The 72,089-nt window shown below is 45.4% G+C and overlaps 1 protein-coding gene and 1 non-coding gene across 2 annotated transcripts; both read right to left on the bottom strand.

Annotated features, from left to right (window-relative positions):
* Positions 1-44,544: 44,544 nt before the first annotated feature.
* Positions 44,545-44,632, bottom strand: trnay-gua. The gene is given in 2 exon segments: positions 44,545-44,580; positions 44,596-44,632. It is a non-coding gene; the product is annotated as a tRNA-Tyr (tRNA).
* A 4,723-nt stretch (positions 44,633-49,355) lies between these two features.
* LOC119970897 (natural cytotoxicity triggering receptor 3 ligand 1-like) lies at positions 49,356-56,874 on the bottom strand. The gene is made up of 5 exons (XM_038806005.1): positions 56,807-56,874; positions 56,290-56,595; positions 53,216-53,512; positions 51,792-51,898; positions 49,356-49,421 (listed from the first exon to the last, which is right to left on the bottom strand). The coding sequence occupies exons 1-5, from the start codon at positions 56,859-56,861 to the stop codon at positions 49,356-49,358; spliced, it is 831 nt and encodes a 276-aa protein (XP_038661933.1). The 5' UTR covers positions 56,862-56,874.
* Between the last annotated feature and the right edge of the window lie 15,215 nt (positions 56,875-72,089).

Genomic DNA, 72,089 nt, shown 5'->3' with positions numbered 1-72,089 from the left:
GGGGGGGGGGGGTTGTAGGGCAGCACATGTTTAGTTGTCGTTAGTCTCTGTGACAATTACCGATCATTCAGAAGTTGTGGGCGTGAATTAAAAGACTCTGGGAAGTTTCAATGTATCTAACCAGATGAGGCACTGGAAAATTGGACTAGTTGTTTGCAAGGCGTAGTCAAGTTCGCACGTCTTGGAATTGAAGATGCCAAGGTTGATATTATACCATTATTACAGCCAGGCTATTATTTTGAATAACTGCGCTTAATCTTAATTTATCTTTCTTCTAAACATGTTTCCAAATTATGCCATTCGAGGCGTGCATTGCTTCCAATTTGCATCCCAAAAAACCACTTTACTACAGAGCTGTAGAATCAGTTACCAGACTTGCACATTGATGTCCCGTGCTCTTTGTCAATGTATTTTGTTGGGTACCACAGTTAATCAGAGAACCCCAGTCACAATGATTGGTGGCTCCTCAGAAGCTCGTAAATTTAATCCTCATTCCGGGACTTCAACAGTTAATCAAAAGTGCTATTTAATGCTCTGTTCGACGAACGAGATAGTATCAGAGATGTTGTCATTCAGGCGAGCAGTTAAAGAGCCGCAACATTGTCGTAAATCGATCTTCCCTTCTTCAGTTATGACAGCAGTTATTATCTCAGAATTCAGTCTGAGGGAGGCACGGTGGCACAGTGGTTAGTAATGCCAGCCTCGGGTAACTGTGTGGAGTTCGTACGATCTCCAAGTGCTCCGGTTTCCTCCCACAGTGCAACAATGTGGAGGATTGGCGGTGCTAAATTGCCCATAGTGTCAGAAAGGTTCGGTGGGGTTATGGAGTTCCGGGATGGGGTGGGTGAGTGGGCCTTGGTGAGGTGCTACTTCAGAGGGTGATGTAGTCTCGATGGGCCGAATGACCTCCTTCTGCACTGTAGGGATTCTATGACTCAATGATCTTTTGGCTTCCTTTTTACACAAGTAATTGCACCATGATGTTGCTTGGATCATTGCCTCCACCGACGACTAACTATTTCTTTGAGGATTCACCTGAGGGAGGAGCAGTGCTCCAAAAGCTAGTGTTTCAAACCAACCAGTTGGACTTTAACCTGGTGTTGTCAGACTTCTTACTGTACTTCTATGAGAGAAGAACACTCGGATGGTTGGTTAAAAGCAGATATAGATTGCGCTACCAGCTGGCGAGACACCCCCCATTGGATTAACAATTAGTTCCGAAATTGAAGTCCAACGTTTCAGAGATTTCAGTCATGCAGAGAGACAGGAGAAGATGGGACCATAATGCAGAGTAAATTAACAGAGGTTTTCCAATCCACTAGTGTTTTACTGGAGTAAATCGTGGCAATTGTTTACAGGATAAGTAACAAAAAGATACAACTTTATACTTATTTGCGAAGGAATCAGCGGTGAGTATTTTCCCCCTTTGTTCCTTCATGGGATGTGGGTGTCGCTGGAAAGACCAGTATTTGTTGCCCATCCTGAATTGAGCTTTGAGAGCATAGTTTTGTTGCAACCCCATTGCATGGTACCTGGATACACATTTCGGCAAGGCTGGATAAGATATGCAGACTTCCTTCCGTAAAAGGATCCGGTGAAAAAAGATCGTTGAAATTTCCATAATTGAACCTAGATTTTGATGCCGGATATTTTAACTGAACTCAGATTCCACTAGCTGCCGTGGTGGGATTGCAACTTATGCTGTCAGACCATTAGAACAGCCTCTCTTATTTATTAGGCCGTGACTTTACCATCAAGCTCCCGTCTCCCTACTGCACAGCACTCTATCTGATAAACCTTTGGCTCGCAGCATGCAAACGGATGCCGACAACGGCCTAACCACTGAACGTTTTGTTTTGATTATAGTCTATAAAAGGAGCAGCTTTAAGTATTGAATTCGACCGCTCTGAAACGAGTTGCGAGAGCTAATACTGGCGAGGAGAGAAAATGTGTGCAATTAGGTAAGACCATGGTTCCAGGAACCAATTACGTTTTTGTGTGACGTTAAAACTGAAACGGTATTTTGGTCTGTGCTGATTTGGATCGCCGATTGCATCTTAAGCAAATCGATGCTTTTAGCAGCAAAGCACAAACCAGGAACGAAAAAAACAGAAAGTCGTCTCTTCAAAACGAAGGGTGGTCCCTGAGCAATGATTACATAGACCATCAGTGAAAAAATTCAGGAATGTTGAAAAATAACAGAGCACAGAATATTCAGAGCTAAAGACGAACATTCAAAGACGAACTAAAGAGGCGGAGGTAGCAAGAACCACATAGTGATATAATCATATGCACCAATCGTTTCAGATAAATGTTCAACTCACATCTGTATCCATTGGCAGGACAAATAAATGTTACTAATATAATCTTGATATTCCTTATAGATATATAAAAAAAATTAACGTATCCAATTTTTTTTCCAATTAAGGGACAATTTAGCGCGGCCAATCCACCTAACCTGCACATCTTTGGGTTGTGGGGGTGAAACCCACGCAAGCACGGGGAGAACGTGCAAACTCCACACGGACAGTGACCCAGGACCGGGATTCGAACAGCGCCGTGGGCAGCAATGCTAACCACTGTGCCACCGTGCTGTCCATGATATTCCTTATAGTTACCCAGTCAAATGCACTTTGTGCGTTATAAAAATGTATTTAACGTGTATAATTCAATACCTGAACTTGTCACAAAAATAAATAAATACTCGTTTACCGCGGGACAATAGCAGGAACCGACATCAATGCGTTTCCGATTTCCTGAAGCTGGCAGAATTTTAAAACATGCATTTTTTTTGCATTCTCAGTATGCCTACTTTGTAATTTCTGGCTAGTGTGCTGCTTGTAATTTCAAAATCTATAGTTTTAATGTCACTATCATTTTGTTTGAATTAATATGTTCCTCAACATTTTCTGCCGAATCTGATGGAAGCTATTTTAATATAAATAAAACCAGTTTTGTAAGAAATCAGCCAGATTAGTGAAGAATACAGCCTTCACTGTGAAACAATTGAAGAATAAGTAATTAATCAATAGATGTGTCAGAAAGGTCAAATATGTAATTTGGAATACAAAAGTTTATACCTTTCCCAATTCTGAACATATCATTAGCACTTGATTATTAACACAAACTCTTAAAGTGCTGTGGGAATAAGAATCACGTGTACTTTTCAGGCCTCGGAATAAAAAAATAGCATGACTTTTACCCTTGATTAGAAAGAATGAGCAGGCCCTTGAATAAGGTACTCAACTTTTAATGCTAGACAGTTATGTGAACCAATTATTGGTTGACACGCAGCCTGCCTCAAGATAAGAGTATAGCTTGAGAAGTATGATTGTCTTAAATCTGAGACAACGTGCTAAATTAGATTTTGAAAAAGAAACAACGGTCTCATTCTTACTCCTTTATTCACAAGTTATAGACCAATTGGCTATTTTTGCAACTATTTGGCCAAGCTGGGTTTTCAACATTTTAAGGTATAAGAAACTGGTCCCGAACAGCCATTTTAGACAGAAGGAGAAAGAGAAAGAAAGAGAAAAGATAGAGAGAGCGGTGGGGGGGGGGGGGGGGGGGGGGGGCAGAGAGAGAGATAAGTAGAGAGAAGAGATGTGACGGGGCATATAAAGAGAGATATTGAGAGAAAGATGCGGGAAGCGAGGAGTGAGAGACGTTTACAGAGAGGTGTTCTGAGTTGCTTTGTTTCTGAAAATATTTTTATTCAGGACATTTTCATTTTACATACAGAACACAAGATTCAATCCAACAATATACATTTCTCATTATAGCCCAGCCCACACCCACCATATCACCCCAGATGCTCCGTCTTATAGCTATAACATAAAACAAAGCAGCTCCCTGCCCCACCACACCCACTGATGCTTATCAACTTTAAATGAGGGGATCAACAGCCTCCCCCTCGAGTAGATGCCTGCTCCAGCCCCGTAATGGTAAACTTTTTTTTATATAAACATTTTATTGAGGTATTTATGGTTTTACAATTACAAAAATAAATAATGTACATGAATCTATAAACAGTGCAAAAGCCGTCTTCTTCCCTTGCAGGTCCCACGTTTACTATCCCCCTACTCTAAACTAATCTAACCCGCAGCCCACTCCCCTCTGCTTCTGCTGACCATTAATTTTCCACAAAGAAGTCGATGAATGGCTGCCACCTCCGGGCGAACCCTAACATTGACCCACTCAAGGCGAACTTGATTTTCTCCAGACAGCGAAAGTTAGCCATGTCAGTTAGCCAGGTCTCCGTTGGGGCTTTGGGTCCCTCCAAGCTAATAGAATTCATCTCCGAGCTACCAGGGAAGCAAAGACTAGAACATCTGCCTCTTTCTCCTCCTGGATTCCCGGTTCTTCCAACACTCAGAAAATCGCCACCTCTGGACTCGGTGTCACCCTTGTTTTTAACACCTTGGACATGACCTCCGCAAACCTCTGCTAGAATCCCCTAAGCTTCGGGCATGCCCAGAACATATGGACATGGTTCGTTGGCCCTCCCGCACACCTTGCACACCTATCTTCTACCCCAAAGAACCTGCTCATCTGGGCCACTGTCATGTGGGCCCGGTGAACAACCTTGAATTGTATCAGGCTGAGCCTGGCACATGTTGTGGACACATTGACTCTACTCAGCGTGTTTGCCTAGAGACCAATCTATTATCTCTCCTCCCAACACCTCTTCCCACTTGCACTTCTGCTCCTCGGTCTGCGTCCCCTCTGACGCCATGAGTTCCTTGTACATGTCAGGGACCCTGCCTTCTCCCACCCACAGTCTAGAAACTACCCTGTCCTTATCCCCCTTGGTGGTAGGAGCGGGAAGGTGGAGGCTTGCCTGCATAGGAAGACCCGCACCTGCAGTTACCTGAATTCATTTCCACTCGTCAATCCAAATTTCTCCTCCAGCTCCCTCAGGCTAGAAAAGCTCTCCTCTATAAACATATCCCCCATTCTCTCATTCCCTGCTCTCTGCCATCTCCAAAATTCTCAATTCATCCTTTCCATGGTGAACCAATGATTATTACAGATTGCAGACCACACCAATGCCTCCTCTGCTCCCACATGCCTCCTCCATTGCCCCCAGACACTCAGGGCTGCCACAACTACGGGGCTGGTGGAGTACCATGCCGGTGAGAATCGCAGAGACACCATTACCAACACCCCCAAACGGGTGCCCTTGCATGATGCCGCATCCACACGCTCCCACACGGCAGAGATGCCATTACCAATGCCCCCAAATTGGTGCCAAGGCATGATACCGCCTCCACACGCTCCCATACCGACCCTCCCCCCACCACCCACTTCCTGAACATAGCTATATTCGCTGCCCAATAATTATTACTAAAGTTCGGCAGCGCCAGCCCGTCCTCCCCCCCCCCCCCCCCCTCGCTCCACTGAAGCATCCCCTTTATTACTTGCGGTGTCTTACTCGCCCATACAAAGCCAGTGATTACCTTATTGACCCGTTAAAAAAAGGACCGTGTAATAAAGATGGGGAGACACTGAAGCACAAACAGGAATCTCTTGAGGACCGTCATCTTCACTATCTGGACCCTCCTCGCTAGCGAGCACCCTGTGACCCCTCTCCACCTCCAAGGGTCGGGAGAACACCCCATCCCCCAGCAACTTCTCGAACATGCCCATTATGTATGCCCCACCGTCCGCTCCTTCGGACTTTCTGGGAGACCGATGATTCTCAGGTTCTGCCGATGGGACCTATTCTCTAGATCTTCCACCTTCTCCAGGAACCTTTTTTGCTGGTCTCTCAGCATCCTTACCTCCAACTCCACCACAGTTTGATGTTCCTCCGGCTCAGCCAGCGCCTCCTCTACTTTCTCGATCGCCCGAGCTTGGGCATCCAATCTAAGTTCCAGCCGCGCAATCGAATCTTTAAATGGGTCCAAGCCTTCCTGCTTCTACTTGGTGAAGCTCTCCTGAATAAATTGCATCAGCTGCTCCATTGACCGCTGAGCCCAGAAGCCAGGACGTTGATCATCCGCCATGCTTTCTCCCACTGCAGCCTCAGCCCAAGCCTTCTCTGTTTGTCTATTTAATCCTTTGCGAGAACTTCTAGTCCGCCTCTCCATGCACCGATGTCGGAATCTACTTCACAATTGCCTCTACCATCAATTTACCAAATCAAGTCCGATAAAAAAATTGGGGGGAAAGGTCCAAAGGTCCGACCCGAGCTGGAGCCACCAAATGCGCGACCTGCTCCTTCACAGCCGCCACCGGAAGTGTGTAATGGCAAACCTTATCTTCCCCAAATGCACAAGTTCCACCAGATCAATCACCCGCATCTCAGCCCTCGACAGCTCCACAGCCCGCCGCCCGAATAGGTTCTTCCTCGGGGCTATCAGGGAGGTAAAGGCCATGACATCGGCTGCTCCCCCCTCCAGCCCACCAGGATCTTTCAATACCCAAATATCGTCACCCATGGGCTTGGGGCCACCTTCACCCCCAAGATCTCTGACATCGTCCCTGAAAGGGACTCCCAAAATCCCACCAATTTCGGGCAGGAGCAGAACATTTGTGTGTAGTTTGCTGGCCCCCATTAAACACCAGTTTCATTTGCCCCCCACCTCCGGAAAAATACAATTATTTGTCACATGCAACACTTTAAATTGAATTAAACTCAATCTTGCACATCAGTCGGCCGAGTTTATCCTACGCAAGGCCTCACTCCAAACCACCCCACCTCAAATACCACACCCAACTCCTCTGCCAACTTCCTTTTTATATACTCCATCGAAGCTTTCTTCCTCTCCATTAATTGCCCATCGATATCAGTGATCTTGCCCACTTCTACTTCAACCACAGAGGCTATCTTTTCTTGCAACCAAGGGTGGTAACTACGGAAATGTGGCCAGCTCCTCCTTCACGAAATTACAAATCTGCAATTACTCGAATCGAGTCTCCTTTGGCAGCTCAAATGACTCTATCAGTTCCTTTATCTATGCAAATCTACCTTCCAGGAACAAGTCCCGAAACCTCTCTATCCCCTCCCATTCCCAAACCGTTTATGTTGAATCCAACACGACTGGAATAAAGCTATGTTCCCACTAATCGGCGTTCAAGGCGACATGCCCTCCCGCTTAAACTATTGACTAAACTGATTCCAAACTGTTCGCAAAGCAACCGCCACCGGACTCGTCAAGTATTTGGCCGGCAATAACGGAAGCGGAGCCATGGCCATTGCCTACAGGCTTGTTCCCGTAAATAAAGCCTCCTCCATCCGCCCTCAATCGGACGCAGTTCCAAAATTTGTCCACATTTTCCACTCAATAATAATTAATCAAATTCAACAACGCCAACCCTCCCAAACGCGTGTCCCTCTGTAGAAATTCTCCCCGAACTCGAGGCCCATTACTTGCCCATACGATTACCGGAGTTATCTTATTTAGGCCCCCCAAAAAAGATTTAGGCATGAAAATTGGAAGATTCTTGATAATAAATAAAAACTCTGGAAGGAACATCATTTTCATGGATTGGGCCTGTCCTGCCAGCATCAGCGAAGATCATCCACCTGTCTAAATGCTCCTTCTCCCCTTCAACTGAGTTAGCCACATTCGGGAAGGCGATCAAAGAACCTTCGGGCAGTCCCACCATCCTCAAATTCTGCAACTTGAGTGATTCTCCGGATCGTGGATCTGAGCCTTCAGCTTATTTTGCCTTGCGACATCATCAACTTCTGTCTGAAGAGAGGCAAATCAATCCTTGCCTTCAACATCCGTCTCCTTCACCTTCTGTATCGACCCATGCTGCATTTCCAGCCGATGGTTCCCTCTCTCCAGTGCAGCCGAATTGGCTCTTCCATTCTCGCCAAGTCCACAGAGACCGCGAAGCTTTGTTTTTTAAATTCTGCCGAAAGGAACGCAACCAATTTCTCTGAAGCCCACTTTGTGGGGAATGACGCTACAGGTCCCTCTGCCATACTGTCCCCTCGTGCATCAGGTGTGGCCTCCAAGTCCGAGGAATGTCCCTTGTTGGACACACTCCTTGTCTGGTAACTCTTCAACATCACCCACCGGAGGAGAAATCTTAGTCATTCAATATTATCGCTTTTTCACCTGCAACCCCCCCCCCCCCCCCCATGAAAGACGGCTGCAGCCACCTTATGTGCGACCATTCATTCCATGGCCGCCTCGGAGTCCTCTGTGAGTAGCATTGGATGGTTTGTTGTCTTGTCACTTCACGACTTGGTCTGACAAGGATGGTGATAACTCTCCTTAATTGTTAAAGTTAAACCTTCTCCTCTTATGTTAAATACAGTTAATTTTGTTAATTGGCACTTTGCTTTTTATCTTACTGACTTGTTACCTTATTAATGGTCAATAAACTTTCAGGTTTTATGGTTTAAAGTGTTTTAAAAAATTTTTTTTACAGTACCCAATTCATTTTTTCCAATTAAGGGGCAATTTCGTGTGGCTAATCCATCCAGCATGCACATCTTTGGGTTGTGGGGGTGAAACACATGCAAACATGGGGAGAACGTGCAAACTCCACACAGACAATGACCCACAGCCGGGATCGAACCTGGGGCCTCGACGCTGTGACGCAGCAGGGCTAACCCTCTGTGCTACCGTGCTGCCCTTAAAGTGTTCTTTTTTGCCATATGGTGAAGTCTCTAGAACCTGATTTGATTTACAACTGGGGGGTGAGATCCCCATAAATCTACATTCTGATCAATCAAAAAATCTTCTAACATTGCCTCGGTATGAAGAAGAATCGAAAGGTACATAGCACGTTGCTTTCCTCTGGGTTGATTGAGAATTAAATGCCTTTTCTAAAAGGTTTCGAAATAAATTTGAGGTTAAATCCTTAACAATACATACACATTGTGTTAGAGCAGCACCGTGGTGCAGTGTCTAACAGTGCTGCCCGATAGAGCTGGGAATCCAGTCCCGGGTCACTCGGTGTGGAGTTTGCACATTCTCCCCGTGCCTGCATCCATATCACCCCACAACCCAAAGATGTGCAGAGTCGGTGGATTGGCCACACTAAATTTAAACGTCAAATCTTTTGATTAGCGATTAGTTTCCACAGTAGTCTCACTGCTTATTTAAAAATGCTATTGAACATAACTTCGGCAAAAGACTGGCAAAACATCGGGATAGTTAGAACATGGTGGAAATACTGCCCAAATTACTGTGGAATTTCATGGGTTGCGAGCCATCTTGTAAATGAAATGTCAGCATTTTAACACCTTTACATGGTGACATCCGTAGATAGTAACGCTCTATTATTGATGCTGACGTGTTGAAAATAACCATATAAATTATGTTTTTAATACACAAAAATGTTAATTTTTTTCCGAGTACATAAACTTCATATCAAACATATGTATACAAAGGGGCTAAATGACTTCCGCGTCAGACACAAATTCACTCATGTAGCATTTTTATACCTTTACTGTGATCAAACACTACCAAAGCAAATAGATAATTAAAACATGCATGGATACAAACCGGCATTATCTAATTATAAAGCTATAAATCAAATTGTTTAGGTTTCAATGTCACAACCTATATCCAAAATCTGTTTTTGGCAAATAACCTATTATCAAGACAATTACAGCTACATCAGAAAATACATCTACATGAGTTTCCACCATTGCCGCCAAGGGGGGTTCAGGATAGGGTGCTCTCGGGGATGTGGGTCGGCGAGGGTAGGATCTCTGCGATTTATCAGGTGATGCAGGAGGGGGAGGAGGCCTCGGTGGAAGAGCTGAAAGTGAAGTGTGGGGAGGAGTTGGGGGAGGAGATTGAGGGGGGCCCTCGGCGGATGCCCTGGGGAGGGTGAATTCCTGCTCTTCTTGCGCACGGCTTAGTCTAATCCAACTAAAGGTGCTGCATAGGGCACATGTGACTGGGACCAGGCTGAGCCAGTTATTTGGGGGAGAGGACAGGTGTGGCAGGTGTTCGAGGAGCTTAGTGAATCACACCCACATGTTCTGGGCATGTCCGGCGTTGGAGGGTTTCTGGAAGGGGGTGGCGGGGACCTTGTCCAAGGTGGTCGGTTCCAGGGTGGAACCGAGCTGGGGGCTCGCTATTTTTGGGGTAGCATCAGAGCCGGGAGTACAGGAGGTGAGAGAGGGCGGGATTCTTGCCTTTGCGTCCCTAGTAGCCCGGTGCAGGATTATTTTACAGTGGAGGGACGCAAAGCCCCCAAGCCCGGAATCCTGGACTAACGACATGGCCGGGTTCATTAAACTGGAGAGGGTCAAGTTTGCCCTGACGGGGTCGGTGCAAGGGTTCTTCCGGCGGTGGCAGCCTTTTCTTGATTTCTTGGCGGAGCATTAGAGGGTGGTCAACTTCAGCAGCAACCCTGGGGGGGGGGGGGGCCTACGGCTTTATTACGGGGTTTATTCTCATTGTTTTACGCTTATTTCTTTTACTTGTTGTTAATTTATTGTATTTTGTGTTGGAGGGGAGGCATACTGTTTTTCTTTGTTGTGATAAAATTTGCTGTTGGAAAATTTGAATAAAAATTATTTTAAAAAAATACATCTACATGCCAATGATCACAACATTCCGAACTTTTGAGAGGTGCCCTTTATCCTGCCTCACAGCAGATAATGATCCCTCTCTTCAAGATGATTGCATTCCAATCAAGTAGGCTTTACTTTGATTTTGAATATGTTCAGCCGATCTCTACTTCTTTCAATGTGTGCCTGGTAACGATTTGCAGTTTGCATTTAGGTTGTTCATAACACTTTCCTCACCTCAGGCAGAACCCTACCTTTTCTTAAATGAATTTAATGTACCCAATTCATTATTTTCCAATTAAGGGGCAATTTAGCGTGTTCAATCCAACTACCTTGCACATATTTGTGTTGTGGGGATGAAACCTACGCCATACTTATGTCATACTTCATACGTCATACTTATCTACATTATACTCCATCTGCCAAATGTTGTTCCAATCTCTTAGCCTATCTATATCCGTCTGTAAAATCTTTATCTCCTCTTCACTGCCTGTTTCCCCATCTATTTTAGTATCACCAGCAAATTTTGCTATATTACACATTGTTCCTGCTTGCAGATCATTTCTATAAATTGCAAACAGTTGAGGTCCGAGGACTGACCCCTGTGGCCTCCGCTGGTTACAGATCACCAGCCAGAGAATGACCCATTTATGCCAACCCTCTGCTTCCTGTCGATCAGCTGATCCTCAAGCAGTACAGTATTCTACCCTCAATCCCCTGCGATCTCACCTCCTGGATCACTCTTTTGGGTAGCACCTTTTCAAACACCTTTTGGAAGTCTAGATATATCACATACACAGGTTCCCCATTATCCATCATGCTGGTTACATCCTTTAAGAACTCAAGCAAGTTTGTGAAGCAGGACTAAGCCTTCGTAAAACCATGCTTGCAATGATGCATTGAGCTCTGTCTTTCCAAATGTTCGTTCATCTTCTCCTTAATGATTGTTTCCAGGAACTTCCCCACCACAGTAGTCAAGCTAACTAGTCTATAGATTCCTAACTTTTTGCCCCTCTCACTTTTTGAATAGGGGAGTCACTTTAGTGTCTTTCCAATGCACTGCGCTCTTTCTGAATCCATCGAATTCTGTAATATCATAATCAATGCACCACTATCTCCACCGCCATCTCCTTATACTAAATACTCTAGAGTGCAGGCCATCGGGATCTGGAGACCTATTGGCCCTTAATCCCATCAGTTATTTAATACCATCTCCATAGTGATGGTTATTGTGCCAAGCTCCTGTGCATTAACGACAGTTTTTGAAAGTTTGTTATTATCTTTTACCGTGAGGACAAAGGCAAAATATTGATTCAGCAATATTTCCATGTTCCCCATTATTACCACACCAGCATCGTCCTCTCAATGGCCAACATTTACTTTAGCTATTCTCTTCCTCTTTATATACTTACAGACGTTTTTGGGATCAGTCTTTACGTTTTATGCTAGTTTCCTTTCGTAGTTCATCTTAGCTATTTCGATTTTATTTTTAGTAGTCTTTTGCTGAACCTTAAAGTTGCCCCAATCCTCCAGTTTACCACGAGCTTTTGCAGTATGGTATGCCCTAGTACTTGCCTGTATTCCTTCCTCGACATAACTGTTTAACGATGGAATGTTTTTCTCCCTTTTACAATTCCTCTTCCTTTCAGGTATCTACTTTGATTCAGTGGTATTTAATATTTCTCTGAATATCCACAATTGTTCCTCCACTGTCCTACCCTCAATTATCTGTCCGGAGTCTCCTTGAGCCAACTCTTTCCTCAAGCCTGTATAATTACCTCTGGCCAACTCTAAAGATTTAGTATAGCACTCTGTCTTCTTTCGCTCAATCTGAATTTGAAATTCTAGCATGCTGTGATCACTCCTTCCAAGGAGACCCTGAACAACAAGGATATTGATTAAACTTTCTTCATTACATAATACTATATCCAAAATAGATTGCTCCCTGGCTGGCTCCATCACACATTGCTCGAAGAAACAATCCCTCATACACTCTATGAAATCACACTCGATGCTAGCCTTGCAAATGTGATTAATCCAGTCAATAAACTACTACTAATAATAATAATCTGTATTGTTGTCACAAGTAGGCTAACATTAATACTGCACTGAAGTTACTGTGAAATTCCCATGGCTGCCACACTCTGGCGCCTGTTCGGGTACACTGAGGGAGAATTCAGAATGTCCAATTTACCTAACAAGCACGTCTTTCAGGACTTGTGGGAGGAAACCAGAGCACTCGGAGGAAGCCCACGAAGACACGGGGAGAACATGCAGAATCTGCATAGACAGTGACACATGCCGGGAATCGAATCTGGGACCTTGGCGCTGTGAAGCAACAGAGCGAGCTACTGTGCTACCGTGCCGACCCAACTGTGCTACCATGTCTACCATGTGCATATTAAATATGCATATTAAAATCACCCATGATTGCCATTGTGCCCTTCTCACAAGTCTTCATTAATTCTTGGTTTATACGATGTCACACTTTGGTAGTATTGGTTAGCGGTCTGTAAATTACTCGTACAAATGGTTTTTTTCCCTTTGTTTTTTATTTCCACCCAGATCAATTCAACATTTTGGCCCTTCGTGCGAATATCATTTCTTAATACAGCCTTGATGACATATTTAAGGGCAGCATGGTGGCACCGTGGTTAACGCTGTGTCCCGGGTTCCATTCCGGCCTCGGGTGACTGTTTTGGAGTTTGCACTTCTTCTTCGTGTCTGCGTGGGTTTCCTCCCACAGTCCAACGATGTGCAGGTTAGGTGGATTGGCCATGTTAAATTGCCCAATAGTGTCCAAAGGTTAGGTAGAGTTGTGGGGATAGGGTGGAGGCGTGGGCTAAAGTAGGGCGCACTTTCCAAGGGCCAGTGCAGACTTGATGGGCCAACTGGCCTCCTTCTGCACTGTAAATTATTTGTATTTAACCAATAAAGCAACTCCACCTCCTGTTCCAACCTGTCTATTCTTTCGGAATACGAGTACTCTTGGACGTTTAAATCCCAGTCCCGGTCTTCCTGCACCCATGTTTCAGTAATCCCCAACAAATCATGCACATTTGTCTCTATTTGCGCTGTCAGCTCGTTGCCTTTATTCAAAATGCTGCGTGCATTTAGGTACAAGGTTTTTAAATGTGCGCTACGGATTTGTCTTTCCTTCGCAGGATTTTCTTGTGCACTACACCATTTGTGACCATCCTATTGATCCTTTCTACTCGAACACTGGTCCCAGATTGGTTGAGGTGGAGATCGTCCCAATGGTACAAATCCCTCCTGTCCCAATACTGATTCCAGTGCCTCATGAAATGGAACCCCTCTTTCCCGCACCATTCCTTCAGCCGCGTGTTTACTTCCCTAATTTTCTCATCCCTCGGCCAATTTGCACGTGGCTCGGGTAGTAATCCAGAGAATATAACCCTGGAGGACCTGTTCTTTAATTCTGTTCCTATTCCTGATAATCCCAAAACAGATCCCCCTTCCTAGTCTTATTTATGTTGTTTGTCCCAAAGTGGACAACAATTGGATCCTCTCCCTCCCATTCCAACATCTTTTCAAGATGGCTGGATATGTTCCCTCACCCTGGTACTTCTGGAGTTGTATCCCTTTATTGCCATCCTATTTATGTACTCATCAGGATGCCTCTTAAACGTCACCATCGTACCTGCTTCCACTACCTCTTACACCGGCATTTCAACCCCTACCATAGCCAACCACGATGAAGCCGGAAGTAAATTCGGTGATGACCTCTGCTCCTTGCAAAAACTGTATATAAGTCAGACAAGCTTTTCATTTTTCATGATTATATTTCAATTGTTGGTGTTGATTGCCCGGGATGGGAAACGTGAATTGGAATCGACCGTTTGAGCAATGGTCACTTATTTTTGAAGAAACACTTCTGAGCACTAGCTCTGAATCACCAACACCTTTCCGCCTGTCTAATCACAAAGAAGGGTCTTGGATGCGCCCCTGCTCCATGCATTGATATCTAATATTCTATGTTATCAACAGACAGAGGAACAGACAAGGCGTGCATGTAACGAAAGCCACGTGGAGCACTGGCTGTTGGACTGACCATTTTCTTATTGTTTCAAAGTTAAATAGCAACTTCTATTACACTTGACGCCCCAGGGCATGTGGGTCCAGTAGCGTCCCAATGCCTCACGGCGCAAACAGGCAGAAAGTGTGGAATAGTACCTCAATCTCTCTCCAATTCCTCACAGACTAGTCAGTACACTAAACCTTCCAGCTATTTATTCAAACCTAAGCAAAGGAGACTATACCCCGGACAGGCTGCTGGACGGACTCCTAGATTAAATATACACATAATGCTTTATATGGCATTGTGTTACAAATATTTCCATAAAACAATCAATAACCACCGATGTCAACAACTAGCCAATTGACTCTCATTGCATCAACGTTGACGAGCTGACCTTGAAATATATGATGTACTCGACCGCCCCAGAGGCCACTGGCCATACCTCTTGTCGACATCACGATTGGTTATTTCGTCCATCAATGAAGAAACACTGAACAGGCTGCCACGTGTGTACATCAAATGTTCTGTCGAGGACACGGACTCCCCCCATACCCTGCCCCAACCGCCAGTCCCCCGCCCCCTCCCGCCATGCTGTTAGGGCATGAGAAATTAGTCACATTCTTGTGTATTAGCAAAACCTCAGGAGTTGATTATCTCTCAGTTGTGCTTCACAAGGCCAGGGAAAATTGCTGGCCAAGCTGTTCAATTAACTATTTCCGTATAGATGCCTCAATAGAATAGGAAGATGCGTTCATTTCCTCCCTATACACATTGAAAGAAGCACTTCAATCGTGTGGCACTAAAAGTGGAATTTTACTTTTCTTCATCACCAGAAACATGTCACACCAATCCTACCGAACGTTTAGTGCGCCATGTGAATCAGAATCTGCTTCTAGACAGATAACATGGTTGAGGAAAAGGTGGAAAGGCCACTGATATCGTGTTTGCAGTTAGACAGCTTCAGAATACATGCTAAGAGCACAACACGTACTTCAACCCACCACTCATGTGGAACTGGCCAAGGCTTTCAACACAGTCAGCCATGAGACATTTGTAATGTTGTGGAGACGTCCGACTGTGCTGGGAAAAATCATCACAATGGTTCAGCAGTTCACGAGGCGATGTTCGCGCTTGCCTTGGATGATGGCGAGTGATCTAACACATTCCCAGTTAGTAACGGAGAAAACGGGGCCGAGTGCTAATATCAAACCCCTTCAGCATGTCTTTGTTTATCTGCTGGGTTCTTCGATGCTTTCGAAGATGGCGATCCTGTCATTGAATTCAGATATCATATGGACCGGAAACTGTCTAATCTGAGAACGCTGCAGGCCAAAGCAAAGGTCTCTATGAACGGATTTTCCGATTTAATGTTTATTTTACTGTTAAAAATAAATTTAGAGTACCGGTTTTTTCCAATTAAAGGACAATTGGCATCACAGAGAAACAAGCAATAGCCAACTTTGTACAGACCGCATGTGAGAAGAATAAAAAGTGTGGGAGTGCAATAGTTCCAGGCGTTTCAATTGTAATGGAAATAAATAGGAGTTACTGTGGCCACAAATAAAACTCCAGGGTGGCATGTTCCCTTCCTTGTGCTCAGATAAATGATGTCTCAAGGTTTATACAGGACATTCTGGAGGGTGAAGGGGAACAGCCAGTGGTCGTAGTGCATAGTGGTACAAGCAACATTGGATAGAAAAGGATGAGATCCTCAAAGGAAGATCGCAGAATCATAACAACACTACACTGCAGAAGAAGGCCTTTCAGCCCAGCGAGTCTTTACCAATCCTCCAAAAGAGCATCCTGCCAAGGCCCACTTGCCTGCCTTATCCCCATCCTGCTACCTTGTGGAGGATTGGTCTCCTTCTCTCAGGAAGCATGTTCTTGCTTTCGAGGGAGCGCAGGGAAGGTTTTACCAGACTGTTCCCAGGGATGGCGGGACTGCCATTTGAGGAGAGATTGGGGTTGTTCTCGCCGGAGTTTAGAAGAATGAGGGGAGATCCCATATTCTCACATGACTAGGGCGGATAGATGCAGGGAAGATGTTACCAATGATGGGTGTGTCCAGAACCAGGGATCACAGTCTGATGATTCAGGGTGAACCATTTAGGACAGAGATAATGAGAGATTTCTTCACCCAAAAGTGGTGAGCCTGTGGAATTCATTAACGCAGGAAGTAGTTGATGCTAAAACATTGAGTATATTCAAGAGGCGGCTGGATATAGCACTTGGGAAGAATGGAAACACAGGATATGGGGCGAAAGCAGGATTATGTTATGGAGTTCGATGATCAGCCATGATCGTGATCAATGGCGGAGCAGGCTCGAAGGGCCAAAAGGCCTCCTCCTGCTCCTATCTTCTATGTATCAATGTATGTATCCCTGCAACCCCATAACCCCACTGAGCGGCAATTTTGCCTGGCAAATCACTGTAATCTGCACACCTTTGGACTGTGTGAGGAAATCGGAGCACCTGGAAAAAACCAACACATACACGGGGACAACGAGCACTTAAGAGATACGTTAAAAAGTACGACCTCAAAGTACTGATCTCAGTAGTACAGCCAGTGCCACCTGCTGGTCTGAGCAGAAATAACAGGATAGAACATAGAACAGTACAGCACAGAACAGGCCCTTCGGCCCTCGATGTTGTGCCAAGCAATGATCACCCTACTCAAACCCACATATCCACCCTATACCCGTAACCCAACAACCCCCCCTTAACCTTACACTACGGGCAATTTAGCATGGCCAATCCACCTAACCCGCACATCTTTGGACTGTGGGAGGAAACCGGAGCACCCGGAGGAAACCCACGCACACACAGGGAGGACGTGCAGACTCCACACAGACAGTGACCCAGCCGGGAATTGAACCTGGGACCCTGGAGCTGTGAAGCATTGATGCTAACCACCATGCTACCGTGAGGCCCCTTATACCGTGAGGATATATCAGATAAATGTATGGCTGAAGAGATGATGATAATAATAATCTTTCTTATCACAAGTAGGCTTACATTAACACTGCAATGAAGTTACTGCGAAAAGCCCCTGATGCTAGAGAGTGTTTAAGATTCCTGGGACATTGGGACTGTTTATCGGGGAATTGGGACGAGCTGAAACTAGCCTGATTGCCCGTGGGCAGGACCCAGTATAATGAATGAAGGAGGTATTTGGTAGGGCGTTTGGGGAGCGTTGAAAATAAAATGGCAGGGTTATGAGAATGGATGCAATGTGTAGATGATGGGGAAACAAGGACAAGAGCAAATAACGCAAAGTGGAATAAGAAAAATGATACGCAGAGCAATCAAGGGACAGAATTGATAGGAAAACGGTGACAAATAATGGAAACAGCGCAAGGAATTTAAAAACGATAAGCCTTCAGGCATTATGCCATAACACCACAGTAGCACAGTGGTTAGCACTGTTGCTTCGCAGCGCCAGGGTCCCAGATTCGATTCCGCTTGGGTCACTGTCTGTGCGTTTTCCCGTGTCTGCGTGGGTTTCTTCCGCGTGTTCCTGCCTTCTTCCACAAGTACAGAAATACGTGCTGTTCGGTAATTTGGACATTCTGTATTCTCCCTCTGTGTACCCGAACAAGCGGCAGAATGTGACTAGGAGCTTTTCATAGTAACTTCATTGCAGTGTTGATGTTATCCCTACTTATGACAATAAAGGTTGTCATCATTAATGCACAGCATGCGCAATGAAGTTGACGAATTAATAGATGTAAGCAGATATTACATAGTTACGGTCATGGATACAAGACTTCAAGGGTGGCATGGTGGCACAGTGGTTAGAACTGCTCCCTCATGGTGCCGAGGACCCCAGTTCAATCCCGGCCCCAGGTCACTGTACATGCAGAGTTTGCACATTCTCCCTGTGTCTGAGTGGGTCCCACCCCCACAACCCAAAATGATGGGCAGGGTAGGTGGATTGACTGCGTTAAATTGCCCCTTAAATGGAAAAAAATAGTTGAGCGATCTAATTTATTTTTATAATGGATGCGTGATTTCAGGGTGACCAGGAATGGGAGCTGAACTTTCAGGGGTATTCAGTACTTAGAATTCCACTTTGCGTTATTTGATCTTGTCCTTGTTTCCCCATCATCTGGGCAGCATGGTAGCATTGTGGATAGCACAATCGCTTCACAGCTCCAGGGTCCCAGGTTCGATTCTGGCTTGGGTCACTGTCTGTGCGGAGTCTGCACATCCTCCCCGTGTGTGCGTGGGTTTCCTCCGGGTGCTCCGGTTTCCTCCCACAGTCCAAAGATGTGCAGGTTAGGTGGATTGGCCATGATAAATTGCCCTTAGTGTCCAAAATTGCCCTTAGTCTTGGGTGGGGTTGCTGGGTTGTGGGGATAGGGTGGAGGTGTTAACCTTGGGTAGGGTGCTCTTTCCAACAGCCGGTGCAGACTCGATGGGCTGAATGGCCTCCTTCTGCACTGTAAATTCTATAATTCTAAAAAAATACACATTGCATCCGTTCTCATAACCCTGCCATTTTATTTTCAATGCTCCCCAAACGCCCTACCAAATACCTCCTTCATTCATTATATTGGGTCCTGCCCACGGGCAATCAGGCTAGTTTCAGCTCATCCCAATTCCCTGATAAACAGTCCCAATGTCCCAGGAATCTTAAACACTCTCTCTGGCATCAGGGGCTTTTCGCAGTAACTTCATTGCAGTGTTAATGTAAGCCTACTTGTGATAATAAAGATTATTATTATAAAAAGCAAACGGCGGTGGCGTTGCATTGCTGATTAAATAGGAAATCACCGTAATGCTCAGGAAGGATATTAGCTCAGATGATGTGGAATCTCTACGGTAGAACTGAGAAAAATCAAAGGTTTTTTTAAAATCGGAGTGTCATATACACATGTAATTTGTAGTGTTGATGTTGGGGATAGCATTTTGCAGGAAATGAGTGATGAATGTGATAAAGGAACATTTGTAATTATGGGTGATTTTAATCTGCATATGGAGTAGACAAATCAAATTCGTAACAATAGCATAGAAGAGGAATTGCCTGAGAGCATATGGGATAGTTTTCTGGATCAATATGTTGAGGAACCAAGTAGATAACTGGCCATCATAGAGTGGCATTGTGTAATGAGAAATAAATAATTGGCAAAATAGTTGTGTGAGGAACGTTGGAATGAATGACCATATTATGATTGAATTCTTCATCAAGATGCAAAGTGGCATAATTGATTCTCAGACTAATGGAAACTAAGATGGTATGAGATGCGGGGTGACTATGATGGACTCGGAAACGTTACTTGAAGGGATAATGATTGATAAGCAATGGCAAACTTTCAAAGAGCTCATTGGTGAACAGCAAAATTCTTCATTCTGTCTGGCGCAAAAATTAAACGGGAAAGGTCCAACTACCGAGGGGGAATGTATTTCCATATTTGCAACTTATGCACTGCCCAAGACCGCAGGAAACTGCAAACAGTCGTGAATGTAGCCCAATCCATCACACAAATCAGCATCCCATCCATTGACTCTGTCTACAATTCCTGCTGCCGCGGAAAGGCAGCTAGCAAAATTAAGGACCCAACGCACCCCGGACATACTCTCCACCTACTTCCATCAGGAAAAAGATACATAAGTGTGAGGTCATGTACCAACCGATTCAAGAACTGCTTCTTCCCTGCTGCCATCAGACTTCTGAATGGGCGGACCTCGTATTAAGTTGATCTTTTCCTGTACACCCTAGCTATGACTGTAACATTACATTCTGCACTCTCTCCTTCCTTCCCTATGTAGAGTATGCGTTGGCTGTAGAGCACGCAAGAAACAATACTTTACACTGTAGACTAATCCATGTGTCAATAATAAATCAAAGCAAATCAAAACTTTGTTAGGAAGGAACTGGTCACATTTCTGGAGGTACAATCCCCGGCAGTGCAGGATAAACGTTTGTCTGAGGGTGAAAGCGTGGACAGAAGTATCTCGGGCATAATTGCAGAGTTGATGGAGAGAGAGTGGTCTTCGGTGGCGGGCATAAAAAGAATGGGGAAAACAATGGTGGGTGGGGGGGGGGGGGGGTAGTGCTTTTAGGGACTGGCCTATAGAGTGAGGCCCTGCGGCGGGATGACATGTTCTCCTCATTTGCGAGACTGAGGCTCATCTAATTTGAAGTGCTGCACAGGACACTCATGATGGTGTCAAGGATGGACATCCGGTGGCGGCAATGAGGAGCTAAACCGCACATTCGGCAGCTCCTCCTGAGAACGGACTTTGGGGCTCTTTTCAGGGCCCCCAACGGAGCTGTAGCGGCAAATCCCGATGGGGGAAGAGGTCAGGAGTCGACCCCAACGGTCCTATGGTCCGGACCAGGAGTGGGGTAAGGAGAAAACCGGAGAAAGCACCCCTGAAAAAGCGGGGGAAGGAAGACAAAATGGCGGCCGGCGGAGGCCTTGAGGAGCTGAGGCAGTGGGGTCAGGAGCAGCAGGCGACCCTGCTGCGCTGCTTCCAGGAGCTTAAGTTGGAGCTGCTGGAGTCGCTGAAGGTAACCAACAGGGAGCTGATGGAGACCCAGACAGCCCAGGGGGCTGCGATCCGGGAGCTGCAGCAGCAAGCCTCCGAAAGGGAGGATGAGGTCGTGGCCGGGGCGGGGAAGGTGGAGATGCACGAGGCGCTCCATAAAAGATGGCAGGAGTGGTTCGAGGAGCTGGACAACCGATCAAGGAGGAAGAATTTGCGGATCCTGGGCCTCACGGAGGGGCTGGAGGGGTCGGACCTAGCGGCCTATGTGGTGACTATGTTAAACTCGCTGATGGGGGCTGGGTCCTTCCAGGGGCCCCTGGAGTTAGAGGGGGCCCACAGAATTCTGACCAGGAGGCCCAAGCCGAACGAGCCGCCGCGGACGGTGTTGGTGCGGTTTCATCGCTTCGTGGATCGTGAGTGTGTGCTCCGGTGGGCCAAGAAGGAGCGGAGCAGCAAGTGGGAGAAAACGGAGCTGCGGATCTTCCAGGACTGGAGTGCAGAGGTGGTGAGGCGGAGGGCCGGGTTTAACCGGAGGAAGGCAGTGCTCCATAGACGGAGTGTGAAGTTCGGCATGTTGCAGCCGGCGCGTCTGTGGGTCACCTATAAGGATCGGCACCATTATTTTGAGTCCCCGGAGGAGGCGTGGGCCTTTATGCAGGCCGAGAAATTGGACTCAAACTGAGGGTCTAAGATGGGGGATGCTGTATAATACTGTATTTGTATTTGCTTGGTTTAATGTAAGATGTGGGCAGGCCTTAGGGTGGGTGGGGTGATGTCAATTTGTCTTTTCTATATGGGTTTTTCTGCAGGGGTCGGGTGGACGGTTCGGGCAGAGGGGTAAACGGGGAGTTCGGGGAGCTGGTGGGGGGGGGACTGACAATGGGAGTAGCCCTGGAGGAGGCGGGGCCGGGCAGGGCGAAAGCGCGGGCTTTCTGCGGATTTCCCGCGCTGGGAGATGGTGGGGGCGGGGTCGGGGCTGAGAAGCGCGGGACGTGGCTGGCTGTTTTCTTTTCCCGCGCAAGAGCGGGGGGGGGGGGGGACCCGTTGACGGGTACGATGGAGGAGGGGTAGTCCCACATGGGGAGGAGTCGGAGGTAGGGCGGGAGTCGCCGGGGTCAGCAGAAGTTAGCTGGCTCATGGGAGTGCTATGGAGGGAGGGGCGTGGCTAGGAGGGGTCCTAGCCTTGGGGGGGGGGGGGGGGGGTACCGGGTTGCTGCTGAAATGGTCAGGAAGGAGCTGGAGGACGCAGGGGGTGCTGGAGGGGGGGAGTTGCCGCTGTGGGAAACTTGCAGAGCAGGGGACGCTGGCCGGGGGTGGGCAAGGGATGGGGTATGGCTAATCGTCAGGGGAGGGGGGCAGGGAGCCCTCTGATCCGGCTGAGAACCTGGAATGTGAGGGGGCTGAATGGGCCGGTCAAACAGGCCCGGTATTTGCGCACCTGAAGGGGCTGAAGGCAGATGTGGCCATGCTCCAGGAGACACACCTGAGAGTGGTGGACCAGGTTCATCTGATGAAGGGATGGGTGGGCCAAGTATTTCACTCAGGGCTGGATGAGAAGAGTAGGGGGGTGGCGATCCTGGTGTGGAAGAAGGTGTCGTTTGAGGCGTTAAATGTGGTGGCTGACAGTGGCGGGAGATATGTGATGGTGAGTGGCAAGCTGCAGGGAGAGCGGGTGGTGTTGGTGAATGTTTACGCCCCAAATTGGGACGATGCGGGGTTTATGCGGCGTATGTTGGGCCGCATTCCGGACCTGGAGGTGGGGGGCCTGATCATGGGGGGGGGACTTCAACACGGTACTGGATCCCCCATTGGATCGATCCAAGTCCCGGACGGGTAGGAGGCCGGTGGCGGCTAAGGTGCTGAGGGGATTCATGGACCAGATGGGGGGGTGGATCCCTGGAGGTTTGCGAGGCCAAGGGCCAGGGAATACTCGTTTTTCTCCCACGTACATAAGGCCTACTCAAGGATTGATTTTTTTGTCCTGAGTAGGGGGTTGGTTTCGAGGGTGGAGGATGCGGAATACTCCGCCATTGCCATTTCGGATCATGCCCCGCACTGGGTGGACCTCGGGCTGGGGGAAGAGAGGGACCAATTTTCCGCTCTGGCGCTTGGAGGTGGGGCTGCTGGCAGATGAGGAGGTGGCCGAGAGGGTTCGGGGGTGTATCGAGAAGTACCTTGAGGCCAATGACAATGGGGAGGTCCGAGTGGGGACGGTCTGGGAGGTATTGAAGGTGGTGATGAGGGGGGAATTGATCTCTATCCGAACCCATAGGGAGAGGGGGGAGCAGAGGGAGAGGGAGAGACTGATAGGGGAGATGGTGCGGGTGGATAGGAGATATGCGGAGGCTCCAGAGGAGGGATCGCCTCTCGCATAGCCTTCAGGCCAGATTCGACCTATTGACTACCAGAAAGGCGGAAGCTCAGTGGGGGAAAGCACAGGGGGCGGTGTATGAATACGGGGAGAAGGCGAGCAGGATGCTGGCACACCAGCTCCGAAAGCGGGACGCGGCCAGGGAGATTGGGGGAGTGACGGATAAGGCTGGGAAGGTGGTGCGGAGGGGAATAGATGTTAATGGGGTCTTCAGAGACTTCTATGGAGAACTGTACCGGTCGGAGCCCCCGGTGGAGGGGGGTGGAATGGGGCGCTTCTTGGACAAGCTGCGATTCCCGAGGGTGGAGGAGGAGCAGGTGGAGGGACTGGGGGCGCCGATCGAGCTGGAGGAGGTGGTCAAAGGGATAGGGAGCATGCAGTCGGGGAAGGCGCCGGGGCCGGACGGGTTTCCGGCGGAATTTTATAAAAGGTATTTGGACCTGTTGGGCCCCCTGTTGGTCCGGACCTTTAACGAGGCAAGGGAGGGGGGGGGGGGGCTTTGCCCCCAACTATGTCACGGACGCTGATTTCCTTGATCCTGAAGCGGGACAAGGACCCTCTGCAGTGCGGGTCATATAGGCCGATTTCGTTGCTGAACGCCGATGCTAAGCTGCTGGCAAAGATCCGGGCCACTAGAATAGAGGATTGCGTGCCCGGGGTCATTCATGAGGACCAGACGGGGTTTGTGAGGGGTAGGCAGTTGAATACGAACGTGCGAAGGCTCCTCAATGTCACTATGATGCCGGCCATGGAAGGGGAGGCGGAGATAGTGGTGGCATTGGATGCGGGGAAGGCCTTTGATAGAGTTGAGTGGGAGTATTTGTGGGAGGTGTTGGAGAGGTTTGGGTTTGGGGAGTGGTTTATCCGGTGGATGAGGCTGCTCTACGAGGCCCTGATGGCGAGTGTAGCCACAAAAAGGAGGAGGTCGGAGTACTTTTGGCTGTACCGGGCTGTACCGGCTCTTCGCGTTGGTGATTGAGCCCCTGGCTATGGCATTGAGCGAGTCAGGGAACTGGAGGGGCCTGGTGCGGGGTGGGGAGGAGCATCGAGTGTTGCTGTATACGGACGACCTGTTGCTGTATGTGGCGGACCCGGTGGGGGGGGATGCCGGAGGTGATGAGGATTCTTAGTGAATTCGGGGTTTCTCGGGGTATAAGTTGAACCTGGGCAAGAGTGAGGTGTTTGTGGTGCATCCGGGGGATCAACAGGAGGGGATTGGTAGGCTCCCATTGAAGCAGTCAGGGAAGAGCTTCGTAAACCTAGGGGTCCAGGTGGCTGGGAGCTGGGGGGCCCTGCACAAGCTTAACCTCACAAGGTTGGTGGAGCAGATGGAGGAGGAGTTTAAGAGGTGGGATATGTTACCGCTGTCACTGGCGGGGAGGGTGCAGTCCGTTAAGATGACGGTGCTCCCGAGGTTTTTGTTCCTGTTCCAGTGCCTCCCCATCCTTATCCCGAAGGCCTTTTTTAGGAGGGTCAACAGGAGTATCACGGGATTTGTGTGGGCGCATGGGACCCCGAGGGTGAGAAGAGTGTTCCTGGAACAAGGCAGGGATAGGGGGGGGGGGGGCCGGCGTTGCCCAACCTCTGTGGGTACTATTGGGCTGCCAACGCAGCGATGGTGCGTAAGTGGGTAATGGACGAGGAAGGGGCAGCATGGAAGAGGATGGAGGCGGCGTCATGTGTGGGCACGAGCCTGGAGGCGCTGGTAACGGCATGCCGCTCCCTCCAACAAGGTATAACACGAGCCCGGTGGTGGCGGCTACCCTCAAAATCTGGGGGCAATGGAGACGGCATAGGGGAGAAGTGGGGGGCTCGATGGAGGCCCCGATACGGGGGAACCATCGGTTTGTCCCAGGGAGCATTGATGGCGGATTCCTGGGCTGGCACAGGGCAGGGGTTAGGAGGTTGAGGGACCTGTTTGTGGAGGGGAGGTTCGCGAGCTTGGGGGAGTTAGAGGGGAAGTTTGGGCTCCCCCCGGGAACATGTTTAGGTACATGCAGGTGAGGGCGTTTGCCAGGCAGCAGGTGGAGGGGTTCCCCTTGCTGCCCCCACATGGGGTACAGGACAGGTTGCTCTCGGGGGTGTGGGTTGGAGGAGGGAGGATTTCGGACATACACCGGGTGATGCAGGAGGTAGACGAGTCCTCGGTGGAGGAACTGAAGGGTAAATGGGAAGAGGAGCTGGGTGAGGAGATTGAGGCCCTCACGTGGGCGGATGCCCTGGAGAGAGTGAATTCCTCCTCTTCCTGTGCGAGGCTTAGCCTCATACAGTTCAAGGTGCTGCATAGGGCCCACATGACTGGGACGAGAATGAGTAGGTTTTTCGGGGGCGAGGACAGGTGTGCTAGGTGCTCGGTGAGCCCAGCGAATCACGCCCATATGTTTTGGGCGTGCCCGGCGCTGGGGGAGTTTTGGAAGGGGGTAGCAAGGACGGTGTCGAGGGTGGTGGGATCCAGGGTCAAGCCAGGCTGGGGACTCGCAATTTTTGGGGTTGCAGTGGAGCCGGGAGTGCAGGAGGCGAAAGAGGCCGGTGTTCTGGTCTTTGCATCCTTAGTAGCCTGGCGGAGGATCTTGCTCCAATGGAAGGATGCGAGGCCCCCAAGCATGGAGGCCTGGATCAATGATATGGCGGGGTTCATTAAATTGGAGAAGGTGAAATTTGCCCTGAGGGGAGCGGTGCAAGGGTTCTTTAGGCGGTGGCAGCCTTTCCTGGACTTCCTGGCGGAACGGTAGGGAAATAGGCCGGCAGCAGCAGCAACTCGGGGGGAGGGGGGGCGGAGGGAGGGAGGGAGGGGGTGGGTTTGGATCGGGGGGAGGGAGAACTGTGTACATGGGTTTGTGGGATGTGGCGGGTGTTATCTCTTTCCCTTTTGTTGTTGGGTGTTCTTTTGTTTTGTTTTTTTCTTTTGTTTGTAGTTGCTTTTGAAGTTGGGTGGGAATTGTTCTTGGGGTGTTACCGCAGTTGGTTTGTTAATAGAGTTGAGTTGTTTATATTTTGTAAAAATTTCAATAAAAATTATTTTTTTAAAAAAATGGTGGTGTCAAGGATGAATGGGTTCTTTCTGGGGTTGGAAGATAGATGAAGGCGGTGCACAAGGAGAGCGTCGAATCATGTCGACAGGTTTTGGGCATGTCTGAAGTTGGAGGTGTTTTGGGAGACCATTCTAGGAATTATGTGGAAGGTTGCGAGTTGAAGGTGGCTCTGAACCTGTGGGTAGCAATATTTGGAGTTTCAGATGATGCGGGAGTGCAGGTGGGAAGAGAGACTGATGAGTTGGTCTTTGCCTCCCTGGGGGCGGCACGGCGGCACAGTGGTTAGCACTGCTACCTCACAGCTCCAAGGACACGTGTTCAATTCTGGTCTTGAAATGAAATGAAATGAAAATGAAATGAAAAATGAAAATGAAAATGGTCTTGGGTGATTATGTGCAGATTGGACTTTCTCCCTGTGTCTGAGTGGGATTCCTCCGGGTGCTCTGGTTTCCTCCCACAGTCCAAAGATGTGCAGGTTAAATGGATTGGCCATGCTAAATTTCCCCTTAGTGTACAAAGGTTAGGTGGGGCTACAGGGTTACAGGGATAGCGTGGAGTCATGGGCTGAAATTGGGTGCTCTTTCCAAGGGCTGCAGAGGATTCGATTGGCCGAATGGCCTCCTGCTGCGCTGTAAATTCTATGATTCTATGAAACTATGTCTTACAAGGGAAATTAGAGAAAGTATTACATCCAATGAGGAGGCATACACATTGGCCAGAAAAAAAAACAAGACTCCTGAGAATTGGGAGCAGTTTAGAATTCTACAAAGGAGGACAAATAAAGTGATGAAAAGGGGTAATAAAGTATGAGACTGAGCTTGCAGGGAACATAAAAACTGACTTTAAGACCCTTTTAGTTATGGGGAGACAAAACGATTGGTTAAGACAAATCAAAGACAGGAACAAGCAAATGTCTCAGTGGGAACAAAGAAATGGTTGACCAACTAAATATATAGTGTGTTCTGCCTTCATGACGGAGTACATACATAATTTTATAGGAATGTTGATGAACACAGAGTCTAGTCAGAGGGAGGAACTGAAGAAAATCAGTACTCGTAAGGAAATGATGTTGGGGAGCATGATGCGATAGAAGACTGATAAATCCCCATAGTTTGATAATCCACAACCCAGAGCACGTACTCAAGTGGCCCTAGAAATAGTAGATGCATTGCTGGTCATCTTCCAACATTCTATAGACTCTGGAATAGTTCCTATATATTGGAAGGTAGTGAATGTAATCCCACTATGTAAAACGGGAGGTAAAAGAGAAAAGGGGGATTGTCGACCAGTCAGTCCAACGTTGGGGACAATGCTAGTGTCCATTATAAAATATTTTATTGCACATCACTTGGATAAAAGTGGCAGGATCTAACAGAGTCAGCATGGATTTACAAAATGGAAATCATGCTTGACAAATCTACTGAAATTCTTCGAAAACATTACTGATAGAGTAGATGATGGATAACCAGTGCTTTAATTGGAGATTCAGAACGATTTCAACAGGGTCCTAGATAAGAGAATGCGTGTAAAATTAAAGCATATGGGATTGTGGTAGTGTCCTGATATGGATAGGAAGCTGGTCGGCAGTCAAGAAACAAGGAAAGGAACAAACAAGTATTTTTCCAAGTGGCGGCTAGTGACCAGTGGGATACTGCAGGAATACGTGCTCGAACCCCAGTTATTCACAATGTATATTGATGACTTAGATGAGGGAACTAAATGCAATATCTCCAAATTTTTAAGTGACACAAAGTTGTTGGGGGGGGGGGGGGGGGGGGTTAGTGAGCTGTGATGAGGATGCAGATTTGCTTCAGTGTGATTTGGACAATTGCGTGAGTGGGCAAGTGCATGGCAGATGCAATATAATGTATATAAATGTGAGGTGATCCACTTTGGAACCAAAACCCAGAAGGCAAATTAATATTTGAAGGACTAAAGATCAGGAAAGGAGAATGTGAAACGAGACCTGGGTGTCCTTTTACACAAGTTGCATACGGCAGCACGTGGGGAAAGAGGCAAATGGTATTTTGGCCTTCATAGCGAGAGGCTTCGAGTACAGGAACAGGGGTATCTTGTTTCCGTTATACAGGGCCTTGGTGAGACCAAATCTGGAATACTGTTTGCAGTTTTGTCTCCTCATCCGAAGGAAGATATTCTTGTATTAAGACCCCTAACAGTTGCGAAGATACCTCACAGAAATCTCGATATTCAATTTAATTTGTAAGACTAAAGAAAGGATATTGCACCCCAGAAGTAATTCCACACACAAATAACAATATTGTGCATTAATACAAACTTTATTATTCCCGCTCTATTAAATTAAACATAACATCATAATATAAAATAACTAATATTTCCAGTTTAAAGATGCTTAACAATAAAATGAAACACGTTTTCTCCTCATGCTATATTTTCACCTCGAATTAATCAAACCCATCTCAGGTCAAAACCCCACGTTTAAATATTGTTAGCAGACCCAGCAATACTTGTTTCATAGCGCTGTCTTGGGTAAACTGTTTTGAGAGGGACTGATCCTTCAGGAACCAGCTTGTAGATTGTTGACTGCGTCAAGCTGCTGTTTATCTTCCCAGTATTTAACAAGAAACACTTCAGTTCTGTTCATAGTCAAATCTTTAATTTCCTGTTTTCGGAAGTCCATTCGCAGACATATCAAAACAAAACTCAACAACTGAATTCTTCAGCTCCTGGCTCCTTCCATTAACAACATAATATCTACCCCACTAATTAGGTTATAAACATTTACTAAGGCTATGCACAATGTCCATCATGTTCTAATCCCCACTCAGGAGGCTGACAAGCGGCAGCTACATATACATATACATACTTCAATCCCCCCAAACACTATCCCAGCCAATAAGATGGCAGCAAGACACAGGGACCTGATTTTCAATGATGTGGAACTGGAGATCCTGCTGGACGCAGTGGAGGAGAGGTGGGCGACCCTGTACCCTGGGGTGGGAAGGATGCGGGCAGCCGCCAGTGTTCACCAGGCATGTGCGAAATGGCAGAGATCATATGTGCCATGGGCAACACTGTCCAGACTGGACACCAATCTCCCCCCCCCACCCCAATCCGGAGGGTGCCCGAACCCCTACCCTGTACCACATGCCAGCAACCATACCAGCCGCCATGGCCGGCTAAACTTGCAATGGAAGCCACCACCCACGCACCTCCTGGGCTGCATGTTGCAAGTTTAACACAGTGAATTTTCTCTTTCCTCTCTACTGGCCTTCCTCCCCGGCCATTGGACACACTGAGGGAGGAGGAGGTGATGGGCCCATGGCTGTGACTCCCACAGGGGTGGTGCCGGAACACTACAGTGCCTCAGACTCCCCACTCCTGTCCCTGGCGCAACACATGGACAGATGGCTGCTCAGGAGGCACCACACCACCTGGGACACCAGAGCAGCCAATCCAGGCTCGATCGCCCAGGAAGACAACTGCCAAAGGGGACCCAGATCACAGGACAGGAATCACAGCAGGCCACATCCACTCCTGGTGTACCATCTGGGGATCCACCTATACGTAGCATTAGGGAATGTAAGACCAGCAAATACACACAGTAAAGTTGGCATGGGTGCAGGCCATTGTATACCATTAGTGGATAAGGCACAAACCTATATACATTTGATTTCTCTACATAAAACACCCGTGCACACCATTACAACCTGCCTTGGTGCTCTGTCAGAAATGTCTGAGGGGTGGGCTTGTCTGAGGAAACTTCCGCAGGGCACGAAGGGGTGAATGGAAGGATGTTGTGGGTGGGCTTGGCCCAGGTACCTCAGATCAGTCAGTTTTCACCACACCAATGTCAAACCCCCACCCGTCACATACTCCACAGTCCCAATGTCCATCCCCCAGAGGTTCGGTGAGGCTGTGTGATGGAATGGCGAGTTTTCAGAGTGATGACCCAGGTGGACGTCGGAAGGTGCTACTGTGGGTAGATGGCAGATGTGGTCAAACAATGCAGAGCAGCAGAGCTCACCCCAGAGCAGGTTGTCATCATCCTCTATCCCAAGGGCAGGACATACATTTACTGCCAATCCAGGTTCCGCACTTCATACTAAGGCAGTTATGAATCCCGGAGAAGCTTGCAATAAGGGGAAATTGGGGGTGGAGGGTGTTCATGGGAGTGGGTGGATGGGGGGGATAACCCCTGTCATCCAGGAGCCAACCCCCCCCCAACCAGGGGTACGGCTCAAAGAGGCCAGGTACCGTCGGGTGTGCAAGGATGAAGGTGTTGCGCACAGTGCCCGGGTATTGGGCACTGACATGCTATTTGCACATCTGAAGGTCACATATCAGCTGCACGTTTATCAGATGGAACCCCTTTCTGTTCCTGAACAGTGGCCTGCGATCTGCAGGTGCTTGTAGGGCGGCATGCATCCCTTCGATTACCCTCTGGACACATTGGCGATGGTAATGGACCCCGCTGCCCAGTCACCCTGGTGGACTTGGTTCACATTGAAACGGATCTAGTGTGCCGACTGGGCATATAGGGCCTCCATGAAGGCATGGATGCACCTGTGCACTGAGCAATGTGAGTTCCTGGATAGGCCTCCATTTGGCACCGGGAAGGACCGATTGGCGTAAAAGGTAAGGGCAACCATCAACTTGATGGTTGGTGGGAGCGGGTGTCCTCCACATTTGCCCCGCGGTGCCCGGTGCAAATATGCCACACTGCCACCCTGCTCAACCAGAGTCTTCGATAGCATGCCTGGTACATCAGGTCCTCGAACGACCAGCGCCGCCTGTACAAACGAGGCTACAAATTGTGCCTTATTTGCACCTCCTCCTCCTGCTCAGCCTATTGGTGATGGGTTGGAGGATGGGTGCTGTGGTGCAGTGGATGTTGGGGCCGGGGCACCCATACGGCCAGTGTCACTCTGCACAACCATGGGCCAATGTGGGCAGTCAGTTGGGTGCACAGCAAGATGGGTGCCTTGAAGGCCATGTCAATGGTGTTCTGTGCCTGGATACCGCCCCAGTTCCGTGTTGGGTCACGCCGGCCCCAAAGCCCATCACCTCTCCACCAGACCTGGCAGGGCTCCCCCCAGCCACGCCAGCAGTTTCAGGACCGGCAGGCCTCAGTTGCACCTCTGCATGTCCTACCTCCTTTCTCTCCCTTATCAGCCACGCTGCTTGTCTCCCGAATTTTAAAAGCACAAGTGGACCTCGCCATCGGAAATCTCCCCCGATGGAGGCAGAGCATCGTGAAAGCCCCAGGGAATACCGCGTCAGGCCCGCTAATGGTATGACAACAGTATTTACTGTACGTGAGGAGTGGAACGCATTGATGCTGCTGTCGAGGCACCGGACAATTGCGATTTGGCGTGAACCCAGCGCTGGCCACGATTTTGGTGTCAAGACCAATTCTCTGCCCAATCACCTTTTTTCCGATTTCAGCGTCAACTGATGGAGAATCCCGCCCAGTGTTTTGAATATTTTTAACGGAGAGGTGGATAGTTTATTGACTAACAAGGGAGGTATATGGTATAGACAGGAAAATGGAGTTCTGGTCACATGAGCTGTCATCAGATCAACCATGATCTTGTTGAATGGTAGAGCGTGCTCGAGCGGTTGAATCACATGCTCCGAGGGTAAATTATACACCAGTTGTCTAACAGCGGAATTTCCAAGCATATACCTGATTGATAATAATTTGTATTAAGGTGTTTCTCCCAACATATGCATGTCACTTATTACAATGTTGATACCCTATCTACCCCGTCGCATTCTGTCAGAGCCACTGATTGGAAAATCAGTGTGGAACTATCTGTTGGATAACCCATTCATGAAAGGAAATAGTGTATTTAAACACAAAAGGTTGTAAACTCACTGATATACAATTTTAAAAATACAGAGGAACGTTTTTGTTAAACCTTCGTGAGGTTCAACCCATTTAATTTTCTCCTTCCATCCTCATCAAACTCCCCTCCACAATGTTAATTTAGTTGATTCTTTGGAATGGACGATCCAACCCTTTATATTGTTGTGATTTGCCTGCGGAGAAACTCATGAACCTAGATATGATGCCTTGAATAAAACTGTTCACATGCCGCTTTAAGGAGAGATCGTTTTAATCTAACAGTTTTGTCATATTAAAAGGACTGGGGTCTTAGTTTTCGAATGGTATTCTGTAATAAAATGGACTGAAGAATGTGAGAATCTTATTGAATTTCCAATTGTGTTTTGTAACTCGTCTTTCTTCATTCTCCTTCCTGCAGTTGCTCCAATCCCTTTGAACTTGGTGGCACGGTTTAAAAATTAGGGCCAGTTTGTTCACGATGTTAGGAAGGATTTCTTCACGCAAAGGATGATAGAACATAGAACATAGAACATTACAGCGCAGTACAGGCCTTTCGGCCCTCGATGTTGTGCCGACCTGTGCAACCCCTCTGAAGCCCATCTACACTATTCCCTTATCGTCCATATGCCTGTCCAATGACCATTTGAATGCGTTTAGTGTTGGCGAGTCGACTACTGTTGTAGGCAGGGCATTCCATGCCCTTACTACTCTCTGAGTAAAGAACCTACCTCTGGCATCTGTCCTGTATCTATCTCCCCTCAATTTAAAGCTATGTCTCCTCGTGCTCGACATCAGCATCCGAGGAAAAAGGCTCTCACTGTCCACCCTATCTAATTCTCTGATCATCTTGTATGCCTCAATTAAGTCACCTCTTACCCTTCTTCTCTCGAACGAAAACAGCCTCAAGTCCCTCAGCCTTTCCTCATAAGATCTTCCCTCCATACCAGGCAACAGCCTGGTAAATCTCCTCTTCACCCTTTCCAATGCTTCCACATCCTTCCTATAATGTGATAGAGGTTTGGGACTGTCTCCCACAAAGAGGAGTTAACAGTAGAACCGATGTTAATTTTAAATCTGAGATAGATGTAATTTTGTTTAGCAAATGAATTAAGGGATACGGACCAAAGGCAGGTATATGGAATTAGGCCGCAGATCAGTCATGATCTCATTGAATGGCGGGACAGGTTCGGGGCTCTGAATACCTTATTCCTGTTCCTAGGGGTTCCTTCATATTGGCTTACCTCATCTAAAGACCTTGTGTTGTTTCCACATGCCTTGTGCACAATCACATATTATGGAATGTTCAAGGGCAATGGAAACAACTCGAGGCTTCGTAATCGTCATGTATTCCTTCAAGGTATTAACAGATGAAAATCGCCCCACTGATCTGCGGGAGATTGTTTCGATAATTATTCAACGTGATGCATCTATTTACAGGAAGTACAGTTTAATGTGTGGGCGTTCTACTCATTCTCAAAAAGTAAAACCAATTATCTCCGTTTGCAATATAGTTACCGTCGAGACAAGATGTGCTGCTAAATATTAACCATGGCCAATTGCTTATTGATCTGACGGACGTGTTGCAGTCGCTCTGTTCGAAGCACCCACATCTCTAGTCCTAAATATAATTGTGGCACGTTGCAAATGTGCGTGCTAATGAATATCAAAGGCAATTTCACATCGAATGTTTCAGAGTAACCAAAAGAACAGTTGCTGTTCACACGCCACAGATATTCTACTTCACATGTAACATTGCAACATTTCTAACACCACTCTCGGTACAGATGAAGCTCTTCTACGTAAGGCATTTGTATCTTTGCTTTTTAAAAAACACTTTTCGTGTGTTGCTTTGTGTCTTCCCAAATGCCATTATTGTATTTTCTTGTTTATCTGCATACTATGGAGTCGTTCCTTTCAACCTTGAGTCCTTTCATACTTTCGCCAAGAGCTCATAGCACAAAACTTCCTTACTGGGGGCAAGCGCTTTTCACAGTAACTTGATTGCAGTGTTAATGTAAGTCTACTTGTGATAATAACGATTATTACTATAAAGATTATTATTAGTAGTAGTAAGCCACGGGTTGACCGTGTTCTGAGAGACTGGTGGAATTGCGTTGCAGAAACATTGTCACATTTCCTGTTCTCCAAGGTCTTCTATTGGCGCTTTGATGACTCCCCTTGTAAATTGCATCAACACATATTTCCTCCAAAACAGCCATGTAATCGGTGAACGGGGTTTGAACGTATCCAAAGTGTTTTAATTCCATTTGAGGCCGTTCTTAATTTCCGTCTGGAAAAGAGCGGCATTTCCAAGCATATACCTGATTGATAATAATTTGTATTAATGTGTTTCTCCCAACATATGCATGTCACTTATTACAACGTTGATACTCTACCCCGTCGCATTCTGTCAGAGCCACTGATTGGAAAATCAGTAAGAAGTCTTACAACACCAGGTTAAAGTCCAACAGGTTTGTTTCAAACACGAGCTTTCGGAGCACGGCTCCTTCTTTAGGTGAATGGAAAGGCTTGTTCCAGAAATGTTTATATAGACACAGTCAGAGATGCCCCGGAATGCGAGCACCTGCAGGCAATCAAATCATCAAAGATGCAGAGAGAGAGGTAACTCCAGGTTAAAGAGGTGTGAATTGTCCCAAGCCAGTTCAGTCGGTAGGCCTCTGCAAGTCCAGGCTTGTTGGTGGGGGCCGAATGTAATGCGACATGAATCCCAGATCCCGGTTGAGTCCGCATTCATGCGTGCGGAACTTAGCTATAAGTTTTTGCTCAGCAATTTTGCGTTGTCGCGTCTCCTTATATAGACACAGACACAATATAGACACAAAATTGCTGAGCAAAAACTTATAGCTAAGTTCCGCACGCATGAATGCGGACTCAACCGGGATCTGGGATTCATGTCGCATTACATTCGGCCCCCACCAACAAGCCTGGACTTGCAGAGGCCTACCGACTGAACTGGCTTGGGACAATTCACACCTCTTTAACCTGGAGTTACCTCTCTCTCTGCATCTTTGATGATTTGATTGCCTGCAGGTGCTCGCATTCCGGGGCATCTCTGACTGTGTCTATATAAACATTTCTGGAACAAGCCTTTCCATTCACCTGAAGAAGGAGCCGTGCTCCGAACGCTCGTGTTTGAAACAAACCTGTTGGACTTTAACCTGGTGTTGTAAGACTTCTTACTGTGCTCACCCCAGTCCAACGCCGGCATCTCCACATCATGGAAAATCAGTGTGTAACTAACCGTTGGATAACCCATTCATGAAAGGAAATAGTATATTTAACCACACAAGGTTGTAAACTCACTGATATACAATTTAAAAAATACAGAGGAACATTTTTGTTAAACCTTCGTGAGGTTCAACCCATTTAATTTTCTCCTTCCATCCTCATCAAACTCCCCTCCACAATGTTAATTTAGTTGATTCTTTGGAATGGACGATGCAACCATTTATACTGTTGTGATTTTCCTGCGGAGAAACTCATGAACTTAGATATGATGCCTTGAATAAAACTGTTCACATGCCGCTTTAAGGAGAGATCGTTTTAATCTAACAGTTTTGTCAAATTAAAAGGACTGGGGTCTCAGTTTTCGAATGGTATTCTGTAATAAAATGGACTGAAGAATGTGCGAATCTTATTGAATTTCCAATTGTGTTTTGTAACTCGTCTTTCTTCGTTCTCTTTCCTGCAGTTGCTCCAATCCCTTTGAACTTGGTGGCACGGTTTAAAAATTAGGGCCAGGTCGTTCACGATGTTAGGAAGGATTTCTTCACGCAAAGGATGATAGAACATAGAACATAAAACATTACAGCGCAGTACAGGCCTTTTGGCCCTCGATGTTATGCCGACCTGTGAAACCCCTCTAAAGCCCATCTACACTACTCCCTTATCGTCCATATGCCTATCCAATGACCATTTGAATGCGTTTAGTGTTGGCGAGTCGACTACTGTTGTAGGCAGGGCATTCCACGCCCTTACTACTCTCTGAGTAAAGAACCTACCTCTGACATCTGTCCTGTATCTATCTCCCCTCAATTTAAAGCTATGACTCCTCGTGCTAGACACCAGCATCCGAGGAAAAAGGCTCTCACTGTCCACCCTACCTAATCCTCTAATCATCTTGTATGCCTCAATTAAGTCACCTCTTAACCTTCTTCTCTCTGACGAATACAGCCTCAAGTCCCTCAGCGTTTCCTCATAAGATCTTCCCTCCATACCAGGCAACATCCTGGTAAATCTCCTCTTCACCCTTTCCAATGCTTCCACATCCTTCCTATAGTGTGATAGAGGTTTGGGACTGTCTCCCACAAAGAGGAGTTAACGGCAGAACCGTTGCTAATTTTAAATCTGAAATAGATGTAAATTTTGTTTAGCAAATGAATTAAGGGATACAGACCAAATGCAGGTATATGGAATTAGGCCGCAGATCAGTCATGATCTCATTGAATGGCGGGACAGGTTCGGGGCTCTGAATACCTTATTCCTGTTCCTAGGGGTTCCTTCGTATTGGCTTTCCTCATCTAAAGACCTTGTGTTGTTTCCACATGCCTTGTGCACAATCACATATTATGGAATGTTCAAGGGCAATGGAAATAACTCGAGGCTTCGTAATCGTCATGTATTCCTTCAAGGTATTAACAGATGAAAATCGCCCCACTGATCTGCGGGAGATTGTTTCGATAATTATTCAACGTGATGCATCTATTTACAGGAAGTACAGTTTAATGTGTGGGCGTTCTACTCATTCTCAAAAAGTAAAACCGATTATCTCCGTTTGCAATATAGTTACCGTCGAGACAAGATGTGCTGCTAAATATTAACCATGGTCAATTGCTTATTGATCTGACGGACGTGTTGCAGTCACTCTGTTTGAAGCACCCACATCTCTAGTCCTAAATATAATTGTGGCACGTTGCAAATGTGCGTGCTAATGAATATCAAAGGCAATTTCACATCGAATGTTTCAGAGTAACCAAAAGAACAGTTGCTGTTCACACGCCACAGATATTCTACTTCACATGTAACATTGCATCATTTCTAACACTACTCTCGGTACAGATGAAGCTCTTCTACGTAAGGCATTTGTATCTTTGCTTTTTAAAAAACACTTTTTGTGTGTTGCTTTGTGTTTTCCCAAATGCCGTATTGTATTTTCTTGTTCATCTGCGTACCATGGAGTCATAAGAACATAAGAACTAGGAGCCGGAGTAGGCCATATGGCCCCTCGAACCTGCTCCGCCATTCAATGAGATCATGGCTGATCTTTTGTGGACTCAGCTCCACTTTCTGGCCCGAACACCATAACTGTTAACCCCTTTTTTCTTCAAAAAACTATCTATCTTTACCTTAAAAACATTTAATGAAGGAGCCTCAATTGCTTCACTGGGCAAGGAATTCCATAGATTCACAACCCTTTGGGTGAAGAAGTTCCTCCTAAACTCGGTCCTCAATCTACTTCCCCTTATTTTGAGGCTATGCCCCCTAGTTCTGCTTTCACCCGCCAGTGGAAACAACCTGCCCGCATCTATCCTATCTATTCCCTTCATAATTTTAAATGTCGTTCCTTTCAACCTTGATTTGCCCAGAGCTCATAGCACAAAACTTCCTTACTGGGGGAAAGCGCTTTTAACAGTAACTTAATTGCAGTGTTAATGTAAGCCTATTTGTGACAATAAAGATTATTATAATAAATATTATTATTAGTAGTAGTAAGCCATGGGTTGACCGTGTTCTGAGAGATTGGTGGAACAGCGTTGCAGAAACATTGTCACATTTCCTATTCTCCAACGTCTTCTATTGGCACTTTGATGAAAATTGCATCAACACATATTTCCTCCAAAACAGTCATGTAATCGGTGAACGATTTTTGAACGTATCCAAAGTGTTTTAATTCCATTTGAGGCCGTTCTTAATTTCCATCTGGAAAAGTCGGTCTCATGTTAAATTAACCCATGAAATTAAAGATCTATCCTTCCTTAATGTCACCATCCTGTAATATCATCCCTGCATTGCAAACCATGGAAGTAATGAGAATGTTTTAACAATCCTGCATGGACTTAAAAAAAATTTTTTTTTTAATTTACATGGTATATTTACAGATGTACACATAGAGAAACCAAAAACAGATAATTAAAACATTATATAACTAAAATAAAAATCAAGGGAAGGGAAAATAAAAACTGGGGAAGTGTATACACATAGAGGCAACGGAGAGACATGTCATTGTCATGGGGGGGGGGGGGTGTTCTCCCCTATTCTTTTCTGTTTTTTTAAAGAAATAAGATACATACAGAACAAGCAAAACAAAACAAAACTGGGTTGGCGGGACGCCTGGACAGTGCCCCTGGTGTTACCTGCTTCTCTTGGTCGGTTGTGTGTGTTTGCCTCCGCCTCGGCAGTCTTTCGTTCCTTCCTCCCTTACTTCTTCTCTCTGTTGCCCTGCTGTGTTTGTTGTGGTCATTGTTGTTTCCCGCGTTCTCCTTACAGTTTGTGTTCCCTCGTCTTTCCTCCCTTCTGGCTCCTCTCTGTTATTTCTTGCCCACTGTCCTTCCTTCTTCCCTGCTCCCCCCCCCCCCATTCTCCACCTTCCCTGCCCCCTCCCCCCTCCTCGCCCTCTTTGCGCCTCCCTCTTCTTTACGTTGTGTTTGGCTACCCCCTCTTGCACTGCCGCCCCCCCCCCCCCCGGTACCCCGGGTCTTCCCTCCCTTCCCTCTCTTTTCTCACGTCTTGGCTACTTTCCCCTGGCTTTTGGCGACTTAATTATTTATTTGATTATTCTTTGGCCACAAACAGGTCCCAGAACAGTTGGGTGAATGGTTTTCATGTTCTGAGGAAGCCACCTTCTGACCCCCGATGGAGAATTTAATTTTCTCCATTTGGAGAAATTCCGAGAGGTCGGACAGCCAGTCTGCGGCTTTGGGTGATGCTGCTGACCGCCAGCCAAACAGGATTCTATGGCAGGCGATCAGGGAGGCAAAGGCAAGGGCCTCCGCCCTCCTCCACGTGAAGAGATCTGGTTGGTCTGATAGCCTGAAGGCCGGGACTTTCTGGCATGGCTCCACCCTCATCTCCACCACCTTAGACATTGCCTCGAAGAAGGCTGTCCAGTACCCAGCAAGTCTGGGGCAAGACCAGAACATGTGGGCGTGGTTCGCCGGGCCTCCTTGGCACCATTCACATGTGTCCTGCACCGCCGGGAAGAACCTACTCATTCGGGTTCTTGTTAAGTGGGCTCTATGTACCACCTTTATTTGCGTTAGATTGAGTCTTTCGCATGTGGAGCTGGAGTTAACCTTATGTAGTGCCTCACGCCAGAGTCCTCGCCCTATTTCTAGCCCCAGGTCTTCCTCCAATTTCATCCTCGTCGCATCCAGTACAGTGTCAGCCCTTCCTACCAGTCGTTCATGCATGCCATTACAGTTTCCTCTACCTAGAATGCTTGCGTCCAGTATTTCCTCTAGTAGTGTCTGTCACGGTGGTCATGGGTACATCCTTGTCTCCTTCCGTAGGAAGTTGTTAAGCAGCAGGTATCTGTGTTTGTTGCCTGTAGCTAGTTGAAATCTCTCCATCAGTTCATCCAGTGTTGTGAACCTGTCGTCAGTGTATAGATCCCTGGCTGTCAGTGTACTCCGTCCTGTCTCTGCCTTTTAATGGTGGCATCAGTGAACACTGGCACAAACCTATGGTTGTCGCAGATGAGGGGCTTTGTCGGATATTGTGGACAGGCCGAATTGCTTCCGTAATTGGTTCCAGGCCTGGAAGCTGCCTACCACCACTGGGCTGCTGGAGTGTTTTTTGGGTGGGAATGGGAGTGCCACCATGGCGAAGACCAGGAGCGATGTCCCCATGCAGGAGGCATCCTCTGTGCACACCCACCTGGCTTCTGGCTCCCTAATCCATCCCATTACTCTTTCTGCAGTCGCTACCGAGTGGCACTGGGAGTCTAGCCCTCCCCTGGACTTTCCTTTCTATAGGACCTTCATTGGGATCCTAGCATTCTTCCATTCCCCCCCTACAAACATCAAGATTGTCTTGTCCAGTGAGTTGTAAAAGGCCTTGAGGATATAGTTCAGGATAGATCCAAGTTGGAAGAGGTACCTGGCAGGATGTTCATTTTGATCATCTGCACTCTCCTCACAAGGAAGAGTGGGAGTGTGCTTCATCTTTGCAGGTCCTTTTTGACTTCCTCTGACAGACTGGTCAGGTTCTACGTGAACCCCCACCCAATCGTGAGTGAATTGGATCCCCAGGTAGCGGAATTTGCGTCGGGCTTGTTTAAACGGAGTCCCTCCAGCGCTGTCCCACCCCATTGAAGGTTCATCAGGAACATCCCGCATTTGCTCATATTGAGTTTGTAGCCCGAGAAGGCACCAAACAGTTCCAGGAGTGTACTGATTCTTCCCATGTTGCTTTATGGTCTGAGATGTAGAGGAGCAGGTAGGACATCTGCTCAAAGTGAGACTCTGTACTCCTGCCCCTCTTGGGATTCCCATCCAGTTTTTTGCTGTTCAGAGAGTGATCTCTAGTGGTTTGATCGCTCGGGCGAACAGCAGTGGGAACATCCGGCATCCCTGCCTGCTGCCCCTGTGCTGGGTGTTTTTTGTCCATACTCTCGCCATGGAAGCGCTGTACAGGAGCTTCACCCAGTAGGTGAATCCTGACCCAAGCGTGAACCGCCCCAGTACCTGTATGAGGTACTTTCACTCGATTCTGTTAAAGAGCATTTCTGCCTCCAGGGAGATAATCATCTCTGGTGTTCTCTCCACAAGCAGGCACCTGATGTTCGATGTTAGTTGTCTACCTTTTACAAAGCCCACCTGGCCCTCTGCAATCATATCTGGGAACAGCTCTCCAGCCTTTTGGTGAGAATCTTGGCCAGTATTTTGGCGTCTATGTTTAGTAATGAGACAGGTCTGTATGACCCGCATTCTGTTGGGTCTTTGTATTTCTTAGGTTTAGCGATATTGAGGCCTGTGCAAGTGTAGGTGGCAGTGTGCCGCTTGCCATAAAGTCTGTGAACATCTCCCGCAGATGCGGGGCCAGGGCTGTCGCAAATATTTTGTCGATGTCCGCCGGGAACCCATTTGCTCCCAGCATCTGCCCCGCCTGCTTGGAGCTAATACTCTCCATGCTCTCTCCCAGTTCTAGTGGTGCTTCCAGGCCCCGTTTTCTGTCTTCCCCCACAACTTGCATGTCCAGTCCATCGAGGAACCATTTAATCCCCGAGACCCTGTTGAGGGCTCCGAGGTGTACAACCCTTGGTAAAAGACCTGAAAGATTTTGTTGAACTTTTCTGGGTCTGTTTCCAATGTGCCTCTGTTGCCGCAAATTTGCGCAATCTCTCTGGTGGCAGCCTGTGTTCTCAGCTGGTGTGCCAGCCGGCCTCTGGCTCTGTCTCCGTATTTGCATTGGGTCCCCCATACCTGGTGGAGTTGATGCACAGCTTTACTCGTGGAGAGCAGGTCAAATTCCATTTGTGGCTTTTTCCACTCTGCCAGGAGCTCTACGGTTGGTGCCTCAGAGTATTTACGGACTGCTTCCAGTATGGAGTCGACCAACTGCTGCCTAGCCGTCCTTTCTGCCCTGACTCTTCGCTCTTTGAAGGCGACAATTTCCCCTCTAATTAAGGCCTTTAGCGCCTCCCAGAATGTGGAGGGTGAGACCTCCCCGTTTTGGTTGCTTTCCGTATACTCCACTAGGGCCTGCGATACCTTTTCGCTGAAAGACGTGTCGGCTATTAGGGCAGTGTACAACCTCCATGTGAGGCGTTGTGCCTTGCCCATCTCTCACCTCACAACTATGTAATGTAGAGCGTGGTCGGAGATTACGATTGCTGAGTATTCCGCTTTGACCAGCCCTGGAAACACCGATTTCCCCACCACAAAGAAGTCAATCCTGGTGTATACGTTGTGTACTGGGGTGCAGAAGCTTCATACTGGAGCTATGAAGCAACTTGTGCTAACCACTATGCTACCGTACTGCCCCAATGCAGGAGACAAAGTAACTCAGGAAACTTGTTATGAATTAATATGTAGCAAAGCAGGGCAGCGAATTGACGGCCGTACTACAGCTCTTGCTTTCCGGTTCGACTCGGTGCGAGGCGACACTCGACTTCCCTTCTTTGCCCGTAACCTCTGTGGGTCTTCTGCTTTGCTGTTGACCGAAAACTCTGCAAAGTTCACTTCGAAACTTCGTGCACGCCTTGCTCACTGTAAGCAGTTCTTTATTCACCCCCTCAAGCCACATCGCACAGCATTATCGGTGATACTATTGTTTTCGGACTGGCTTGAATGAGGCAAGGCTTATTGTTAATTGGCTGAACGGGTGCATGATCAATATCAGATTGCTCTTGATGGCATGGTCAATTTCTAATTGGTTTCTCGAGGGTGGTGTTCATTTTATGATGTCATTTCGCTTTATCCTCCGACTTGCCATCTCAGCTGTCAATTACTTGCGGCACCATGCCTCTCATTAATGTTTGTTTTTGTCACCTCTTGCTAAGATCAAAATATGTTTTCTTGTATCTTCCTTGTCCATTTATTTAGGATTGTGGAACTATCCTGTGATTTCCTTAGGAATGGCGCCTTGAATGCGTCGTCTTGGGATTTGCTTAACTAGCGCAAGTCACTCACTGAATAAGATCCTTATCAGTGACTGCATTAGAGTCCCTGTCCTTTACTCTGTAGATATTGGGGTTCGGAATTAGTCACTTCAATGTTAGAACAAAGACTAAAGTGACAGAGTTATTTACAGCTTAAGACTATGTATATCTAATACCGAAAGTTATGAAGTAGTGATGCAGAAAGTCATAATGCAAGTTGTATTTAAAGTTGCAAGAGTGAGAACACAATATAAGTGTATAGCAATAGTCACAGTTTAAAATGTGACGTTCTAAACCAGTGTCCTTATACGTTTAGTTAATACATGGCGTTGAATAATGATGATCTAAATAACTATACTATTACAACGGACCACATACTATCACACATTTTAACTCTAATTCAAAGTTAAAGGTAATGACTTCTTCTTCAAACCTATGAGCTAAACTAACATAAGGAACATCTGATGTTATACTTCCTTCCCTTGTACCCATAACATCCTGCCAGCATTTTTGCTGATAACAAATTTGAGCTGATCATTCAACCTTGAAGACGACAATCTCCTGCAAAGTGAAGCTAATACAGTCACATGTTGCTAAAACTGACATTCACGAGAAGTTTAATCAGAGACATTATTACACTGAACTAAAACTAATCATGTGACATCAATTCACCTACAGGAGTTCCTGACGTCTTGCCATAGGTCAGAGAAGATTGCCCCCCAACAGCCACATTTTTTGTCCGAGATATGATTCCAATAAACAAAGGTTCTCCTCTTGAATCCCATTTATTTTAATCCCCCAGTTTCTTGATGTTAAACTTGAAAAAAATGCTGTTTTGGCATCAGGGGAAGTCACTTTCGCTGCACCTCTGGAATTCCGCACTTTGGTCTATGTTTGCACAAACGCTATAATGAGGTCTGAGGCCGAGGGATCCTGGCGGAACTTAAACTGAGCATTGGTGGCCAGCTGATTGCCAAGTTGGTATTCCTTAATAGCCTATCTACAAGATGCACTGTAACAACACCCCAACCTCCTTGGACAGCACCTTCCAAACTAACACCACTGAGACCTAGAAGAACAAGGGTAGCAGGTGGATGGGGACACAACACCTGCAAGTTCCCCTCCAAGCTGCACACAATCCTGATGCAGAACGTAATCGCCGATCAGTCACTGTCGCCAGTTCAAAATCGTGGAACTCCCTCCCTAGCAGAGTATGGACAGCAACGGTTGAAGAAGGTAGATCATCACCACCTTCTGGAGGGCAATTTGTGATGGGTAATAGATTCTTCTCCAGCCAGCAATGCTCATTTAGAATTTAGAATTTAGAACAGTACAGCACAGAACAGGCCCTTCGGCCCTCGATGTTGTGCCGAGCAATGATCACCCTACTTAAACCCACATAACCCGTATACCCGTAACCCAACAATCCCCCCATTAACCTTACACTACGGGCAATTTAGCATGGCCAATCCACCTAACCCGCACATCTTTGGACTGTGGGAGGAAACCGGAGCACCCGGAGGAAACCCACGCACACACGGGGAGGACGTGCAGACTCCACACAGACAGTGACCCAGCCGGGAATCAAACCTGGGACCCTGGAGCTGTGAAGCATTGATGCTAACCACCATGCTACCGTGAGGCCCCAAAAATGGAAGGGGACTTCCTTCGAGCCGGAATTGAACCAGCGACCTAAGGATGTCAGTTTTAATCATCTACAGTCCTCCGCACTACCAGCTGAGCTATCGAAGGAGAGGTCATATTTGTTGAATACATAAAAACACTCCACCACAACTTCCAGCACATTTCTAATGATGGGGAGTAAATTGATGGGATGGCAATTTGGAAATTATAATGAGCCTTTTTTGTTGGTGGCATATATCTGGGAAATTTCCCACATTGCCCAATAAATGCCTGTATTGTAGGCGTACCACAACAACTTGACTTGTAATAGAGCTGGTTCTCTAGCATTGGTTTTCACACCTGCAGCTGAGAGGTTCACATTCAATACATGGAGTCGTTTCTTGATATAACATGGGGCGATTTGAGTTAGCTGAAGACTGGCACCTCTGATGTTTGGGACCTCAGAAATAAACCAAGTTGAATCATCCCCTCGGTACTTCTGGCTTGAGGTGGCTGCAAACACTCAGATATTTGGCATGGAGATGTTGGCTCTCCCATGATTGATGGGGATGTCTCTGTAGCCTTCTCCTCTAATTGTCTGCAACGTTCACAAATGAATTTGGCAAAGCCCTTCTCTGAACCATTGGGTGTTGGATCGCTTAGCTCTTTCTATTATAATCTGTCTCCACTGCTTGACACGCATGTTGCCTTCGCCCAATCAGCACCGGGTATTTGGGGAAGCGTGCTGTTGCTGGGTTACATTCCTCTCTTCCTCCTGGCACAAGGTTGTTTGACTGACTTCACGGCAATGGTACAGTCAGGGATATGCTGGGCTGTGATGTTACAGGCTATGGTTTATACAATTTTGCTGCCACTAATGGTGCACAGTATTTCGTGGCTGCTCGATTCTGATATCCTAACTCTGTTCCAAAACCTTCTTATTTAGCACAGTTGCTAGTTTCACAGAACAAACTGAGGTGTCGTTGATGTAAAGATGTAGCTTTGTCTCAGTAAGGACTGAGCAGTGTTCATTCCTACAGACTGCAAACTACAATGCCGCCACTTTTTTGGGGGGAGGGGTTGGTCAGTGCTGCCGCTGGGGCAGGGTATACCCAGGAATCCTAATGAAGGAAACAGTGACATAACACAATGGGATTCGTTGTCAGTGTAAATATGGGGTTTCGTCTCCATAACTACTGTGCAGTGGCAATTGCACTGGCCATGCTGCAAAGGAGCATCTGTAATAGGTAGTCGATTTTTCTCTCTTATGGTTCACTTATCACCTAGTGCACAGGCAGTCAAGCAGATATGTCTTTCAGGCCCTATATCAATAGAAAGTGAGGCCCATGGCAGATACCCGATTAAAACAGCAGAAACGCTAGAAGAGTATAGAAAGTGCAGGGAGCCACCTATAAAAAGGAGAATGAAGAGGGGCATGAAAAAGCAACGGTGGGTAAAACAAAGAAAACTAAAAAGGTGTTTTAAGTATAGTAAGAGCAGAAGATTGACTGGGTTAGAATTGGCCCCATAAGGGACCAAGGTGGAATTTTTTGTATGGCACAGAAGATACAGGTGAGGTTTTAAATGCGTACTTTGCATCTGTGTTCACTACGGAGAAGGATGATGTAACTATAAAAATCAGGGAGGCATATTGTGATTTTCTTGAACGACTTAACATTGAGAGGGAGGAGGAATTAACAGTTATAACTGGCAAAGGAGGGATTGCCGTGGCTCTGAAAAAAATAATTCAAATCTTCTCTGGTCACGGGCGAAGAACTGGAGGACAACAAATGTGGCCCCATTATTCAAGAAGTGAAGTAGAGACAAACCAGCAAAGTACAGGCCAATGGGTCTAACTTTAGTGGTAGGGAAACTACTGAAAAACATTCTTAGGGCTATAATATGTGTCCACTTGAGGAGGCATGGATTAATCTGGGACAAAAATCTGGAACTCTATCCCTAACAGCATAGTGAGTGTAGCTATACCCTGAAGAACTGCAGAGGTTCAAGAAGGGACTCAGCACCACCTTCTGAAGGGAAATTAGAGACGGGCAATAAATGCTGACCTAACCAGCGGTGCCCACATTCCGTAAATGAATTTTTAAAAAGCAAGGATAGTCAGCATGGTTTTGTCAAAGGGAGATCCTGTTTTTAAAATTTGGCTAAATTCTTTGTGGAAACGTGTGAGGTAATGGATTTTGGGAGGACTAACAAGGCAAGGGAATATACAATTAATGGTCGGATCCTAGGAAGTACAGAGTTTCAAACGGACCTTGTTATATATCTCCACTGACCTATGAAGACAGGAGGACAGGTAGATAAGGTGGGTAAAACGGCTTATGGGTTTTTATCCTTTGTACGGTATTGAATATAAGAGCAGGGAGCTTATGTTGGAAGTGTATAAAATGCTGATTGGACCTCAGCTGGAGTACTGTGTGCAGTTCTGGTCACAACACTATAGGAAGGAAATGATTGCGCTGGAGAGGGTGCAGAGAAGACTTACCAGGATGTTGCTTGGGCTGTAGTGTTTCACTATCAAGAGAGACTGCAAAGGCTGAGGTTGTTTTCCCTGGAACTGAGAAGGCTGAGAGGGGACCTGATAGAGGTGTATAACATTTTGAATGACATAGATAGGGTGGGTAGGAAAGTACTTTTCCCCTTAGTTGATGGATCAATAACCAGGGGACATAGGTTTAAGGTAATGAGCAGGAGGTGTAGAGGAGATGCGAGGGAAAGCTTTTTCAACCAGAGGGTGGTTGAAATCTGGTATAATACATTGGTGGATCAGATGGTTTGTTATCTAGAGTCTCCATTCTTGTTTCCTCGACATTTACTTCCACTTGCATGTGTCATGTGAGGATGAAATATGTCCATTTGGATATCTCCGCAACACACGCAGAGACACAAATCAACACATGCAGACACACCTAGTCCGGCAAAACACTTGCAAATGCATACATTTTAGTCATGGCAACTGATATGGTAAGGTTGCAGAAATCGTGGAATATTCCATATTAGAGATAACCCCTTTGAAGAATTAAGACAATTGAATGCTTTCGTTACTTTTCCTGATGCAAATTGCCGTCATTTTATTTTGGTTAAACTTTAGCAATAAGTTATTCTCAAACTAATCCAGTTTGCCAGTTTCGGTGTGGGAAACAACACGTTTGACGAGACGATAGCTGGTTGCGATCTGAGATCACTGCTTGAGTCCAATTTACATTAGTACCGTTCCTCTCACTATTTGGCTTGGACTCATATTCTCACGATTCGCTGTTACGGTTAACTGAAACGTTTAATATTCAGTTTTAATTAACATCGAGCATTCTCAATTTACAATATGATATTTGATTATACAAATATAGCTAACTGAATATATTTTTAATACAAAAATGTGCACACGACTACAGTAAGAAGTCTTACAACACCAGGTTAAAGTCCAACAGGTTTGTTTCAAACACGAGCTTTCGGAGCACGGCTCCTTCTTCAGGTGAATGAATCTGATTCACCTGAAGAATGAGATTCACCTGAAGAAGGAGCCGTGCTCCGAAAGCTCGTGTTTGAAACAAACCTGTTGGACTTTAACCTGGTGTTGTAAGACTTCTTACTGTGCTCACCCCAGTCCAACGCCGGCATCTCCACATCATGGCTACCACACGACTACACGCTAATAACTGTAAAGGAAAGTGGTGAATTGGCATTGATGTGGCACCGTTGTCACCTACACATGACATTCCATTGCAATCCACTGAAAAAGTAGTTAAATTTGAAGTGAAATTCATAACTTGGCAACTAGGTAGTCAATTAGAGCAGAAGACCCTAAAGGCAGACATTTGTATTGATAAAAGTCTCCATTATTTATTCATTTTAAGCTCTGAAGAATGTTTTGTTCTTAGGGGCTGGTTTAGCACACTGGGCTAAATCGCTGGCTTTTAAAGCACACCTAGGCAGGCCAGCAGCACGGTTCAATTCCCGTACCAGCCTCCCCGAACATGCGCCCGAATGTGGCGACTAGGGGCTTTTCACAGTAACTTAATTGAAGCCTACTTGTGACAATAAGCGATTTTAATTTCATTTTTCATTTATTTGAAATAATTATGAGATATTTTGCAATCTGCTGAACACCCAAAAGAGGGAGATAGAGACTTGGTTTTAGGTATCCAGGAAAGGAGAAAATGGAGAAGACAACATTCCTTCACATTGTTTTTGTTCGTTCTTGGAATGAGAGCGTTTCTGGCTGGGCCAGCGTTTGTTGTCCATCCCTAATGGTGGTTTTTTGCTGCCTTCTTGAACGGCTGCAGTTTTCACAGACTGACTGTCGACAGAGACAGAATTGCAACCAGCACGGAATAGTGTTAAAGGTCCTGAAATACTCTTCAAATATAAATTCGTTGAACAAGAATGTCTCTCTCTGTCATTTCCAATGGTTTCGGCATAAATATATATGAAAGGTTTCCTTATGTAAAGTATTGTGATGCTTATAAATGTGAACAATTACATTTATTTTCTTTAAATGTCAATTGATGAGATTCATACATCAGGATATGTGCCAGCCCTCCTAAAAATCCGTATGTGGATTGGCTGACGGCCATGTCTAAATTCGTGTTAATGCAATTACATAGAATGCATTTAGCTCTATTTGTGCACGGGGTCAACTAACAATTGTATTTTTATATTCTAATGTTACTGGAAAATAGGGTCACGAAATGCTACGTAAAGTGGCTGTAAGCGAATGCTGCATGAACCATTGATCCGTCTCAATTGCAGCTCTTTCATCTTGGTCCTTGCTTCCTGTGGCTCTTCTGTTTTGTTTCCCGCCTCTATCTGATCACGTGTGTCTCTTTCCCAAAGGCTAACGTGTTGAGCTTGCGTAGTTATGAACAACCAAGGCGGAGATTATCAGCCGATCTTTACCTGACTATTAAAAAATAATAGTAAGAAGTCTTACAACACCAGGTTAAAGTTCAACAGGTTTGTTTCAAATCGCTAGCTTTCGGAAAAGGGAATGGAAGAGAGTTTCTGAACAAAACGGTTTATTTTAGTTATATTCCTCCTTCTTTATATACACACACAGTTCCGATGTAATCCCTTCATCATCAATATCCCAATACATTAAGCAAGACATCAATATTTCCAGACTCACAGATGCACACTCATTTGGAACAATATGAAACTATTACTAAATTACCGGGACTGCCTCCAATTGCGCAATTTCATTGTAATTCGACAATAATTATTCAAATAGCCCTGTAATAAATAGAACCAGGATCGGTGAACACTTAATTTAGATAAATATGACACCATTTTCAAAGTTACAAAACATCAGATTCCAAAACTTGCATTTGTGTTTTCAATGGCTTTCGGCGAATCTCTGATTATTGTCTGTATGTTATTGTGTGGTCCATCATTTTTCATAAAGACGTTAAAGAAATATATAAATAATGTTAACTCCTGATTACCTAAGTCGGACCTGGTTGATTTTTATTTATTCCATAGAATACCTCCAATGCAAAAGGAGGCCATCCGGCCCATCGAGTCTGCATCCACCCTCGGAAAGAGACTCTTACCTATGGTCACTCCCCACCCTACCGCGTAACAGCACCCAACCTGCACAGATAGAACATAAAACATAGAACATAAGTCTGCACCGACACACTTAAGCCCTCACTTCCACCCTATCCCCGTAACCCAATAACCCCTCCCAACCTTTTTTTGTTGATCGCTAAGGGCATTTTTTTAGCATGTCCAATCCACCTAACCTGCACGTCTTTGGACTGTGGAAGAAAACCGGAGGACCGGGAGGAAACCTACGCAGACACGGGGAGAACGTGCAGACAGTGACCCAGCGGAGAATCGAACCTGGGACACCGGCGCTGTGAAGCCACAAGTACCCGTGCCATAGAATGACATTTAAATAAAAATACAGTCCATCATGGACAGTATTTTTAGTTAAATAGATAATTTAAATAGATAATTTCAAAATGACCGCACTCACTCGGTATTCAGTGCTCACTTGCACATGTAAAAAAAAAAATCACATTTTAACACTGAGGAAAGACGCGTACAGCACGTGAGTATCCACAAAGCCAAACAGTTGAGAAGAAGCTTGGTTACATCTCATCTGTGTCTTGTATTAAATGCTACTGGTTCTGCAACAGATAATCCTGCTTGTGTTTTCAGGGAGAGCGAGAGAGAAACTAACATTGCATTCTGCTCCAGATCCTTAAATTCTAATCGAGCGAGGAAGATTCCCAGCTCAACCATGTGATGCTGACGGCTTAGCGGGTAAAATTGAAGCAAGATATGGCGGAGCGAGAGGATTGTGGTCATCCCAGCTAAACACCGTGCGTTCAGAAGGAAAACAAAGAGCCTAACTTCATACAGTGCCCACACGGAAATAGTTCACCTTCAGGAGTATACATAGGAAATGAAATAACTCTATCTCAATTTTTGCAGTTTTACGCAACACTGGAAAATAGTACTGGGAAAGCGGCGCCCGTGTTATTAATTATTCAACCATGCATAAACATCTTGCAAAATCGAGTAAAGGGTTAGCATTGATATCACATCTTTCACGGCCACTGGAAGTGCAATGCGTGCTTAAAAAAAACACGGTGCGTTCCTAACGGCAAAGAATACTGAACTAAATGAAGAACGAATCGGTTTCAGTGAAGCAATTCAGAGTTAAATACTGATCAAGTCGCCGGCGAGTTCTCCAACACTCAGCTACGAAAATGTCCTATGGGGTCTTTACGACCACCGGACAGAGCAGAGGGGCCTCAGTTTAAGGTGTTGAAAAAAGATTCAACTTCCAGCAGTGCTGCGCTGAAGTATTAGCCGCTGTTTGGTGCTCAAGCATCTCAGCGACAATTTGAAACCAGAACCTGTTTAATGAAAGGAGCGAACACGAAGCCAATGCTTAACATTCACGTTCGATGTTTATTACTTCACTTATTCTGCACGAAACTGAAATAAATGTGGAAATTAATAAAATTCGAAATAAAAACTGAACATGCTGAAAATACTTGGCTGCTCAGGCTACATGTGTGGAAAGGGAACGGTTAACGTTTCATGCCTGTAACTTTTCAGCAGCACTTAACAGGAAAAGTGTGTTAAAAGTGTCGATCTTTTATGTTGTCTGTTATTTGACAGCAAGGTTTAGGACCATTAATCTTAAATTACGTCAACAACGTCGGGCAGAATCACATTTCGCATTTCTAGCCTACCAATGCTACCTGTGTATGGACTTTGAATGTAGTTTATTGAATAAAAAATTACGTCCTCTCACCTTCAGTCGAACATATGTTACATGGTCCACAATTATACCCAGCAATCCAAGAATGACCAAAAAACCCAGAACAAGCCGTGTAATCACCACGTTGCGGAAACTGTGATCTACAATACGGGATTAAAAGATACACATCAATTAGCTCATATAAGTATTGCCGAATGGAAACAAATAGTATTAGCTTTTAGACACGGAAAGGGATCCACAAAATTGTTACTCTAAATTTGGGACCGATTCTACATTTCTAAAGTTGAATTACCGTACGATGATAACCTCAAAATATACTCGGCAAAATGAGCACCACGTGAGCGTGTACCGTGGCGCATTCCACCTTCCGAGGCAGCCTGTTTTGGTGGCTAAGCCATCTTGTCGATCGTTAGCTTCTTTTTTTAACTCCACATAACGGTTGTATAATTAATATAGGACAATGATGTCCATTTTGGGGTAGGATTCTGCTCTGTTCTCTCTGTTAATTTTATGAGAAATAGAGAAAAACAACTCCTAAACAAATAGCCTTTGAAATATATTTGACCGGGTACAAAAAAAAGAAGCGCCTTTTTGGGCCCTTTTTTAAAACAACATGGGACACGACAAGTCCGCCACGCAACACCAGCTCAGCTATCTCTGACAATCAGCCTGTTTTTTTGCCCGCACTACTAACTTCATCAGGATGCCACATATGCTTTAGGATTCTTGATTTTCAGATCTGGTAGCTTTGATCGGCTCCCATCTAGCCACACACGTTCTCAGTAACATACGGATCAAGTGCCAAATTCTCGGTACTAACACTGTAATTTCCTCCGTTATTCAACACCCTTAGTGCTGATAACTTCAATTAACTTTGTTTATTGGAGTAAGAGGTCTGCAACCACAATTGCCACCAAAATAGATTTAGAACCAATTCCTCAACTCCGCAATTTGCAAACGACTGAAAGAGGGAAGGTCATATGCGAATAAAGTAAATCCAGGTAAAAGAGGGTATTCTGAAATGTTTATGTTTGCATAAGCTAGAAATAAGTTATGAATACACAAAGGAATATGCATCATAGAGAAAATTCCCTTCAAAAATATTAGCTGAAGTTCCACACAGGAACTGTCCTAAATAAAAGTGTCTCCACTAAAACTGATCCATTTTAAGTTAATTTCATTTGGCAAGAATTTGACTAAGAAACAGCTTTAAGTTTTTGTGCCGTTCGCACATCAACCTCCAGTTTCAGATCTTTTCAGGGAGAAATTCTCCCTCCTTCAGCGACAAACTACCTTGATTATTTTAATTCATTCCCATTGATGTGACATTGTGGGTAAATACGCTCCACATTTACCCTGTATATTCGAGTTTTAATAGCTGATCAGATGCATGTCTAACAAGTAACTAAGGTTGCAGCCTTTCCGGCGCTTAATCCTGTAACTGTTTCCAATCTTACCTTGAATGACGGTGTAGCTGACACTGGCGGGCACCTTAAGGGAGATATGGGATACCAGACAGGTATAAACTACTCCATTCAGGACAGGCCTTGCATCTTCCAAAGAGCTGGAAACCTCAAAAAGACCCTCCGCTGTCTCGTTTTTCACAGTTTCTATTCCGGTCAGAATTTCCACACCATCTCTTTGCCAGGAGATTCTGAAATATTCCGGGTAAAAGGCAGCCGTTTTGCATTCGAACTTCAGAGAAGTCGCTGAATTCTCTTCAATCGGAAGCATTTTCAATGGCGTTGGAGGAACTTGAACAGGAAAATAGAATGCTGTTTTTAATTTAAAGGAACGCATTGACATTTGTATGCCGCAACTTTGATGTTACACTTCTGCAGTGACAACAGTTATCCATTTTATGACTTCTAAACTCTTGAGTTTATATTTATATCAAAATTGTTAAGCGGCGCACGGCAAAGTATTCGGATGTATTACAAACGATATACAGGGAGGATGAATCTCCAAGTATTGATAGCATGCAGGGAGAGACGGGTCACTGCTCTGAATGGGAACAGCAGGTCCTGGAGCAGGTTTGCGGTTAGCAGCAATGTCTCAGAAGACAATTCAGCTCTAAATGTATGCAAATAACAGTGCAACACAATCGTCTTTCCCGTAATTAACATTGTTCATGATATCGTATACAATTTTCTGTGCCTATTTCAAATCAATTCGATTTTCGAATATTTCAAGTAATACCAACCATATTTTATTTTGACTGTGAACACCCGTGTGTCACCGAAGTGATGAACACAGTTGCTTCACAGCGCCAGGGTCTGTGCTTCAATTCCCGGCTTGGGTCACTGTCTGTGCGGAGTCTGCACGTTCTCCCCGTGTCTGCGTGGGTTTCCTCTCACAGGTCCCGAAAGCTGTGCTGTTAGGTGAATTGGACATTCTGAATTCTCCCTGTGTACCCGAACAGGCACCAGAATGTGGCGACGAGGGTTTTTTCACAGTAACTTCATTGCAGTGTTAATGTAAGCCTACTTGTGACAATGAAGTTTATTATATTATAATAATGTCAATATAGACTCCAGCCTTGTTTTAAAATGTGCAGATTATAATTCTGCACTAATTTTGAGGACAACATCTCAGTGTCTGTGCTGGAGTTTCCACATCGTGCAGTTTTCACCTCAGGTGCTTTCTCCAGAAGAAGAATTGAGGGTTGGAATACTAGTTTTGTCATGAAAGTGTAATATTGGCAATTGTCATGGCTTTGTCGATAACTGCACCCATTCAGATGAAGTAAATGTAATTGCATATCTCACTTCGAATGTATATTTTAAATGTTTTCTGCTCTCCTCCATTTGATGTGTTGAATTCGTATTGCCTGAAGCGATGATATTTCTATCAGTTGCCTATCTACCTAATATTATTAGATCACCTGACGCAACATATCTGGAAGCAAATGCCCTTTAATAAGTTGAAGTAGTTTGTTAATTTATTACGAACGCTATCCTTAACATTATTTTCATTATGTGTCTATTTATTCGGCTCTGTTCCAATAACAAATGATCAATTTAAGGATATTTGTTTGCCTTGGATCTCATTAAGTATCACCAGCATATAATCTCTCCAGTGGAAAATTAGGACATTCGGTCCAACGACTCTGCACTGACCCTCCGAACGAGCACTCTAGCGAGGCCCACTACCCCGTCCCATTCCCATGATGGTAAGCTTAGATCATGCCCAACCCACCTAACCCGCAGATCTTCGAACATTAAGAGGCAATTTAGCATGGCCAATCCACTTGTGATAGGTAATGCTGTAGATTGTCCATGCAAACGAATGAGGGTACTGCTGTCTGCTGCCTTCTTCTAAATTCCATTGAAGTTTGGGGAATGGAAATGGAAAACATGATTAACAAGATCGAACCCAGCCATTTACAGGAACGTTCGGTGACAGCCCGTCTGCAATTATTGGTTTCGAGTGTATGAAGGTCGAATTGGCCAACGACAGAGGTCCTCAACATGGGCAATTAACATCTTTACTATCTTGCACGCTCTCGGACTTTTGTTGAAAACCAGACTTGAAGGCAAGATCAACACCTCTAACATGGACTGTAAGAAGCCTCATTGGAGGGTTCGGTATCGTAAACAAGGTAATCAATGTACACACGTGTACTGCATTCAATGGGAGCACAGGAACTGTAGTGGGTCATTCCGTTCCACTACCTTATTCGGGTATTCCGATTGATTAGACCTCTACTTAATTTGGCTGATTAACTCAATTATTTTGATACCCATGCCTAAGAGTCTCACCGAAGTCAACGTTTGGACAATTAAGCATAAAAAGTAATAGATGGCAATTTAAAGCAATGAATACAAATGCTGTGTGAAGTATTAGGGTACTTTTGTTGACAATAAAAGTGACCATACCATCCCATTAATTAATCTCAAACTAAGATTTTAACAGCATCTTTCTTTCAATATCTTGTTCAGTGACAATTCTGGGTGCATCAAAAACACTCGTTGGATGAAAAGCACTTCCGAATGTAACGTGGACGAGGAATGAATAAAATTGATCTTGGGCGATGGGGAATTAACGGTCGTTAAACATGGAGGCCAATGGAAAAAAAAGTGCGGCAAGGTGGCACAGTGGTTAGCACTTCTGGTTCACAGCTCCAGGATGCCAGGTTCAATTCCAGCCTCGGGTGACTGTCTGTGTGGAGTCTGTACGTTCTTCCCGTGTATCCGTGGGTTTCCTCCAAGTGCTCCTGTTTCCTCCCACAGACCAAAGATGTGCAGGTTAGGCGGATTGGTTGTGCGAAATTTTCCCACTGTGTCCAAAAGTTTAGGTGGGGTTACTGGAAAAGGGTGAAGGCGTGGGCTTGGGTAGGTTGCTCTTTCCAAGTGCAGACTCGATGGGCAGAATGGCCTCATCAGCACTGTAAATTCTATGATTCTATGAAAACCCACAGCAGTGTAAAACGAATCAGTTATCGCCAGATTTTCAACTAGTAATAACAGCTAAAATTACATAAATCACACACAGTTGGAAAGCGGTCTTTCCCTGGAACAATTACACTTACCAAACACAGTGAGCTGGGAGCCACTTCCATCCCCAATATTGACCTGTTGATGTTTGACTTTACAGTAATACATTCCGGAGTCTGTAATACTCGCATTTAGAATTTCTAATGTACTCCGTCCCTTCTTTGGACTAAATCTCTTCCTGTTGTCTGGTTCCAGCAAAGATTCAGCGCCGCGTTTCCACCAAGAAACTTCAGGAGCATCTTCATATATGGAAAACGTGCAGAACATGGAAACATTGTTACCCCTGGCTACCGTCAGGAGTTTAGGGAACTGTTCCACTTTGTTCGAAGTTACTTTGGCGGCTAGGAAATAAGTAGAAAAGAACGTGGATAACAACTGCATACGTCAGAGAAGGAAAATAACTAAATGGAGGAAAATTCAAAAACAATGAAGAAACACCAGCAGTGGAATTGAAGAAGCGCAGCAACTATTTTTTTTTACAACAATACAGTTGTATACTTAAAATACCATTTAAGCCATTCTAAAACGGCAACATTAAACAACTCAACATACCTGGCCACATCAGACCCAGAAGAGCCATGTACTGAGCTGTAACTCTGATCGACATGTTGTAAATGGAAAGGAAAACAATTGTAGGTGCTGCACAGGAGGATGTATTCTGAATGGTTTAGGCAGGAAATAGGTCTCTGAGTATATGAAACGGGGGACCATGACATGAGATGTCACATGACTGAAAGAGCGCATCCACGCGCCGCGTCGCCACCAAGAAACTTCAGGAGCATATTCATATATGCAAAATGTGCTGAATATGGAAACATTATCACCCTTGGCTACAGTCATAAGTTTAGGGAATTGCTCCATTTTGTTTGAAGTTACTTTTGCGGCGAGAAAAAGAAGAACTACGATAAACTGCATCCGTCAGAGAAAAAATAACGAAGATAAGTAAAATACAGAAACAATTAAGAAGCAGCAACGATCGGATTTGAGATATATCGCATCTAATTTGCAACGCAGAATCTAAATAAGGAGGTGGAACCTTATGATTTTAAAAACGTTTCTTGACCACTTGCAGCAAATCAGAATGATGCATTGAATGGTTTGGTCAGGAATTGATCTCATAGATGAAGAAATTGAACGCGTGACCATGACACGGGATACCACATGATTAAAGTTACGTATTGTGGCTGATAATATCGATTCAGGCCCCAGGAGCGGGAAATTCCCCAGCACCTCATCTGAGAGACTGGCCTTCATTCAGGAGTATAGGCAGCGAAAGTGAGTAAATATAGCGTCCTGCCCGTTCCACGCGCAGTGCTATCCTGATTTCAAACAGCCTCCACACAGCAATAATTCTCCCAAAAGTCACAGGAATAGCAATTAGGATTAATCATTCTGCCAATCTGTCGTTCTCGAGACCAGAGCGGAACCACAAGGCTTTCCCGTATATCGGACAAATGCCCACACAACCAGTTAGTCAGTTCAAGTTCAAAGATGGTTTATTTATACACAAGGGTTATTGTTCTGGAGAAATGAGCCATTAGAATGCAAACGAGCGGAGGTTGCGATTAGGTCTAGCTGCCTGCGTTTCAAAGACACAAAATATCTGTATTTTTCTGAGTCCTGGGATGGCCATAATTCCCATGGTCCTTTGCAGGTGGCCATCTCAGATGGCCACACACCCCCTCTCGTGCAATCACATCCTTCCGATAGTGTAGCTACAAGAACTGCACAGAATACTCCAGCTGTGGCCTGAGTGGCCGTTTATATACCTCCATCATAACCTCCCTGTTCTTATATTCTACGCTTAGTCTAATAAAAGCAAGTATCCTATATGCTTTCTTAACCACCTTATAGAACATAGAACAGTACAGCACAGAACAGGCCCTTCGGCCCTCGATGTTGTGCCGAGCAATGATCACCCTACACAAACCTACGTATCCACCCTATACCCGTAACCCAACAACTCCAATCCTTCCTATCATGGTCTCTGCATAGCTCTATGTATATGCACCCTCCAATGTCCAGCTGGACCTCTGAACTTACTAGTGTACTATCGTTCATTGTGTGTTCCCTTGCCCCGTTAGTCCTCCCATATTCTTCAGGTTAACTTGAAAATATCCTGTTCGTAATTCTGCTCTTTCTTGGCCAACAAAAGAGTGTAACCCAATCTAGGCCACAAGGTAGATACTGTACTGCATCATGCATCCAATTGTACAATGCAATTAAGTCAACTAATATTGATAAGATTGCATGACGTAAATTTAACTTCCCGTCTGTGTCTACTTTGCACTCATGACGTCTGCTACAAATTATAAGCATGTTTGCACGAACCCTGTGGGTCAATTCCAGTTTCATTGTCTCGACTTAATGGATGCGATGAGGGGGAACTGATTATATCCGAATAATTGTAGTTTTAAAAAAACTGACTGCACGGTTAAAACTCTTCTCTGTCGATCTGTAGTGCACTCACAAGCGGTTTAGCTGAAGATAGCAAGAGGAAGCATGCCCAAGGTCACAACTCGCTGGAGATGGGGCCAGGAAAGATAAGATCGACTTTATCTGTTTGGAAGGACACAAATACCCAGAATCGTTATTGCAGCAGATCAGTTTTATCTTGGGAAACGGACGAGAAGTCAGAAGAGGCAGACAGGTAGGTGAACGATAGCCACATTCTTTTTTTTAAATTTAGAATTTTTTCCAATTATAGGGAAATTTAGCGTGGCCAATCCACTTAGCCTACAGATCTTTTTGGTTGTGGGGGCGAAACCCACACAAACAAGGGGAGAATGTGCAAACTCCACAGGGACAGTGACCCAGAGCCGAGATCGAACCTGGGACCTCGGCGCCATGAGACTGCAGGGCTAACCCACTGCGCCACTGTGCTGCCCTCACATTCTTAATAACGGGGATCCGGTGATAAATAACTGGAAGACAACATTTACGTGCCTTTTTATTGATTTAATGGTTTAATTAAGCTTGCGAATCATTGATACGATTGGTTGATTATTCCCATATTCATGAATGGTGTAAATCTAATCGATAGTTACATAGATAAATAGTAAAAACTGGTTGATATATGCTAATTTTCTGTATCTTAATGTGAATTATAATTGAACAACGCGGGAAGCAGAGCTGTTTGTTGTGCGAGGAGGCCCGTTATAATTGTAATAACGGCCTTGTTCGTAAGTCCAAGATTCTTCGTCTGGTCTCTAATGAGTGTGAAGGTGAAGTACGCTACAGAAATAATTAACTGTATGATTTTGCCCAATGCAGATGACAAATGGTCATTTCGCTAAGGGCGAGTCGGATTAGCGGCCCAATGGTGCCAGCGAAAACTCATCTGATTCACTTCCCAGAGCACAATGTAAGCGACATTGTTTCAAATCGATTTCTTCATTTTTGAAGCAGGCGAACTAGTTTAAACGTACATCATCAGTGAAGCTTATTGAGTATGTTTTTATTCTCATTTTGTTGATGATTTGGGGCTCGTCGCTTTGTCATGAGTTGGCGGCGCTACCGGATCTTCTCATTGAAGCTTCGTTCAAATAAATTATTCACTCAACCTTTTCAGAGGACATGCTAGAGCAATCGTATTAGACTCCCTGTGGGTCACGTATAGTCCAGAAGCCAGGTATGTTTCCCGAAGGGAAAGTTGGTTAATAAAACGCATCGACTATCATCACAACAGTTGAGTTTTGCAACATTCCAACACCGTCATGGGCAAGTTTACTGAGCACCTATTTTCACGTTTAGTCACATCCATAGAGTAATTTACCGGATTTTTGTTTAGAAAATCGTGCTTCTTGTTGCATTACGTTTTATTTTTAAACTTATTTCAACTTCTCAAATTATTCTCCTGCGATCTCGAGTAGCATTCGTTAGATTGCGTTCAGTGACACAAACATTACACAATCGCACCGACAGAATTTCGTCCTTCAGAAAACAAAAGGTTTGTGTTCTGTCAATTGCGCTACTGTATCTCATTGGCAAGATGTTTTCTCTGGCGAAAGTCCTTCCTTGCACCAGAACGCACCACTGTCTATTCACCCATTGTTTTTTTGTGACTAATATCACTTGGCTCACGGCACATTTATGCATGGCCAGTACATGGTTTATCATATGCTACAAATTTTTGACAGTACGTTTTACCGGTTGATTTTATATTAGCACTTGCAGAAAGGCAACCGTATCTTCCCGACTAGAAACCTAAAGAGAAAAGATTTAAACACACCTGCCACCGCGGCGCAGTCCTTTAATCAGATTACGAAACCTTGCCGCACCGCCACTTCAGGCTGAGTGAGATAAATATAGTAGAGGATTGTGCAAGTTCTCTTGCTAATATTACAACATTATTACGACACACTGGCTAGTGCGCGGTCAATTTCAGCCTCGGAATCGCAATACAGTTAAAATTAACTCTTAATTTTTAAACTACCCGATGTCTTCGGTCTCCAATAACTCCAGGCTCCAACGTTGTAAATTTAAACACAATTATCTTTTCTTATTGAAGTAACGGTAACTAAATAAGCAACAAATACAACTGGTTATCTGCAGTCTCATTACTAACAACCCTTCCATTTAACTCGCCCCATCCTCCATACACACAGAAGGCAAACATACAAAAAGGGATGCAAAATAAATAATGATTGCGATTCTCTGGTCCCGCCAGCAGCACATCCTCGCCCGCAGGTTTCCCGGCGGCATGGGGTGGCTTTCCCACTGACAAGACGGGGGGAGCAGAGAATCCCGCAGCCAGTGAACCACCGTACCGCCGAGAAACAGACAGTTTGGAGACCGCAGAATCCAGATGTCAGATGAATGTCCTCCAAAGAACAAAAACAAAGAAAAGTACAGCGCAAGAACAGGCCCTTCGGCCCTCTAAGCCTGAGCCGACCATGCTGCTCATCTAACCTAAAACTATCTACATTTCCGGAGTCGGTATCCCTCTTAAGACGCCCCTTCAACGTCTCTATCTTACCTGCTTCCAACTCCTCTGCCAGGCACCCACTACTCTCTGTGTAAAAAGATTGCCTTGCAACTCTCCTCTAAACTTTGCCCCTCGTGCCTTAAAACCATGTCCCCTAGTAATTTACTCTTATACCCTGGGGAAAGGCTTATGACTATCCACTTTCTCCATGCCCTCATACTTTTGTACACTTCCCTCAAGCTCCGTCGCCCCTCAAGCTCCGTTGTTCCCGTGAGAACAATCTAAGTCCCTCACCTCTAATGCCCTCCATACCAGGCTTCATTCTGGTAAACATCTTCTGTACCCCCTCCAAAGCCGCCACATCCTTCTGGTTAAGTGGCGACCAGAATTTAACACTATATTCCAAGTATGGCCTATCTAAGGTTCAAAAGCTGCAGCACGACTTGCCTAGTTTTATACTCAAGGCCCCCGCCAATGAAGGCATGCATACCGTTTGCCTTCGTGACTACCCTCTCCATCTGCGTTGCTACCTTCAGTGATCTCTGCACCTGTACACCCAGATCCCTCAGCCTTCAATACTCTTAAGGGTTCTGCCAATTACTGTTGGATCTTTTCAGTCTCGGCCTATATTTGGATGATGCCTTTGCTTTCAGTCTGTAATGGTTTTCACTGAAGAGTCATCAGGCTCTAGAGACGTCTGCCTTTCGATTGTAAGCAGCAGAACAAAGAGAGAGAGTTGGTTCGACCTTTAGAGTCCAGTGACTTCTCTGTAAATTCACAGAAACAACAAGCAGTCAACATGTGAAAGAAAGAGATGGAGAAAGAGGGACCAACACAGTTTCCTCTTTCAGAGTTCGGAAGCTTTCTGCTTCGTCCTCTGAACATCTTACTTGGCAGGACCCAATCGCTGTCTGTTACCGGGAAAGATACTGTCCCTAGCCAGTCCATTGGCCACCACCCTACCAATCCAACTGGCGACCACACTATCAATCCAACCGAATCAACCTCTCGAGCGCATAAAGCCTGGGTTCTACTGTTAAAAATCTAATCCTGCATAGCAGAGTGTGCTCTTTTGCAGCTTTTGAGTTCCTAACACTCTCTGCTCGATTTAAACGTACTTTGTCTGCATTAAACATCCATGGAGCAAAAACGATAATGTCAAAATAAAATAAATAGGATATAAGGGAGTCAACAGGAAGGCTCCTTACAACATTCAACTCAAAATTACAGAACCATTTGTCTAATAAAGGCAATGAAATCTTACGCTAGTTGGCTTTGAGTAATGGATATCCAGCCAGCCTGTGCTTCTGTAGATTCTATAGATTTGCACATTTGAAATAATTTGTTATAACCTGCAACTTTACAAAGAGGTTACTTTTTCATTTTTATTTTTTGTTTACTTTGCAGATATGCTCGCAAAGTGGAAAACAATTTGAAATTTATTCTTAGCACCAAAGATAAAGTGAAGATCTGAAATATTTCTCGTCATCCAATCTAGTTCAATACCGAGGTGGCATACATCATGTCGGGTCAGTTGACCGCAGTATTTTTACAAACATTTCACAAGTTGGGCTAAAAATTAGAAACATATACTTTATTTTACAATAGCTAGTCAATTAGGCTAATATTTGCATGAAGTAGTTCAAACTGGTGTTTTCCATTGCGGCACCACGAAACAGATGATACAAGATGAGATGTGAGCTGTTATGAGATGGGGATTAATTTAGATACTCAATCGTGGAATAAAGAGTGTTGAGAAAGACATAGCAAGGGTCAACTGTACCAGTCGTACCTATTTCCGTGTACAAATACATCAGATTTAGCCAATAATGAATTATTTAAACAATTTAACAAGAACAGTGACTAAACAACATGAGGGAGCGTAAAACCTGACTGACGGAACAAAATAGCGCGTAAACATATATGTATGGTGCTAATAACGCCGCTTCATGTATACAATATTTGTTTAGTTGCTGTAGATTTTCTGCGTCGGAGGCTGCTGGCGTGATTCTCAAACAATATGTTGCCTGCACGGTGAAACAATTTTTTAAAAAAATCATCGCACATGCGCATCAGTTCTTTTTCTAGTCACTGCCATGACCGTTAATAATAATAGCGAAATTATTTAATTTATCCTGCCTGGTTGTGGGCGGGGGTGGGATCATGGAGCAGTTGAAGCGAGAGGGGGCGTCAGAATGCGTAGTAGCTCATTTCCGGCAGAGATTAGCAAGAGGGGTCTCACTCAGTGTGTGGTAAATCTAAGGAATCTTCTATCCCAGAGGGTTGTGGCGGCTCAGTGACTGCGTATATTTAAGACAGACATCGATGGATTTATAGTTGGTAAAGACATCTAGGGATATGGGGTTAATGTGGAGAAATGACGTTGAGGCAGACGATCAGCAAAGTGCAATTTAATGGCAGAATAGCCATGAAGGGCTGACTGGCCACCATATTTCCTATGTTCCTACCTTTCTATGTCTCTACGGGCCGGACGGTATTTAATTCAAATGTCGTGTGGTAGATATTACAAGATTACAGTATGGCAACATTGTGAGTATTTGATGTGGGTCTATCGGACATTAGAGTTTTATGCCGGTGCGTTGCTTCTGGTTGCCGGATATTTGATTCTGACTTTTATCCCTTCTGTGCTCACCCCTGGTTTCCCGAAAGTGTTGCTTTTATGTTAGCGGAGAACTGCACTGCTGGTATGGGACGTCAATGTGATCATCTAAACACCCTTGGTTACGGTAGGCTTTCGATTGTGAGGGACAACATGGCCGAAATCTATTCTTTTTCCTCATTGGAATAACTCATGTGTGCTTTCGACCAAAATATCAGGATGAGTATGTAAATTCTGTAATTTGTTTCTGGCATGAGTCGATCTTTTTCACTTCCGTATCATTTTTCGAGATGATAAAGATTGCAGCATTACAAGTCGTATCAGCGGTGGGGGAGAGATATATTTGACCTCACAATAATTTTGAGAACTCACAGTTGACTTTTTGTCCATTTTGTTCAATTCTATTTGACTTGAGTTCAGTGATGCTATCATATAGGGAAGAAAGACGCAGTTTGGATTTTAGAAACTTGTGGGATTGCACCCATTGCTGCTTGATTTCCCTTAATTGCAGTTTACTTAATATCCAGATAATTAATAGTGTTTATGTAGTGATTGTTTAAGCATACATCTTACTTTCTGCATGGTCAGCATTCTAGTTTTATCTGACGTTCAGTTCAGTACTGCCGCATAAGACTATAATACACAACCCAGTGCCATGTTTTAAATCAATCCAATTCTGAAACGTGATCTATGGGAACAGGCCGTAATTGTTCCCCTGTGCGAGCAATTTCGGCATGACCTGTAATTTGATTATTTCCTATATATTCCCTTGTCTGTCTGAATGGCTCCGTGCAAGCGCCAAAATGGGCAAGAGAGATTCTATGTGCGAACGCGTTCCACGTTTCACAGATGTTATCTCATGACAAAACAACAGGTCTGTGTTTTTACAGACTATTGTAGCGGACCCTTGAAATCATCGTGTCCAATATTGGGTTCGAAATCCTGAGAGATTCATAAGGGTAGCAGGGTGGCACAGTGGTTAGGGTAGTTGCTTCACAGCTCCCACGTTCGATTCCCGACTTCGGTCACAGTTTACGTGGGATACGTCCGGGTGCTCCGGTTTTCTCCCACAGTTCAAAGATGTGCACGTTCGGTGGACTGGCCATGCTAAAGTGCCCTTAGTGTCCACAAAGGTTAGGTCGATTTCCAAGAGCCGGTTAAGATGGGCCGAACTCTGCACTGAAGATTCTATGATGGCAAACTTCCCGTCACGAATTCCAGAGGCCATGTGGGATGACTGACATTGACAGCACTTTCGGGCAGCACGGTAGCACTGTGGCTTCACAGCCCAGGTTATTGCCCGCTGGGCCTCTGTCTGTGCGGAGTCTGCACGTTCTCCCCGTGTCTGCGGACCCACAGTCCAAAGACGTGCAGGTTCCCTGATACCCTGGCGATGTGAGGTGCTACCGTGCTGCCCGAAAGTGGTGTCAACGTCAGTCATCCCACATCGCCTCTGGAATTCAGTTTTTTTGTCCAAGTTTGACAATTGGCTGAACCCAAACTGGGCATAATTGAGCAGGATATTACTGAGTCGCTTGATAGCACAGTCGCTGATAGATTCCATTCTACTGCTGTTTATTGAATGGAGCAAAATGTGTCACAATTGGCAGAATCGTATTGTAAATTCGCCAACCATCGTAGGGAAAAATCCTGAAATTTTGTCATCATAGAATCATCATAGAATCTACAGTGCAGAAGGAGGCCATGCTAAATTGCCCTTAGTGACCAAAAAGGTTTGGATGGGTTATTAGGTTACGGGGATAGGGTGGAAGTGAGGGCTTAAGTGGGTCCGTGCAGACTCGATGGGCCGAATGTCCTCCTTCTGCACTGTATGTTCTAGGTTCTATGTTCACTTACCCGAGTGTGGCATCATGGTAAAAGCGAAGACAGTGGGAATGGGAGGCATAGCTCTCAACTGCGCGGAATGACATCTGTCACGAAGAAAATTGGGAGCGATTGCTGGAGATCTATCTTCAGATCCCAGGGATTACTGAAGGAGATCCACGGGACAATGTTCAACACACAACCATTTCCGGTAGTTTCATTAATTGCCCTATTTTCATCAGATACTTTTTCATTCATTTACGGGATATGGGCCTCTCTGTCAAGTTACAATCCCTAATTGCTCTTCAGAAGGTGAGGATGAGCTGCCTTCTTGAAACGCGGAGTCCATGTTGGTGTAAATGCACCCATGTGTTTGAAATAGGATGTTAGCTGATGGTTGCAGAGAATTTTCGTCTATATAAAGCTTACCAGACGATGAAACAGTCCGTTTCCATTTGCCGAATAACCTGGACAACATTCACGCTTCAGTTGATGAGTCGCACGTAACATTTAAACTACAGGAGTGTCTAACTTGGACCATCTCCAACAAGCGGGAACCTAACAATTTGCCCTTAACATTTAATGGCATTATCATCCCTGAATCACCCATCGTCAAAATGCTGTGAGGCAACATTGATCAGAGATCTAACGGCAGCAGCCAAATAAATATTGAAATTGAAAATGGAGGCCAGAAGCTAGGAATTCTGAGACACGTTTCTCACATCCTGACATCAAAAAGTCTGTCCGCTATCTAAAAATCACATATTATGCATTAAGACCCATTTCCCTGGACGAGTTCAGGTCCAATTGCCGTCGAACCTCTCATCTTCACTCATATGAAAGCAGTTCGTTTGCCTTGTGCCTCATTCATCACCTGAAATATGAATAAAAGCACATGGTAAATACTGTGCCCAGGCTAGTCTCTTAACTTGAAAGCAAAACTGATATTGGAAGCAGTACTCAGAGTGTTTACTCGACCCATTACTGGAATGAAGCGGTTATCCTGTGAAGAAAGGTTGAAGAGGTCGGACCTAAACCCTTGGAGATCAGAAACACTTATAGAAACACTTAAGATTCTTGGGGGGTGCTTGACGTGGTAGATACGGGAAGGATGTTTCAAGTTGCGGGGGTCATGAGAAGTATGGGACACCGTTTAAGAGTAAGAGGTCTCTATTTTAAGACGGACAAGATGACATTTTTATTTCTTTCAGACTGTCATCCGTTCATGGAATTCTCTTCTCCAAGGGATAATGGAAGCAGGGTCACTGAATTTACTCAAGATAGAGTCAAGGATTTTGCGGAACAGACAGCAACGTACAGTTGAGGCCACAACCAGACAATACAATTTTATTGAATGTTGGCGCAGATTGGCAGGGCAAAATGTCTTATTGCTGCCTCGAAGTCGTATGTTTTTATGGAGCTATGTTTCAGTTAGTGAACCCCAGCGGGAGCATTATTACTGCAAACCTTAAAAGGAGCCACAAGTACGCCACAAATACACAATGGACCAGCATTTTAAAAATGTGTTAATTCCTGGGATGTGGGCTTCGCTAGCTAGGCAAAAAATTACTGTCCATCCCTAATTTCCCTTGAAGAAAGTGTTCGAGGGCGGCACGGTAGCACAGTGGTTAGCATTGCTGCCTACGGAGCTGAGGACCCGGGTTCGAATCCCGGCCCTGGGTCACTGTCTGTGAGGAGTTTGCACATTCTCCCCGTGTCTGCGTGGGTTTCACCCCCACAACCCAAAGATGTGCAGGTTAGCTGGATTGGCCACGTTAAATTGCCCCTTAATTGGAAAAAATAAATTGGATATTCTAAATTTATAAAAACAAAAACAAAAAAAACAAAAAAAAGTGTTCGTGAGCCACTTCCTTGTAGCCTTTGTGTTGTAGGGACAGCCACGTTAGTAGTATGAAGGGAGCTCCAGCATTTGACCCAGCGGCTGCAAGGAGACGTGCGATATGTTTCCAAGTCAAGGTGGTGTGTGGTTTGGAGGGAAAATTAAATGATGTCCTGTTTCCATGAATCTTCTACCCAGCAGGTGTCAATGGTTTCGAAGGTGTTGTCAATTGAGACTTGGTGAGTGGTTGCAATGCATTTTGTAGATGGTACACACTGCTGCCGGTGGTGGAGAGAGTAAGTTTTGACTGTGGTGGATGTGGTGCCAATCAAGTGGGCCCTTTATCTTAGACAATGTGGGGCTTTATGAGTGCTGTTGAAGCTGCATTCATCAGGCAAGTGATGCGAATAGTGTTGCTGCCCTCTGCTGGCTTCAACTGACGAAACAGACATGTAAGTCATCACAGTCAGCTTAATTTTAATATAACTTGAATCACAATTATTAGTATTTATTATTGTATTGAACACATTTAAACTCACTGAACTCGCTGTCATTTAAACAGTAACGTAAGTTTCAAGACACACAATTTGAACTAAAATTCTTACCCGATTGCGAGAACCTGGCCAGGCTGGCTCTGGAGTGTGTGCGCGGTGAGTTTCCAAATTTTGAGTCTTGTCTTGCGAATGTTGATCCCAGTCTTATCGTTGCTGAAATCTCCAAACTTTTTATTTCTATGATTTCAGTTCTTGGTTGATAGTTCATTCATATAAACAATCCTGTAGCACATGCGCCTAATTCATCTTTGAAAGAAGCATGTTTTTGCTGTTTCAAAACAAAGTATTTTCAGTGAAAAGTCCAGTTGCAAGTTATCCTGTCTGTTCCCACGGTATTCATTCTACTAAGTTGTAGTTTGTGCACACAAATCTCTTGTTTTCTTTTAACTTCATGTCCACTGTTAGCCTTTTTTCCCCTCATGCTTCACGACACAATGTGAGCCATTGGCCTCATTCCTCCATTTGATCCACTAAATTGAGCGAAGTGGGTTACAAACACCATTAGCCGGATCTTCCTATCAGGTAGATATTCAAATCCAAGCTGCGTTACAATTGATCATAACTACGTAAAGCAATTGCAGCAATGTATGTATATATAATTATTCATTGGCATATCATTTTTCCATTATTCGTTCCCGTTTTCCCAAGCACAACTCCATGTCTAATTTCTTTTCCATCTTAACTTTCCAGTACTTTGACATAATTATAATAAGTTTCAAACAATATAATAATAAGCATGGTTATTATTATAAATGGGATAAAATTAATTTCCGTGGGTAAAGCTGTATATTTGTTCCCCAGTTCCAAATATCATCCTACCAATTAGTTTCCTTCATTTCAGTATGTCGGTTTTGATTACACTTACTTATTGTACTACCCGCTGGTGTGTTATATAAGCATATTTAAGGCGTTTATTAACATTTCTGGCAACAGTTCTATATTTGTCACATATTTTCCCCAATAGTCCTTAAATTCCGAATTAATTTCCTCCATTACATCAATTCACTCTTGTTTTCGTTTATGAGTATCAACTAACTCAATTGTACAATTCTAGCTGAAACCTGAGGTTTTATGCAAAACCTGAGGTTCTCAACGGACATATGCTGGTCCCATACCGTTAGCTTCTCACTGAGGTGGTAACACAATATTTTTCTTTACCTACAAGTACGATGTTTGTGATATCTGTTTTTTGGGTTCTAACCTCTGGGGTAGAAGTGACATTCTCATTTGACTTAAATCCACACTTGGCTTGATCAGAGGGGTTTATTGGATATGGACAGATTATAATTTTTCTGGCTTGTTTGTATTTGTCCAGCATAGTTCCTGCTCATGTTTTATTCTGTTCTACCACACATAGGGGCGTACATTTGTGTCCAATTCGCAAATCGTGCTGTATGGTCCTGTATGGAAATCAAAGATCCACACCCCGGACTCGTCAGGTGGGATGATGGGAATCCCTCGTACCATCCCTATTGCTTTTCCACTGATCACTTTACAATCTTAATTGAACCAAACTTTAGTCAGCTGTCTAAGTTGTCACCTGTAATTTTCGGGTGAATGTCCTTATTGGTCAAGTTTTGTAACTGCTCATTGCTAATCCATGATGGCACCAATCCTTTATTACATTCTTCCACATTTTTCCTCTGTCAAACAATTTCCATAAAGAAGTCTTACAACACCAGATCAAAGTTTAACAGGTTTGTTTCAAAGACTAGCATTTGGAGCACTTTCCCTTCCTCAGGTGAATGAAGAGGTATGTTCCAGAAACATATATATAGACAAAGTCAAAGATGCAAGACAATGCTTTGAATGCGAGCATTTGCAGGTAATTAAGTCTTAAATTAACTGCAAATGCTCACATTCAAAGCATTGTCTTGCATCTTTGACTTTGTCTGTATATATGTTTCTGGAACATACCTCTTCATTCACCTGAGGAAGGAGCAGTGCTCAGAAAGCTAGTGTTTGAAATTGAAACAAACCTGCTGGACTTTAACCTGGTATTGTAAGACTCCTTACTGTGCTCACCCCAGTCCAACACCGACATCTCCACATCATAATTTACATAAATACTGCAAAGAGTTCAATTCTGATTCTGGCCTGAATCATTAACCTTTTCTTGGTTAACCATTTTTGCATACTCGTCCAGTATTTTCACAAAATCTAATCCTGGTTGATTTGTTTCTTCATTTCCCTCAGTTTCTTGTTTAACGTCTTGTTTAATTTCCCGAATATACATTTCATTGTCTTGCACAATCACTCAGGGCAAACCATCACCTTGATGGCTCCAGGAGCGGGTGTCCTCCCCCATTCACCCACGGTGGCAGATGTGCCAGGATCAGGTAGATATATCGCACTGTTCCCCTGCTCTGGAATCTTCAACGACATGCCTGGTCTGGCAGGTTCTCGAATGTCAAGCTCTTCCGGTACATATGAGGCCTCATGTGGTGCCTCCTTGGCACCTCTTCCTCTGCCTGTTGGGATGCTATCTGTCCATCTTGGTGTCTGCCTCCTGTTCCTCTGGGGCAGGCTCCAATCCTGTACGCTCCCCTGTTGCATGCTCTGCTGCTGCAGCTTTCTCCTCCTCGACCAATGCCAGCTTGTACAGACATAGAGCATCCCCAGGGCTGAGGCAATTAACAGGAAGGCCACCTTAGCGCACTCGGCTAAATCGCTGGCTTTTAAAGCAGAGCCAGCAGCAGGGTTCAATTCCCTTACCAGCCTCCCCGAACAGGTGCCGGAATGTGGCGACTAGGGTCTTTTCACAGTACCTTCACTGATGCCTACTTGTGATAATAAGCGATTTTCATTTGATTTCATTGTGGTTGAATTCCAATATCCGATTTTTGCAGGGGGTGAAATGCCAACATGTTAACATAGTGCGTATTCCCGTGCCCAACCAAGTCCAATGGACTACATCCTATCCCCAGTTGGCTCTGCCGACTGTGCTCCGTCATGTCTCCCACACCATCCCCGAACCCCTCGCCCCATCAGTGCCCGGCACTTTGGGAACTGTGGCCCTGGTGCCGATCCCTGCTGCCAGGGGTACCAGCCGCTGGTGCTGCCCATGCCAGCAGTATGCTTCACTGTCCCTGCCTGGCGACCCTTTAGGGGCTACATTGTTCATTGTCCTTGGTTGACCAACTAATGCCCTGCCAGCAGGTGACGGTTGGTTTGTGCATAGTATGGCAGAAGTTGGGTGTGGTGTGGAGGGGGAGGGTACCCATACGTCCGGTGTCACTCTGCAGAGCTAAGGCCAAGGTGGGCAGTCAGTGGGGTACTCTGAAAGAAGGCTGCCTTGCAGGCCCTGGTAATGATGGTCCGTTCATGGACACTGCCCCGGTTTCATCGGGGTCACCCTGGCTACACTGCCCATTCCGCCTTCACCCCCTGACCCTGGCAGGGCCCTCCCACATCATTCAGCCCGGCCACTGTCCGGCCCAATAGCCCACATTCGCACCCCTCTATGTCTTACCGTCTCTCTCTCTCCGTCATCAGCCACAACGCCGGTTTCACAATTGTTAAAAACACAAGTGAAGTGCGCCATCGGGAATTCTGCCCATCGAATGCATTGAATGACGGAGGCCTCGGAGAATACCGGGTCAGGCCCACTAATGTTATGTAAACAGCATTTACTGTACAGGCATTCTGGAATGCATTAAGGCCGCTGTCGATGCGACGGAGAATTGCGATTTGGCATGAAATCAGTGCCCGCTGCGATTTCGGCATCAGAACCAATTGTCAGCCAATCGTGTTTCCGATTTTGGCGTCGGCCTACGAAGAATGCCGCTCATCAAGTAATTCGGAATATGTATGGAATGTTATAATTTTATGCATAGGAAATTGATAACAAAGTTGGGAGGTTATGCTTCAGTTGCACAGTGCACAAGTAAGACCACATCTGGATGTGCACAATATTGGTCGGCTTATTGAAGGAATGATGTAAACGTGTTGGAAGCAGTCCAGAGAACGTTTACCAGACTAATACCTGGAATGGGTGGATTGCTTTGTGAGGGGAGGTTACTCAGGCTTCTATGGAGTTCAGAAGATGAAGAAGCGTATTAAGCGTCACA

Source organism: Scyliorhinus canicula, chromosome 9, assembly GCF_902713615.1.
Source record: "Scyliorhinus canicula chromosome 9, sScyCan1.1, whole genome shotgun sequence".
NCBI lineage: Eukaryota > Metazoa > Chordata > Chondrichthyes > Carcharhiniformes > Scyliorhinidae > Scyliorhinus > Scyliorhinus canicula.
This window is presented reverse-complemented; position numbering and strand designations above follow the sequence as displayed.

Bases quoted from the DNA above. Each gene is read 5' to 3' on its own strand.
- LOC119970897 (XM_038806005.1), bottom strand. From the start codon at position 56,861: ATGTCGATCAGAGTTACAGCTCAGTACATGGCTCTTCTGGGTCTGATG. The intron at 56,596-56,806 runs GTATGTTGAGTT...CTTATTTCCTAG, and splicing joins TCTGGGTCTGATGTGGCCAG to CCGCCAAAGTAACTTCGAAC. The intron at 51,899-53,215 runs GTAAGATTGGAA...CCCGTATTGTAG, and splicing joins CAGCTACACCGTCATTCAAG to ATCACAGTTTCCGCAACGTG.